The following is a 72,089-nucleotide window of genomic DNA, read 5'->3' on the forward strand; positions in this document are numbered from 1 at the left end:
TAGTAACATAACCAGAGATAACTGTCTTTTCATATTTGATTAGCATTTGGATAATACCCCAAATCCAATCAAAGTGACCTGACCATAATTTCAAGGAAATAGTTCTACACATATTTCTAGTATTAAGAAACCTCATCAACTATAATGTGTTCTTTTGGAAGACATAATTAGTGGTGGTAGGAAATACATGATATCCATAAAAATGGCAAGTTGAAAAGAAAGCAATGTCCACGCATCTGAACAATGCAAGTGAACCAATTATCCTTTGGTTCAGTTGGAAATGCTTGTCCTAATAGGTCATATGTATCAAGGAAAAGTCCCATTTCTGGCAATAATTCCACATTCCCTGTGCCACCTTCTTGAGTATGGTTTCCTCACAAAGCTGACCTGTAGCTGGCTTCACTGGTAGCCAGTGTAGTCTTGTAAGACCTATGATGGTTCTTGGAATCATTTTAGTTTAACTTCCCAATTTAGGAATGCTCTTTGCTTTGTTAAAGCTTTGTGGAACCGATTAGGTCAAAAGAGCTCTATCACGAATGGGATTGAGGGCTTCTGATTAAGAGGCCTATCAGAGCTTGTTCAGGCCTTTTGCCACAAGGATGCAACAAGAATGCATCATCTTGAAACTAGCCAAGTCTGCTAGTGCCTTGATTTTAGACTTTACAACCTCTAGTCCATGAGGAATAAATTGCTCATTAATTACAGTGTGAACTATTTTGTTATAGCTACCTGAATCGATTAAGACATTTCCTAACTTCTGATAATGTCCTGCTCTAGAATCACCATCTGTGATCCTTTAAAGAAACTGACTGCAAGAGAAACCCTTCAGCTCCTGTTAAGGCTACTGAAACTCAGATCCACTTTGTGAGGTAAATATTTAATGGTCTTACATTTATTTTGTCTTAATTCGAAGTAGGGAAGAAAACAAATAAAAGTCTCATTTTATTTTATTTATCAATAGTAACCAAAAAAATCAGGAGTTACAAAAACAAGTTAAATGCAGTATGGAAGCATACTAAATACAGATAATATTTTTTCAAACACACAGGTCATAGAAACCTGTTCAAATTGTTTCCTGAAGTGTGACTATTTAAACCATAGATGTAAAGACATTCAGACTGGTTCAGATGCACTTATTAGCAGGTGGAGGAGCCCTGTTTTTCAAAAATAGTAATAGTATCCAGAAGGTTTCCATGGACCCTGGATCTGAACAGACACTGTATGTTTATAAAACCATACACATAGAGAAAGCCTAGGAAGTTCACGGTCTATGTCCTATATGATTTTCAAAAGCTAAAGGAACTGAACCTGATTTAATCGTGCTTGTTTGCTCCATGCAAAGCTCTATGCAAAACTCCCTAAACTAGGCTATTTAGCAGCTTTCCATGAATGGCCCTCATATCACTTGATCCTATGGTGCAGGCAGCAGCTGCCCTATTTACACAGAAGCAGCAGACTCAAGAGGAATGTGGCTCTGCTCTTGGGAATTCAGTGTTGCAGGGTGGGACAGAGTCTTGGATGGTAATTGCTGTTCTAAATGTGACCAGTGAAAAGACATTGTAGCTTCTTGCTTTCAACAAACTGGTACTCTTGCCCTCTCCCATGGTGTCCAAGAGCTGGCAAAACTTCCTTTGATTAAGGCATGCTGCTGTGGGTTCTCCAAGGCACTTGGACAGGGAGCTGCATTTCAGACTGCACACGGGTTCAAAGAGAGCTTCTTAAAAATAGGATGATACATAAAAGTTCAGAATTCTAACTAACCAAAGTGAAGTTTTCTCCATTCAGATGAGAACCAGGAAAACTAGAAGGAATTCCTTTTCTGGCACAAATTTCTGTTGTCTGTGCAGTACCATCTAAATACTTTCTCTTTGAAGATCTGTATCTTGATTTTTCCAAGTGAAATCAAGTTTTTGATCTTTGTTATGACAAATGTATCTGAAACATGGTAATGACTTTTAATGATCAGGAGCCAAAAGACACGAGTATAATTGCAAATAACTAACTTGTCCATGGCTCAGTTTACAGACTCAGTCTCCATTGTTTACTCCTCTTGAATCTGAAACTTTCTTTTGGCCTCAGTGCTAAAGAGAAAGGTCTTTCAGCCACCAACTAGTTGCACATGACATGTATGGTTGAAGACATGCATGGTTCCCTCACCCTCTCTTGGGCTGGCTTTCCCAGCAAGGCCTCCAATATCAGCACAAAAGCTCACTCAGACTGAGGTTAAACTTGGCTATCTTATTTTTCGGCTACATGACTTTTCTTATTATAATAAAGTTTCATTTATCCTAAGGAGAAGGACAAAATTCACAGGAACCTGTCATCCTGTGGAAAACTGCCAGAATCACAAAATTTATAATTTATCAAATCAAAAGTTTAATGCATTTCACTGCTTAAAATCACTCTGCCAACGTTACTGGCAGATCAATGAGCAGATTGCTAGGCTGCGACATGCTAAGCCTCCATCCTTTGGAACAGTGATTTAACTGACCATCTCAGAGTAAATGAGCACAACTTAACTTCTCAGCTCTTGAAGGAAGTCTTACAAGAAATGCTTCCTCTTCCTCTGGCTTCTGTCCAAGTCCTCGCTCCCCCCTTGGCACACAGCTGCCCTGCTAGAAACCAAGGGGTCACTTTGGGTTGCATCTAGTCTAGCCTGTGGGAGGCTCAGGGGTGTCTGGATTATAGAGATCCCTGCATCAGGAAGAACTCCAAACTCTCCACCTCAGAAATGGTAGAACTACTGAAAAAATAATTATAAAAGCTTAATACCTAGTCAAGAAAATACAACATAAAACCACAACAGTATAATGATAATAATCGAAAAACAAAGTCAACTTACCAAAAAAGAAAAGAAGTGTTTTACAGAGAAGTAGCACCTTTGGTAACACATACTTTAAAAGTTTGGTTAGATCTCTATAGGGCTCAAAGTATCCAAGTATCTGCATCATTTGGGCACACCCTCTTGGAAACTCCATCCAAGTCTCAGGGATGGGGGTCACTAGCAGGATGGTTGTGTCTAGAGGAAGTGGCCAGGACCAAGAGGAGAAGCAAATGTTGGGCATCTGCCATGCTGACAGCAGTGACAACAAGGTCGGAAGCAGAATGTGGTCCGTGACCTCAGAGAGGCGTCATATCTGGGTCTGAGCCTTCCCTTCCCTTCTCCGGGGACTCCCTGCCCAGCCTTCTGGCATTGCATTCATGCCCTACAGCTGCTCACAGCTGCTGGGACTGCAGAGCGGCTTCGTCTCTGGGTCTGCCCTCTCCTAAACCGATGCAGCTTCCTTACTTGCCTCCAGCCCCAGAGCATCATTTACAGTTTTTCTCAAAGCTCTCCTAGAAATGAAGGCCATGGCCCATCCCCTCCTACCAGCTACCCCATTATTGCAAAACAAATAAACAAAGTGAAATCTGTTGCTATACAAGCAAATACTGGTGATTTGGTGATTGTGGCAGACACTTGGTATACTGGACTCCGCGCTGAGGGGAAGAGAAGGTGCTGCACTCCAGACACTCTTCCTGTGTGCCTCTTAGACTTCTTTGGCGCTCACCCTCTTGGTTTTTACAGCTGTGTCCTTTGAAATGCGAAAGAAAATAATCATCATGGAAATACTTAACAATACAGTGCACCGGCAGATGAATGTTGATGCTGAACATCAGTTGTTTACTTCTCCAGCTCCTCTGTGGATGGCTGAGCACCTTAAGGGCAAGGAGCACATCCTTTTCAGGACAGGATGCCACAGGGGCTGTTTACTACATTATGAAGCAATCTCATCGGAACTCCTATGAAACAAACTGATTAGTATGATTTCCACCTCAGGGATAAAGAAAGGATACAAACTGGAAATTATACAGGATGTTGTGACTCAAACAAGACCTAGAGAATTAAGACCACTGGGTTCCAGGCAGACTGCTTCAGTTTAAATTTGGAAGTGCTACTTTCTTAGTGACTTTGGGCAAGTTGTGAAACCTCCTGTGTCTCCACATCTTCTACTACAATCCGAGGGTAATAAGAGGTGAACTGTTACAGCAGAGCCTGAAACTGTCCTCCAAAAAGGATACAAAAAGGGCCAATAGGGATCGGGGATTTAGCTCAGTGGCATAAGCGCCTGCCTGGCAAGTGCAAGGTCATGAGTTTGATCCCTGGCACAAAAAAAAAAGGCCAACAAAAATGTCTAATACCATCCACATTAGGCAATATAAATCAAAGCCTCAAAAAGGTTCCACTTCACATCAACTGGAACAACTAGATACAGAAATAACGACAAATTTTGGCATGGATGTGAATTTAAACATGGAGTTACCATCTGGCTCATGAGTTCCATTTCTAAGAATACAGGCCCACACACAAACATGTATAGTAGTATTCAGTGCAGCATTATTTCTTGCAACCAAGAAACTGAAACAAACTGAACACTTATTGAATGATGAGTGAATACGTAAAGTGTGTTATATCCATGCCATGAAATACTACTGAGCCATAGAGAAATGAAATACCGATTCATGTTACAAGGATGAATCTTGAACACGTTATGCTCAGTGCAAAAAGTCAGACAGAAAAGGCCATACCTAGTATGATTTCATTTACACAAAATGTGTAGAATAGGCAAGTGCATAAATAGGGAAAATAGATTAGTGGTTGCCAGGGCAGAAGAAAGTGACTTCTAATGCCATTTTTCTGTGGAATGCTGAAAATGTTCTGGGATTAGTGGTAACAGCCAACACATTTTTGTTTTTGTTGTCGGAGATAGGGTCTTGCTATATGTAACCAGGGCCGGCCTTGAGCTGATGGTTATCCTCTTGCCTCTGTCTCCCAAGTGCAGAGATTACAGATGTGCACCACCATACCTGATTTATAACACTCTTACCATATACTAACTGGATGGAATTCATTAAAAGGGTGATTTTATAGTCTGTGAATTATACCTTAATTTAAAAAAAGGAAAAACACTGACAACAGGGGCTGGTACTCCAGCAGACATGACTGGTTCAGTTCAGTGAACACTGGCCTTCCTACTGCTATCCTAAGGGCTTTCACTGGCTTTGAGGACCCATCCTGTCCACACATGGTGATGGCCAGAAATGCTAGGGAATTAATGTCTCCTGGTAGCAATCCTCAGACAGTCACTAACGGAGGTTTTATAGTGATCCCCTAGCTCCCTCCCCCTTTGAGCTCTATAACTGTTTCCAGAACTCCCCACAGGATTATGCTGTGTGTGCCCATCCTGGTACCATGTCCAAACATGCTCTTTATTGCTTCCTTCCTGGACACATTTTCCTACTCCTCTCCTGCTGTTTCCTGGGATTGGCTCCCAAATAAACTGTCTCTACTTGAGTCTCTGCTTCCAAGTAAACTCCCCTAAGACAGATAAACCTACAAATGTGAACTACTGGCATTCACTGTTCACTGTTGCTCCACTATAATTTCTCCACCCTCAGGTAAAGGAATTCCTGCAAAGTTTTATTCCCCTTCTGTGTCATGGGGTTATGCTCATTGGACACTCAAGACTGATGAAATGGAGAAGACTAGAAGTTTCTGCTTAAACAAGTAAGATTTCTACGTGATCAGTAAGGACCAAATGCATTTAAAGAATGATCAACCAATACGGGCACTAATTAATAATAATTGCTATCTCATGAGCTTAGCAGCTCTTGTAATTATTAAATTCTCTAAAAACTTGTATCTCCGGGAGAAAGCTTTTGCTACCAGACCTGGTATACAAGTATGTAAAGTATGGTCTAAGATTGAGTTAATGCTACATGATAAGTCAGTGGCTGGACTAAGATCAAATATTGTCACAATACGTCAGTGTGTCTCTATTTTGATAAGGAACCTTTCCTCAAGGCGGGCTTCAATTTAATGACAGAAAGACTGAACACAACTCTCAGAATCTTCTTGGGCCTCTAGGAAGGTGAAGCTTTGTCAGTCACACATTATTTTCTAGCCTGATGCACATCTGTCTTTAATTCCTTATACGGTGGTTCAAGTCCACTCATTTCCCCTTCTCTTGAGTGCAGACTGTATACCTGGCCCTGTGCCACATACAAGGGCACAGTCACATGCAAATTATGCTCTCAGGAAGTACGTGATCTTTGAATTTGAGTACAGGTCACAACAGGAAACATTAATACTAATACTTCTCTGATCATGCTCAGTTGTAAACTTCCACTGGCTGAATCCTATTTATGTAGTCACTTACCCAGCTATAACCTACATCTGCTGGGAACTGTGGGGCTGGGCTACAGCTCCATAGGCGGTATCATTCAGGATCTACTGCATAGAACTAAGTATGTCTCTTTGGTCTCTGGAGCACTGGAAGCATCTGAGTGGTGTAAAGGCCTGGTGGCAGCAGCAATAGCTGAACCATCATGGTGGCTGTCACTCACCTGGTGCTTTTGAAGCTCTTGGACATATCGGGTCATTTCTTCCTCTGTTTGGGTCTGGGCCCCCTTCTGATTCTTTCCTGCAAGAAGAACCAAAGCTCAGAGTAGTGGTGGCTATGTTAAGTCAAGAGGGACCCAACTAGCTTGGCTGTATAGATCCTAAGTCATCTCCCATTTAACCTATGGGAGGAGAGGTACATCACCCACACCTACATGTCCCTGAATATAAAGGCATTAAGGGCCCTATGCAACTAACACCAAAGGGTAACAGACTGTGACCAAGCAGGCTACCCCAACTCTTCTCTGGTCTCTTATTCCTAAGGTCTCCTTCAACTGCTCAGCATGGCTCTATAGAAAAAGTCATGCAGAGAATTTGTGTCCTGACTCAGCCAATTTTTCTGGGGCAGTGAGTCTCCACCACTCCCATGACCTCAAAATATCCTAGAGAACATTTTAAAATGCAATTCCTGGTCAGGATGTAACTCAGGGGCAGAGGACTTGCATAGCATGTGCAAAGCCCTGGCTTTGATCCCTAGCACAGCAAACAAACAAACACAGTTACTTAATTTTCACCTTTGTGGAGTCTACTTTAGGAAATCCTGGACATCTGGTTTTTTTTTAAAGGATCTCTAGGTGACTCTGACGTGTAGCCAGGATTGATAACCATGACATCTAGCAATGTTTCCCACTAATACCACTAAAACTATACAGGTTCTCTAGCTCTTCTTTTTGCAGATTCTAATTCAGAAAGTTTGGGACGGTGCCCAGGAATCCGTGTGTTTTCAAACACAACATTTACCATAAGTAAAGACTAGACATCAGCATCGATCTGTCCCTCACAAGTTTCCCTTGGCCTATGCGCCATCTGGCTTTAGATCTCAGGTGTTTTCTTCCCTTTGGTGTTTGTGGTCTAAGCCTAGACTGCTTTCACATATGAGCCTCTACAACTTCCTCTAAATTCAAGGTCTACACACTAAGATGTGCTGAGGCCTCAGGGTACCATCTGTATTACTTGTTTTTTTTTTTCCTTTCAGTGTTGGATTAGAACCTAGGGCCTCAAGCATGCTAGGCAAGCATTTTGTCACTAAGCTACACCCCTGGGTCCTGGATTGTTGTATATATATATGTACAGAACTCTGAACTCCAGCCTTCTTGTGAATAAGGGAAGAAAGGAGAGAGGGAAGCAGACAGGGAAATCTAGAGCTCTGTGTCAATGGAAACAGGCAGTATCTACGCAGTGAAAATTTGGATTCTGTCTGATGCAACATTTGCAGATGGTCATGCTTAGGATTCTATGAATCTGCTATGCACCAACTACGGTGTCTTAGAAACAGAGTGCTACTTTTATGAAGCCAGATCAGGAGCAGTTGTGGATAGACACTGGAGGGAGCTTGAAAAAGATGAACATAAAGTGATTCCTGGTCAAGACAGGCTGAGCCACTGTCCCAAGATATTCTCTGGTGGCTTCAGTAGCTAGTGTATGTGTAGCCTCATCTAAGTCTCTACTAATCTTTGGCTTCTCTGTAGCTCAGGACTCAAAAGAGTACCAAGATACCGTTTAGCTTCTGTCCCATATCCCAAACTCTAATTCTGTTAAGTTAAAGACTGTTCACAGGCATTTATCCTTTTTTCTGCCAGGTAAGACAAGGTAGAGTCATTCTGTCTTCCAACCACCTGAGTCTTTCACACACAGTATTTTCTAAAGGTCATAATGACTAAGCCCAGTCTCCATCTGGCTTCAGATCTCACATACTTTTCTTCCCTTTGGAATTTTTGGTCCAAGCCTAGTCTGCTTTCAGGTATGAGCTTCCTCTTAAATCCATGGCTTACACATCAAGATGTGCTTATATTACCCCAGGGTAGCACCATCTGGGGTAATATAAATCACAGTTTGCTTTCCCTGTATCATCATTCCAGTCTGACAGCAACATTTATTCATGCTCCTGGCCTTAATCCTCTCCTGTTTGAAGCCACTGGAGTGATTTTCAAACTTGTACATCGGGAACAAGCACTTTGCCTGCCATGTGACCCTTGACACTCAAAGCCTAGGTCTGCCACTTGTTTCCTGGGCTCGTTGTGCCCCAGTACCACTATCCTCCCCATTGTCCCCAAGCTGACTTCTCATGCGGCTCTTGACCCCACTGCTCCTTCTGTCTGAGGTACAGCTCACCATCACAGGTCAGGGCTGTGCACACCCAGTTTCCACAGGCACAGACACAGCGGTTACAGTCCACCTCAGTCTCAGCTCCATCTGCGTACGTTTCATCCTCCAGAGCACATTCTGTGGGGCCAGAAAGAAGGGTAACAATTTGGCTGTTAGGCTGAAACAGTTTGTGCACCTTCTCTTTCCCCAGAGACACTGTGGCTAAGTAAATGCTCCCATCAAAATAAAGACTTAGACCTTAACTTCACCATGCCGCAGACGGACTGCATGCTTAGTCTATAATCACGGGAGCAGAATTGGCAGCCAGCCCTGTAGAGTTCTTCCAATCATCTCCATTTTGGCCCCCCAAATGCCTCTCTGCCCAACAACTCTGGATTTCTAGATTAAGCTTACTCTTCTCAGGAGGGTTGAAGGATGGATTGAGGCACTTGAGGAATTCTTGGAAGCTGAGTTTCCAATCAGCGTTTTCATCAGACAGTTCAATGAGAGCATCAACACACAGTCCCCTGAAATAAAACGGGGAGAGAGGGAATGTGTCAGCTAGACCTCAGCTTCTCTCTGGAGAAAGGAAGCATCAGTCTTAGATACAGCCAGGAACTCCTGGAGGCCACGAAAGTGACTATTCTCTGAAAACTTGTCCCTCGGCATTGATCTGTTACAACCATTATCCACCCCAACTCCCCTGAGCATCTGTAACCGTCAGTTTATTAAACTAGATGTCAGTATCACTTAAGCTGTTCAAATGTTCCCCTACAATGATGAAAGTTTTATGGACAGCTTTTACTGACAAATGCTTTCACCACCTGCACACCTTTCTCTAGTGAAGGCCTTTCCTACATGTAACTGTGCAATGAATCAGACCAGAAAAATCTTTTGAACAAAAGTCAGTTGCTTTTCCTATTTTTAATTCTATCTACACACTGGGTCCATACTAGAAGTTTCTTATGGGTTAATTTTTATTATCTACAATAATAGCAGAAAAGGGGAAGGATATGTATTTGTATCAATTAGAGATGTATACATGAGACCATACTGATTATCTTAAAATCAGAATTGAAGCTATTATTGAAGCTACTATTAGATAATGGGTCAATGTATTCCTTCAGAAAATTAACCGGTAAAATACACCCATATCACTCAGAAACCAGTTTTTTCTGATGTGACCTTGATCAGCAATTTTAAAATGACTTCTTCTTCCTTACATGTTTTGGCCAAAAGGGTAGTTACTTGATCATAATCAGTGTTGCTCAATATATTAGTCTATCATGCTCACAGCATAGAATAAGAGAGAATTTACATTTCCTCCTATTATTTCACAGCGGCCCTGGTGTCTGGGTAGCACTGAGAGGGCCTCAAATTCTCCCACGCATTCTTTCCCCACGGTCTACATCCTGAGCCTCCCTCCTCTCACCGTAGCAGCTTGTTGTTCTCCTGGTCTGCATAGGTGGTGATGTTGATGGCAGTTTCATTCTGCTCCACAAATTTCAGGAATTCACTGGAGTCCAGGCGCGAGTCACCATTATCAAAGTGCTAGGAAGGGGATTAAGAGAGCTTTCAAAACTGTGTTGTAAGATCTCCACCATCCTGGGACCTATTTCAGCCCTCCCTGGCCCGGTCTCAAAGAGCTGAGTAACCAAAGCTGTAGCTGCCCAGCATCTGAAGAAAGCACCAGTACCCTGAGACGAGTGAGTCACACAGTGCCTGGGGACTCAATCGAGTTCCTGCTGGTGAGGTGCAGTTGGATGGGTTCCAAATTGCCCCAGAGGCCAGGGTATCCAACAGCACTCTGTGGCCTATCCCTGACACTACCTTGCAGATATTCTCATCTATATTCAGGGGTTCAAACCAGCCCCCAGCCCTTGCCCGAACTGTCACTCACATGTAACATGAGTATAAATTCATAAGCCATGAACCAGAATCTCATGAAGCCCAGGATGTGTGCTTCTAACAAGGAGCAGCAATATAGGCGATCTCCAAGATTCCCTTGGGAGTTGCACAATTCTGTCTTGCTGTTTCATTAGTAGCTTCCTTGTACTTAACTCAGGGCTTAAGTTTCACACTGGTCTGGGGAACCTACCGCATGAGTGAGAACTCACAGGCACAAGCACCAAGTCAGTAAGCTGTGGGCAGGGCGGCTGCAAAGTCCCTGTCCCTCAGCTCTGTGCTGTGGTCCCCCTGTAGATGTGTGCACTGGTCCTCAGACATCCCCATGCAGGCTATCCTGATGGCTCACCCAACATCCCTTGGACATGAGGTAAGAGTGTGAGGAGCTCAGGCACTGTGCTCTCCACAGCAAGGTCCTAAACAGAGACCTCAGCCACCTGGTACCATTCCTGATGCTGAAGCTTTAGGTGCAGGAAGGAGGGGTGTCACTTTCAAGACTCTAGTCCAATGCCAAGTTGGACACTGTTGCTTTTCTAACTAGTTCCATTAATATCTTTCTCTGGCTCCCAAATTCTTTCCCTAGGCTGCCTGGGAAATGGTCAGCACCCCACTGCTACTTTTAAGGTGACTCTCCAGATGGTGCAAGGGATTTTGGGAGAAACATAGGCCCTGGGTTTCTAGGTAGGAGGGAAAATGTACCTGTAGACTCTTATCACTGTCATTTGCATGCAAAACTTTCCAGGCCACACACAGATATATATATAAAACAGCTACTAGACCCTTGGCTAGAACCTATTTATTATTCTTGTCCCAATTCCCAGACACAGTTTCACATACTCCTTATTCACTGTGCATTTGCCCTGAGGAAATTTCCCTAAGGGTTGCCTTGTGAGGTCTTGGTTAATTAAAGGAGAGTAAATAAGTCAGCTTGGCCAGCAGGCATTGTTAGGAGCAAAGGATTTTCTTGATTCCAAATGTTGCACGTCGAGGTCAACAAAAACAACCCTTAGAGAACCCCAACATCACCAGGGCCTCGTGACAGAGTGTAGGGAAGGGCTTAGTCCTGCCCTGGCTGCAGACCCACTGTGGAGGGCCCATGTGGGCACCTTGAGCTTAGCCATTGTAGCCAACAAGGTGGCTCTCAAAGGGAGTGCTTGTGTGCACACTTGTAACATCAGGGCCCAAATGATGGCTGTAAGATGAGGGGGCATCCTAGCCTGCTTGCAGTCTTCTCTTAGCAGGGTGAAGTTGGAGCTATTCAGGACAGAACTCCATGTGGAATCCACACAAGCCCAGAAGCCTGGTACTTCCCCCAGAAACAGCAGGAAATGCCTGCACAGTCTTGATCTTGGATGGTAATCCAACCTCATTCACTCAACCTGTTTCAACCAGCCAGTCACAAAGACAGCACTTCTGTACCCCTTTCTTCCCCAACTCTCTATCTGAGACAACGTTTTCCTTCTATGTAACTGCAGGGTTGTGGTGAGGCAGAATGGATGGTTGGTTGAGGCTGGATGGCTGAGGCTCACTGTTGTAAGTCTGGAAACTGTTTAGAGATGGGCTGAACCCCAGCACTCACACACAGTAGCTGGGACGACGCAGTAGGTGACACCAGTGTAAGGGGAATAAAAGGCTGGCTCCAGTGTCAGTCTGGTCTCCAGGAGTCTGCCACCTGGTGTGACATGAAAGGCTCTTCCAGGGCCTTTCCTCTTCTTTATTCTGTTATGCTTTACCTAAGAAATAGGGCCTAAATCACTGGCTGAGGTGAAAGGCAGATTTTGGCCATATCCACATTCTAATTAGATTTGCTTTTCCACTATTTTGGTGTAAGGAATGTCAACTTGGTTGGAGCACAAGTCACTAGGTAGTTAGTAGTTCATGAAGAGTCTCCTGGAGAGCTCAGCTCTCTCACTAAAGGACCTACTGGGTCCAGAGGAAGATATTAATGGAACTAGTTAGAAAAGGACCTACTGGGAGGTATCGAGGCGAGTGTGGCCCGGGTGCCTGGAAATCAAGCCGAAAACCAGGTGTCAAAGATGCCCAAGGCTGGGTGCCACCAAAGGACTGCTACAAATGGACACAAGGTCCCAAGTGGCCCCACAGCTCCAAGCTCTAATTACAGGGACAAGTCTCTGCTCATAACAGGCCCTGCAGTACCACACACTCGGTATTGGAAAACATGGCTTTAAATTAGTTTTTGTTCCTATCCAGCTCCTGCCCAGCGAAGTGCTATGTTTTTCTATAGAAGAGGAACTGCCCTCAGACAAGGGCTGCCCTGTGGGAGTGACTGAAACAGGACAGAGTGAGTAGACTTGTGCTCTCTCATTCAGTCAAATCTCAACAATGTGGAATCCAGAGATTTCAGCTCTGTCACAGTTTCTCTAAACTTTGTCTAAAAACATCAGCACAATAGAAATCTTCAGCAACCAAAATTCCTTTTATCTTGGGATAAAATACTGATTTGGATCAGTATTCCTCTGTGGGATCCACAAAACCAGTTAGAAGAATTCGTAGACCAAAAAGACTGGTATTGAGAACACACAATGGCCTTGGGGTTGCCAAGAAGTCCCTCAGGTGTCTGGGACAGCACGGCCTGGAAGGAGGCACGGGGAGCACAGCCTTGGGAGGAGCATCTGAGGCATGGGTCTAGAGCTGTGTCTGAAAATGATGGGGGACCTATGGAAATGTGGGTGTCTGAATGCATGTATGTAGCATGTGTCTCTGTGTGGCACTGTCCAACCTGTAGCATGTGACTGTTCATTTGTCAGCACTTCTGAGTGCTTATCTGAGTATTCCCATGAATGTGCATATGTTCTCGTCACCATCTAGAACAGTACGCCCTCAACTGATTCTTCTACAACTGTCAAACTTTCAGAAAGATCTTACATCATTTCCTCCTTTGCTTTCCTGTTTGAAAGCAGCAGCTCTCCTGGCTTCCACTGGAACTCTGTCTCCTCCACTAGATAGGAGGAGCCACAGCATGGTGGAGGCTCACAAAGAATCTCTGAGCCCTGAAAATGCCAGCCTGTGAGCTCTTGCTGATGACGAAGCTCTGCAGGCTGTGAATGATCAAGATGGTAACTTAGAAAAATGTCGAGGGAAAGAGGCTGAAGAGGTTTGGGACAAGGTGGGCTCAGAAGGGCCTTTGTAGCAGCAGTTCTGCTCTGTAAGGCAACACGTAAGGTAAGGGCCAGAGCATGGCCACATTTCTTCCTGACAGTCTCTCTAAGACATCTGTGGTTTAACTGTCCACTGGGAGCAGCATTTGTGGTTTGGATTCCAGAGCTGACTTCTGGCTTCCTACTGACCAAGTACATCACAAAGCAACTTTCACATCTGTGTGGAATGATCTACGATGAGAGGCCATGCAGGTACTCTAAGCAGGTAAACAATGCCTCATAGCCAGACAATGGGAGGAGGAAATTTTTCTTTCTCTGGGACTGAACAGTCTTAACCATGACGCCAATTACCTTAAAGTACTTGTCTAGGATTTCACTGTAGTTGCTGCCTTTAGAGAACCAGCCATCTGGAATGATCTCGGCTTCCAGCCACTGAATGATGCGACGCCGGAGCTCATCACGGTTGGCCTGATAGCAAACGACTGCAGGAAAAGGGAGGTGTGTCAGCTGGGTGTCAGTGACCCCAGTGTCATCTAGTACCCACTATCCATGAAGCTCAGTGTCCAGGCACTGCCTGAGTCATAAAATTTAGCCTTCATTGCACCCCGGGTAAGGGATGGTCACACCCAGAGTACAAAATTGGGAAGTGTCTAACCCTAGAGTCAAATTCATGTCTCTAAAACATTTATAAAAATTGAGAATGCTGAAACAGAGATTTTGTTGCTTAAGTCAGGATAACACAGAGCAGCAAAGTACAGCATATTTTCATTAACTTTAGGAAGCTGAGGGGGAAAAAAAATCAATCACCAACATGAGCCGAGACAGCACATGAATAAATGATAGCATTGTAATTCTTGAGATAACTGCATTTCTGATTTTTCTCCCTTTCACTGACTGGATCTATCAAAACTTTCTCCCATTTAAAATTTTATGTGACTTGTACCGTCCTCTATTATATGCAACAGAAGCAAGGATGAGATAAAGGGCCATGTCACGGCCCTGCTCTGGGCAGCTGTTGTAAGCCAAGTGGAAGCCACAGGTGGGACAGGCTTCAGGGGACGGCAGCTGGGAAGAGATCCTGGGGGATCCCTGCAGGGGGAGATCCTGGCAGACAACACACTTGTTGGAATGGGGGCAGCGCGCAGGGCTAGGAATGCACATGTGGGCATTGTTTTGCACTCTGCCCTTCCAGCTGTGTGAGGTGATGAAGCTCAGTCTCTCTCAGCCTGCATTTCTTCATCTGTGAGGTAATTACAGTGAGGTCCACCTCACCAGGAGGCTGCAGGGATGGGAGGAATCTGCAGCCCTGTGCCTACAAATTACGATTGGATTTTAATTTGTGCTATCAGAAAACCTTTAGAAGCCTTATTAGCACATCCAGCTGCCCCCTTTCAGAGGCCCCTTCCCTCGGCCTCCTGGTTCTGTTGGTCTGGTGAAGGGGGACTCTGGTTTCCTGTCCCTGATATGTAGCCACTGCTCAGCAGAAGTGGAGAACAACTAACAGTCTGCCTGTTTTAGTTGGAAGTGCCCCAAAAATGCAGTTTTGCAGTTTTCCTGAGCTGTGTCGAGGAGTGGTGGGTTCTGGGTCACACGTTCTGACACATGCAAAAGATCTTATAAGCTCAACAGAGATTTCCATTACAAAAAATTTCTTCCCCAAGACGCATGCACACAGCAGAAAGAGCCAGCACTTACCTGGACTGGCAGAAGGACTTACGGATTTCTTCTCTGCAAGACAGAAAAAGAAAATGTGTGCAAAGTTAAGAAACAGATAGCTGCATTAAAAAAAAAAAATAGCTGCATATTTCTAGGACAAAAACTGCCTCCCCAGCAAAGGAGTCTGTGTGTAGGTTTTCATCAGTGTGTCTTCCATGTTTTCTCTTTCCCTTCCTTCCACATTTTTATTACTTTTATTTAAAAAAATTTTTTTAAGAGCAGAATATATTTATTGAGAGAAAGAAAGCTTCTGTCTGAGGGACAGAAGGTGAACACAGGGGGTGCCAAAGACTCTGCCTTTTCTAGGGACTTTAGTAAAACCATGAGGTGAGACCAGTCCACGATGAGGAAAACCTGGAAACTTGCAAGGCAGACAAGCATGAGGCGGGACGAACTATGGTCAACCAGTAAGATTGACTGTTCAGGTAAAACTGACAAAATCAGGGACAAATAGGAAAGCGAGTCACGTAGTAAGCGGGTATTCTTACGGAGCAGTGACTCTTCTGATAGGTTTCTTTTCTTTATTTATTTTTTATACTAGGGATTGAACCTAGTACCTTTGCACTGAACTGTATCCCTAGGCCTTCTTGTCATTTTTATTTTGAAACAAGGTCTCTTAAGTTGCTACGTTGCCCAAGCTGGACTCAAACTTGCAGTTTTCCTGCCTCGGCTTACCAAATTGGGTGGAGAGCCCCTGAGACTCTGAGGTTTCTTATGGTGGAAAAGTTACATCTGTCTTTATGTGCTGTGCACTATCTCCCCAGTCCTGGAGTGCTGACAGCGTCCCTTACCTTTGCAGTGTCCGTCATAATCAACCTGAATTTTGGATCCAGTAAGGCAGGCATCTCGATGCAGCTCACAGTGGTTGAGGTAGGTCTTGCCGTTACTGCCACACACAGGCCTCTTGTGAGGTTTGCATTGCTGAAATAGACCCATGGGAGGATGTTTGTGTAGGCGTCGGTGTACACACACACACACACACACACACACACACACACATTCACACACTCACTCAACTCATATTCTAAATTCTTTTAGGGCCTCATTATACAGATTTATTGCTTTGTTTAGTATTTCAGAGCCATTTCATTTTCCTCCCAATTTCTCAACCATCGTTGCGAGGCTGGGTGGAGTAAAGAACTACAGAGAACAGTTACAGCCAGGAATATGGAATAAAGTTCATTTGGCAGCTAAGCTCGGCTTTGGCTGTCAAGATGGCCAAGATCATAGGCAAGTTCAGGGTTTTCTTTTTAGGTTTTTGTGGCTTTAAAAGGGGGAAGATATAGGGGGGAAGCAAATTTATCTCAGATCTAATAAAGGGACCAAAACAAAAAGAAGCAGATGAAAGAAAAACAAAAGGAAAAGAGAAGAGTATATGTGATAGTAAGGAACAAAATGCCGAATCTGCAAGGTAACCCTTCCCTCCAATTTTAGATTAAGACACTAAAGCCCAGAAAGGTAAACTTTCTTTATTCACTTAACCATTATCTACTGCGGAATTCCTACTATGTGTTACATGCTGAGCAAAATCAAACACGAGCTGTTTCTTCATGGTATTTCACAGGAATCCATTTCCTTAAAATCATACAACTGTACACGGCTGCACTGAGAACCCTGTGGCCAGGATGTTCCTAGTGCAGTCCTCCGGGACAAACAGAGCCCAGATAATATTAGGCGTTGTATTTCTGAGGTGGGAGACTTTCCTTTTGGGAGTAGTGTATCAGGGTTTTGAACTTGGGGGCTATGTTGAATGCATTTATGTAGAAAGACCTTTCAAGCACCATGTTGGTCTAGAATGATGTTTTTATATAAAATAGGGATCCTAATTATATATTGGGGCATATAAAATGGGGATTATGTTTATATTAGCATAGAGAGCAAGCTGTCAATAACAGTTTCCACAGACGAATGGGATTAGAAAGACACAAGGAAAGATTGCTAATTTTATGTCTGCATGAATGTCTATACTATACACAGGAATTTTTTTTTAATTTAAAAAAATCGCATATAGCTAAAGAAAAAGTATTCCTGCATCAAAAATCAGGAATTTGATTTTTAACCCCAGGGAAAAAAATTCTACATCTTTCACAGAGACAAAGAGCACTTTCATAACGATGATGAAATCACAAGTCATGTCCTTGGACTGGCTTTGGCCGCTGTCCACTGGTCCCTGACATCAGGACCTACCTCGATGCAAAGGCAGGTGGGCTCTCCTTTCTCTGTGACTGCACACTCCCGGCCAGCTCCGCAGAACACATTGGCACAAACCTTAGATTTGCTTCTTATTTCTTCCTGAAACACAAATCACGAAGGAAACCATGTTACTCAGGTGAGCCCATTATGGAATGAGCCAGTAGTGGTGACTGTTTGTAGTCTTAGACTTTGGTCTGGAATTGCAGCTCCTAGTGATGATGGACTTTGATTTGCCCAAAGTTGTCCCCATCTGCTGGCACCATACTCCCAGGCATTGCTCTTACCCAGAGGCACCTGCTCCCTAAGACTAATTTTCCAAAAGCAAGAGTTCCTTTCTTCCTCCCTTGTTAGTTTGAAGTTTAGTGAGCACATCTACTTTATGCCAACACTACAAACAGACTGGGTACACCAAGGACAGTCCTGGTTTGAAAGAAGTTTGAAGACCATCAGGAAGCAGACATTTAGAATAAGAATATACATGTATGTCACCAACACGAGCCCCAGGAAGCTGGAAGGAGAAGGTATAAATCAAATGATTCTTTCTGAAAATGTGATTCCTTCTGAAGCCTTACGTGATTCTGAAAGGTTGAGAACACCACGCCAATTAGAAATGGAAACACTGGAGAGAAATACAAACATTTCAAGGATCAAAACTTGACTGAGTGGTGTAAAATGTAGTATTATCAAAAATGGCAAAAGAAGGATGCTAAACCATGGAAACATGCATTTGCTGTCAGTTGGTATTCAACCCTTGTCTAGGTCTGCTCTGGTTTTAAAGTTGGAAGGGTCCAATTACCTCCAAAGAGAATAAACCACCTGAAGGTAGGAATACTTTTAAGCCACTTTCTGGTTCGGATTCCTGTTCAGTCATGGGCAGCAGAACTGACAAGGCAGGGAATGCTTAAAAACATGGGCAATATATGCACTAATGCGTTGGTGACAAGCTCCCTGCGCCCCTCCCATCATTGGAAGCAGAAAACCAACCCCATTTCATTTACCATTCAGCTCAGCAGTAACAGTGGTTAAATGAAGAGAATGCGATGTCTCTAGTCCCTCTCCCCAAGCAGCTAGGAAAGCAGAATCATCAAGAGCTTCCAGATCTACACCCACTGGGTTGGCAGTGGTTGTGAAAAATCAACAAAGATGGCAAGGGCCAGACTGGGGTCATGGGACTGACTGTGGCAAAAAAAAAAAAGTCTACGTTCCCGGCCATATTCACTATGTCCTGCAGAGAACTCACACTCAAGGGGTTGTAAGAGCAAAAATTCTTATAAGCCAGTAAATGCTTCATATCTCAGAACAGATCTTTAAAAGAAAAAAAAAGGAAAAAAAATACAGGCTTGAGAGCTGAAGACCAGTGCCCAAGACAGCTGGTTTGCTGCCACCTGGAGGCTACATGGCAAACTCCGAGTTATCTTTTTCTCCCATAACCCAGCTTGTGGGTCAAGCAGGGCTCTCATTGGTCTAGAAGTTATTTGCATGCTCTCATTTCATTGGTTCACATGCTGTTACAAAACCAATTCTTTTGTGCCAGTTGCTAAGGAGAATTCAATAAAGCTGGCAGGCAGGGAAGAAAAGAGGAAATAATTCCCAGAAGACTGGGGACTCTGGAGAGCTGTTGTTTCCTAAACAGGGAGTGCAGATAAAATCAGGCAAATTCTCCAGGCAGAGCCCACTTGTGGGAACTATTTAAAATAACTCCAGAAAGAAAGAGAAAAAGGCTACCATTAATCATTAAAAAAAAAAAAAAATCTCAGGGTAATCAGGTTCTCTTTCCTCTGTTAGACACTGTGGCTGTGTCACATGAGCTGCAGACACAAATGAATGCAAAATAATGCACTCAAGGACACACCACCAGCACCCAACTCGCCTAGCAGACACCCACAAACTTCCCCTAGCTGTGTGTCCCTAACTAGTCACTTTAATTCACTGAGACTCATATTTGTTAAAGAGGAGGAATTACCAACCTTGTCTTGTGAAGACAAAATTATATAATATACTTGGAAGTACCACAAACCACAAAGCCAGCTACTCATGATTAATGGAAACATTTTATAGTGCTGCCTGAAAAACTGCGGGTGGCAGTGACAGAGCCCCAGTTTCACTTAGGTTGTTTTTAGTGAGCATTAAAAATAAAAGCGTTTCCTTAATAACTGAATTCAACTCAAACGAGTGTTCAGAAATTGTTCCCCAAAATCCATTTGGAGAAATATACCTTTTACTTAAATGAGAACAAAATTTAATAGTACAATTAAAATTTATGAAGTGTTTCATATACCTAATTTCATTTTACTGTTCAGACAAATATGCATATTATCGTTTGCCCTGTTTTATGGAGAAGCAAATCAAGATCCCAAAGCTAAAAATGATAGGAACTCAGAGTCCAATCCAGATTTTCAGATTTCACTAAGCTCCCATTTATAAATACCTGGCATGCTGGTAAAGGATTTATTATATAATCTTGACAATAACTCCATAGATTAGACATCATTACCAACCACATTTCACAGACGAGGGAACTGAGTGTTAGTGGTTAAATAACCTAGAAAGAGACAAAACTAGAATTCTACTCAATAAAAAAAAGAGGATTATTTTTCTTATCCAGAGTAAGGCTAACGAAATAACAGTGGGGATGTGAATTGCAAATTAACAAGCAGCAGGAAAACTGCCTCGGAGATTTAGATTTGAATTACCCACTGTGTTCCTTACTTGCCATGGTCAAGGACAAGATTCTGTATTCTCTTTAAACCTCGGTTTCCTTAGGTACAGAGTGGGACGCTGACCCTCAGAGGGCTGCTGCCCTGATTTTAAACAAGGTATGCAGCGCAGTGCCCACCACACAACAGAATGTGGCCGTTACCACAGCGGACAATTTATTTCCGGTCTTTCCACTGAGATGCTGTCACTGCCCCCTCAGGCTGCTGTGTATACCCTAATTCTTCCCTCTCCTCCCTTAAATGGAAAAGAAATACTGAGAGCAACAGGATTGATGGAATAGAAAAAGCAAAGGGTCCAGGAGCCGCCATGGTCTGTGGCAGAGCACAGTGGATGGGGAGCCCTTAGCGAACCATTCCTCTTTGCAGGTGACACATCTGTCAATAGGTGGCAATCTCTCTCTGTCTCACACAGCCTGGAGCCGCAATGCAGACCTGCAGGCTCAGCTCCTGCAGCTCTGCTTTGCCCTGTCCTCTGGTAAAAGTTGGAGAAGCAGGAGGTGGGAGAACAGGGCAAACACCCTAGAGTGCAGGCACAGGGACCTGCTGTTTTGGGAAGGAATGTCCTCTTCTGCAGCCCTCAAAGTCCTCCCCACCTCTTCTCATTCACTGGTGTGATTTAACGCAGAGACTAAAAACACTGAAAGATCTTCTCCAGAAAGGTGGCATTTATGCCAGGGCAAACACTTCTCCAAGCCGCACCTTCTCTGAAAGCAACAATGTCAGATGCAGTCCCAAGACCCCTAGACAATTCCTTAGTGGCAGGTAGTCTTACTCATCTGCCTGACTGCTTTTAAGTGAGACAGAAGTGCACCTTGGGAAGAGGTGAATGTCATCTGACCTTGCTCAGGATGGTAAGGGGGTCAGGATGAGGAAGAGGAAGGATGAAGTGGGGCAGTGGGTGGTGACCAAGGTGGGCCTCAACAGCTGATCGCAGGGCCCCCACGCCTCTGGTAGGTGGCGAGACTTCAGCCAAGGAAGGAGCTGAAGGAGAGGGGACTGTGGTGGGGGCTGTCCCAGAGCACAGCCCAGCTGATTCTCTTCCTCGTTGTTTTCATGATGTGCATTGCAAATTGGGTCTGGGGACTTGGTGTAAGGGTTCATTTTCACACTGTGAATTCACCTTGCTTTGTCAAAGACTGACCAGGGACATTTCAAACTTTTACCAGAAAAAAATCTGCTCTGTGCCACCACATGGTAACAATGATACTTTATACCTATTCAGCAATTTTGATGAACATGAATTTATACTTTCATTTTTTGACTCTAAGCCTTTTACTATGGGGCAGGTAGGGGTTATCTCTAACGGCTTTCTGATTTAAGATTCTATGAGGAAAAGGAAGCAAGACTCACAGCTATACATGACTATTTCAAGATCTGATGGTCAAAGAGCTGGGTCTTCAGACTTTAATTTCAGCCTTTTCCTCTTAACTCTGCCTTTTTACAAATCAAGGCCAGGAAAGGTGTTGTCTGGAGTCCAAGATCTTACACAATGGAAATTATTTTTTGCAAGCAAGAGACCTTTTGCAAGCAAATGGAAAAGCAAGTTATTTGCAAAACCTCCAGTAGAAGTGATGGTGTGTCCGAATCTCTAGGCTGAAGAGCATTAAGCCTGAGCATAAAATACACTTTGACTGTCTTAAAAAAAATCTTCTGAAATAAAAGAATTTCTAGAAGAACAGAGTGCTTTGGCAGGGGAGGAAGCTTATAAGTGAAGCCATAAAACTGTCAGCTTAGCATAATATCATTTCACTAAGGTGAACTGGGACAGCTTTGTCCTCTCATTCTTTTCCTTCTTCCCAACGTTTTTTCCCCCTTGAAAAAACAGCCCTGCTTATGCCAAGGTAGAATTTTGGCACCACTTGCCTCTATTATGTGACAGAGCAGCTTTGTTGACGTGAAGAAAGGCTCTCCTTGCTTTGCCAGAATTAGTCATGGAAACTTCATGGGTGACAAGGGCCTTCAAATATATAGAGTGCCATGGGACTAGGGACAAAAGAATCCAGAGAACTGGTATATGTGTGGAGGGGGTCCCCAGGCTGGGATGCTCGCTCCTCCCAGGCACCATTCTGGAGAAGAATCCTGTAGCACAGCCCTAGAAAGCCAAGGAGAAAGAGCAGACCTGCTTCAGGCCCTTGAAGTCTAGCTGAAGCACTACGTGACCCTGTTCAATCTCTGATTATTTGCTTTGAAAAAGAACATGGTATTGCTCAGGAAGGATGCAATGTCCTTCCCTTGTATGTGCCTACAACCAACCCCTCATCTGGATGTTAGTGTACCAATGCCTGACCCAGGTTTTGTGAGGCTTGAAGCTTCATCACCTTAAGGACCCTCTGTGAGAAAAAGAAAACACATCTATGAATGCAGAAGCAGACACAGGGCCCTGAAATTGGCCTTGTAAGTAAAGGGACTAAAACTGATGATTAATTAGCTTGATGGAAAACCAAACCTCCATTTACCCTATTATTTTCTTCACACACAAGGTATTTCCAATTACGGGGTTTGAGGTCTTCAATCTGTTTAGTCAGAGCCCTAGTTAAAACTTTCTGCATCCATACCTTATCAAATGGACTGCCCCAGAAATTTCCCTTTAGCTTCCCTCAGACTGAGAAAATGCCTAATAAACTATTTTATATTAAATGTCACTAGGGCATACAAAGTTTCACTTATGTCCAAGTGAGAAATTTCGAGAAATCTATAGTAATGTTAACTATACTATTTAATTTGGTAAGAGAATTGTGAACTATACTGCTGTGGATACTTTTAGTTTGCTGAAAGGATAGATCTTAAGTTCCAACTCACACAATGATAATTATGCAGGGGTAAAGAATGTTAGATTATAGTCCTGATTTCACCATGTGCACAAATCAAAACCTCAAACTATACAACTGGAATATATAAAAATTCATGTGTCACTGATATTTCAGTAAGGCTGTTTAAAAATAAAGAAAAATGACTTTTAAATGTCATTTGGGGTCCATTCAGTTCAGTGTGTGTCTGGTGACAGAGGCACGCAGGATGTTCCTGGGAAGACAGGATAGGTCCTATGGCATCCAAATAAGGGGGCATCACTCCAAGAGAATTAGCTTTCAGGGGAAAAAAAGAGTCTAGTATGTACCTATTAATTAAGAATTATTTAATTCTCCTCTGTACTAACTCCTTGTTCAGCTCTATCATAGCCTATAATATGTTCCTGGCATTTTCTACTCAGTATGAGAAAGTACACTGTGCCCTAGAAATGACTGTGTTCAAATTTCAAATGGGACAATGTTGCTTAACTAACCTTGTATTATTATTTTACAGATCTTGTCACATTCTTTACGTGATTGCATTTTCCGTCTGAAGAATCCAAGTTAGCCCTGTCTCTCACAGCTGCTCCCGGCTACTCTGGCCCTGGGAGGCTCTGCCAGGCCATTTGTTGCAGTCTTCCTCGGGGCCCAGACACAGCTACAGAAGCCGGGGGCTCTGCTACTATGGAACATCAAGTCACAGCTGAGGCCGGCCAGAGCTAAAGCAGGTAATCTTCAGTGTGCACTTACAGAGTCAGAAACACCGCAGGGCCTTTCATAGGGGACTGGAAACAATTTCGGAAAGATCTGTGAAGCCAGATGGTTGGCTCCTGTTTGCCTCAGGAGCCTGCAGCTTGCACAGCCGGACTGGGACTAACCCATGTGGATGGGACTCCAGCCTTGAAGAAGGTGTTTGTGTCTCGTGCCTCAGGTCCTCATCCACGATGAGAGATCTGAGTCTCTACAGCACAGGGACTCCTCGGGCTCCCCAATGAAGCAAGCTGCATCTGCCCTGTGACTCCCAGGAGTTCCCTAAATCCTGTCAGTTTTCCCTAAATTGTGATTTTGTAAGGCCTCTATAATTTCACAATTTTGTTCTTCAGAGACTGGGCTGAAATCTTTTAATATGGAACACACGTTTACCCTGAATTATCCTGTAGGGTCTCATTTTCTGCTCCTTAATCATCAGTCTAAGGCCCAGGAAGGGTATACAGACAGTTCTCCAGTCCTTATTAGTGCGGCCAATGCAAATCATTAAAACCCACCAAGTCGCACATTTGATGAATGCTTCTACCAACAAACAAGAGGAAAGGCAGACAGACATAGGGTTAGTGCCGCGGCACAACCCAAAATGAGCGGAGGTTTGGCTTCTTTCTTCCAGGTGGCCTAACCCCACTGGGTGATGAAACAGGCACACAGGCCACGGTGGCCCTGAAGTCACCTGGCCAAATCAGGAAAAATGGAACCTGGACAAGCCAAGGATGGGAGGGTCTGGATGAAAACCCTGGAGGAGCTTCTGAACCCCGAGCAGGAGTGCTTTAAAGAGACAGAGGTACAGAGTAGGAAATTAGGGAGGAAAATTGGGAGCGCAAGGAAAACAGCCAAGAACTCATAGAAGGCAATAGTGGCGTGGATACAGAACAGAAAAATCCAGGAGACATTTCTCAAGAATAGCAAGGTCTGGCAACACACTCAACCGACGGAGAGGAAGGGGAAAATGTGGGGACCTGCCAAGATCTGTGGAGGACCTAGAGGGCTGGAGGACGCTCTGTGAGAGAAGGAGCCTTGGGAAGAGGCCAAATGAGGGTGAGGCAAGCTGTCTTGAGTCAGTATGGATGCAATTCCAAGGGGACGCTAACACATCCCACTGAGAGCTGAAAGATGCACATCTGGATGTCATTTGTGTAGGAGAGATGGGGCAGAGCAGCAACCAGTGAGCTCAGAGGAAAGGGTGGGACAGAAGGCTGTGGGCGGCTGGGGAGAGGGAGGAAAAGGGGAAGCAGCAGCATACGGAGAGACCAGAACAGGCTGCCCAGCCTGTACAGGGGTCTTTGTACAAATCCGAAAAGGGACTTGCTCGTTCGAGCAAATGCACCATGGGGCCAGGGCAAGGAGCCTGGCAAGCGGAGCACAGGTTGGATTTCAGACCTCGCACAACTGTCTGGGGGTTCTGAAGGAACGGTAGTGACGAAAGTAGAGGAGGAGCATTCAGAAAACTGGGAGGAAGACCAGTTAGTCTGGAGTGCTCTCCAGGGGCTGCCCAGTAGATGATGATGAACGCCACTGTGTGAGTTCCCGCCGGCATTGCACTGCCTTCACTGGCAGAATTAAAATTCTTATATGCAACTCATTCCCTCCTGGATCACGGCAGAGGAAGCTAATAACGCAGTGATGGAACCCTCCACGAGTGCCCTGATTTCACTCTTGGTGAACTGGCTGGAAGCTTCAGCTCCCCTTAGAGTGCTACTAATGAAGTTCTCATTCTAGTTTGCCTTGTGTGAAAGGGAGGTGGGGTGGGGTGGGGAAAGGAAATTCACAGGAGATTCACAAGTCTTCATTCCTGCCAAGAACCTGTCACTGAAGTATGTCTGAGACTGCCAGGACTCACATTTACTCAGCATTCATGCTCTAATTATTTCCACATGTAGTTCAAGGAAAATGGTTGATCAAAAGTCTCAAAAAAAAAAAAATCCCATGTACTTAAATCTCAGTACCCTTAACTCACAGAGAGAAGGCTCTGGGGCAGCTGTGCAAGAGTTCCCAGACAGCCAGTGTGAGAAGCATCCCCTACGGTGCCCGCCACACGGGGACCAGCATCCTTCGATGCTGCCATCACTCAATCCCAAGGAAGCTGACACTCTGCCTCCACACATTTCTCCTCCCAGAACTAACTAGGATTCATTCTTTGCAATTCACAATGGAATTTATCACCTTGATTTGATTAAGGCAAACAGAAATCAATATAGCACACAGGCATTTAGTTCTCTGTTCCATTGACTTTGTCCAAATTACTGAGTTCAGGCAGCCTCTAGGTGGTTTCTGACACCACATACCCTCTAGGGAAGGAATCTACTATGGCTGGGAACTTGAGTAGTCCTCCCACTACACCTGCAGCCCTTCTCCATAACTGCCATTTGCACATGGCTCCCTCTATTCTGAAAGCAAAGCCACTCTTCTCCAAGGTAGCTCATGTGACCTGGCATGTGACCTTGCCCCACTCTGTCACCTATCAGCATCTATTTGGGCACATTTAACAAGTTTTTAGCACATGGCGCAGGGTCTTTTTCCACTCTCCTGGGTGACTTCATTGTTTACATGGCCTCAAGATCCCTGGCCTCATCTTTAGGAACTCTTCACTTCTCAAGGTCTCTGGCTATAGAGTGCTAAGGGATAGGATGTTTCTGTGAGCAGAGCAGTCAGTTAGTCATGGCAGATTTAAGTCACAAGCAGACTAAAATAAAGGAGTAGGGGGCTCCTGAGGTTCCACATTTTGAAATGAGAACTCATTACCCTTTGAAAATGTCAGCACTACCAGGTATTGTTAGATGCTTCTTTAACCTTCAAATGGGCAGAGAATGTCCCACAGGACCAGTTTAAAAAGTAATGTCACCATCTGGGAAGTCTGATTTATTGTCTCACTGGCTCAAAACTTTCTTGTCCTTTAAGATTTGGCTCAGGTTATACCACTCCATCCCCAGTGACCTTTTCTTTATGATTGGTATGAAATCCTTCTTCCTTGACCTTTGATTCCTCTGTGTATGAACTCATTTTGACCATTTTTGGAAGTTATTTAACTGATTATCATATTTCATCTTTCCAGCTAATCTATAAGCTCCTATAGGACAAAGATTAGTTTTTAGACTCCTTCTGCAGGTCCCTCAGACTGGAAAAGGAAGCTTGCTATTCCCTCTTTCATTCCTAAAATGTTCTGGGGGCTCCCTTCTGGCTCATCCACTGAGCTGACCTTGCAAGTGGCCTAGAATACACTGGCAAGTGAGAGGTGAGGTGAGAGCAAGGCCTTAGCTATGCCCAAATGGACTGTTTCCTCTGGGACTGGGCACATTAAAACTGAAACCATTGGGGCTGGGGATTTAGCTCAGCGGCATAAGCACCTGCCTTGCAGGCAGGCAGTCGTGAGTTTGATCCCTGGTACCGATAAAAAGTTAAAAAAAAAAACGAAACCATTTGACAGGATGACAAAGGGTAGGGTGACACCAGGAAGATCACATAGCAGCATGAGTCTACACTTTAAAATGGGGACAGAGTCCTGGTAATCTTCCAGGACAGTGTGTCCGCACAGCAGCTGTTAAGTTTCTACAATCCTGGCAATTAGTCTCCCACACAAAGATGCAGAAGGGGTTAAAACCCAGGAAGAAACTCCAGGCTAAATGAAGTCTCCATATGCATGGCTCAGTAGGGTTCTAGGAGAAGCAGACAGATGTAATTAGAAGTTCTCAGACACTGTGTTGCTATGGCAACATCTGGCCAGGAGAGAGGTGGGGTGGGGGACAAAGTCCTAGGAATAGTCTTTCAAGGAAATGCCAATGGCAGGTGGTGTTCCTCATTCTCAGGCTTCACGGTAGCCTCCTCCAGCTTCTCCATTCCCAGGCCCTCCAGGATGATCCCTACCTGGTTCCTCTTCACTCCTCATTCTCACCACCCAGATCCACAGGTGGAGCAATTCCAGAGGCAAACTGACAGCAGCCAAACGAAGGAATTTAGAATTCTTGCAGGAAAATTTGGGTAGATGAGCTCACTCTCTGGGCAGGAGGTGAGCTGAGTATCTGTACCATGAGGGAGCCCAGCTCCTCTGTGACGATGAGTGCCACACAATTAGGAGGGTATGGAAATGTGGCCTTCAGCCATGCTGGGCCATTTGAAAGTAAAAGGGAGCCAAGCTGGCCCTGGTAGATGCATATCTTCAACCTCAGCACTCTGAGAGACTGAGGCCAGCCTGGGCAACTTAGTAAGACCTGTCTTAAAATAAAAAAGGGTAGTGGATGTATCTTATTGTAAAGGCCCAGGATTCAATCCCCAATATTAAAAAAAAAAGAAAGAAAGAAAGAAAGAAAGAAAGAAAAAGCCAGCTACAGATTTTGAATTTCACTGGGACATTATGCTTAGATACCCCTAAAACCCAAATCCTAATTCCTAGAAGTGGTAAGAAACTCAAAGAAAATACTCAGACTAAACACTATGTCTGATAGCCTTAATCTCCCTTGATTCAGCAGCCACATGGGGACTCTAAGAGGTTCTGCTCCTGAGAAGTTGGGAAACTTGAGGAGATAGAACCAATGTTGCTCCTAAATCTTCATCAATACCTCAGCTTTCAACTACTGTGAAAAGAAAACCACTCCCTTCACATGTTGTCACCAAAGGGAGGGAATTCCCAATGAATTGTTTACACTGATAAAGTCATCAGTGAAGAGAGATCATTTCTACAGCCAGACCTAGTAAATCTGCCTGGATACAGGGTAGTTTCCAGGAGTGCATTCTTGTGCATTCCTTAAAAGGAGAACCAAAAACAGTGGCTCGGGAATCCTGTGGTCAGGAAATATAGAGAAAGGTCAGATTCTTCTAGGGGAACCGTAGAAATAACTGTACTTTAGGAATAATAGAGCCAGCCTGGATATTACAAGTTCGGCCACGAGCTCAGTTACAAAATTGTAGGATGTTTAAAAGGGTAAGGCCCACCCAGCGTGCATCCTCTTAGTACTTTCCAGAGACTGTGGGAATGCTAGCTGTTTCTGAAAGTTACCTGACAACTACAGTGGGCAGTAGCCTTCTCCTCCACTCTGGTTTAAGGTTGGAAGCCACTGGACCAACATACTTTACACACCCGCCCCTGTATCAGAGGGACCCTGGAAAGTGGGGTGCAAGTCTCTGCTCAGTTTGAAATATTCCAATTGCTGAGACAGTCCTAGAAGTTCTGGCACCTTCCAGAAATTCCCTAAGATTTTAACAGTCCAGTTTAGACAAAAATGCCCATCTTTCTGGAACTAAGAACTACGTAAAATCCATTCTTTTCAGGGAAAAGTAACACTCCAAACACAAATTCATCTGCGTTTTCTTACCACTGCAGAAGTGGAAGCTGATGAAACCCATTGCTGAGTGACTAAGGTCTAGTCTCTAACAATTTATAGAGTTTAGGGGTGGAGACGGTGATACAAGTACATGGGATCAGGTCACAGACTAGCACAATCTAACAGAGATAACTCAAGGAAATATGTAGCTAAACACAACGTATGGCTAAGTGATCACCATCACAAGGGCAGCCCTATGTAACACAAATGGAAGGCCAGTCTCACGGGTAGGTTAAAATTTTCTAGTTAGTCACATTTTAAAAAGTCAAAAGAAACAGGTGATACCAATTTCAATAATTTATTTTAAGGCAATATGTCACCAATATTATCATTTTGACATGAAATCAGTGTTACACTTTTTTTTCATACTAGGCTTTGGACTCTGGTCCGTATTTTACACATGTGGAACACTTGACTAGTCACATCTCAAGTGCTCAACAGCTACTGTGGCCAGCAGCTGTCTATTTTAGTGAATCTCCGGTTCTGGCTTTCTTAAACCTGAGGGGGAAAGTTTGGTATAAAGAGTGACACTTCCTGTAACCTGAAATGTTTCAAACTGTTGTATGATAACTAAAGTCAGTGGATAACACCGGAACTCAGGAGCTGGGCAGTGTGCTGGGCTGGACAGGGAGCAGGACACTGAAGTAATAAACACCCAGTGCACTGACAATGGGCAGGTGTCCTGGGCACAGAAGCCTAATGCTGACTCCACTCAATGCTCATGGACAAATCACTTCATCCTCTGGTCAGTGTAAGAAAAACAAAAATGCTTGCCATTTCCTGTCTTCATGACATTTTGTGGTTTAGCTCAGGAATAAAGGATAAAAGGTTAATTAAACTGTGCCTATTTTGAACCTTCTTTTTACTACAAATTTTTTTTGGCACAAACATTCATGGACAAATTTGGTAATGAGTTGGATATATCACCTCAAAACTTTTAAAATATTTTTCTAAGTCCAACTGCTTCATTCTCCTGATGCCAGATTCCAATATATACTCTCTGTCTCTCTCTTTCTCTCTCTTTCTCTCTCTCTCTCCCGCCCTCCCTCCCTCCTTATTTACATCCCTTCTTCTCCTTCCCTTTCCCCCTTTCTCTATGATTTGCGATTAAAGGCAATGAAAACATGCACATTACATTCTTCTGAGACATTCCTGCCTTGTATTCTTTCCTTGGAGCATCTGGGAAGTCACAGCTTGGGGGGAAGAAGCTGTAAAACCTACTCAGGCTGGCCAGTGAAGCCTTAGCTGTCAGCAGTTCCACCAATGAGCAACTGCTAGGTGCTCTGTTCCACTGCACTAAACCCCCTCTTTTTTCAGGGAGTAAAATTCCCTGACACCCTCATGCTGCACCAATAATGCACAAAGACCTCATTTTCTGTTCCAAAAGGTAACAAAGCAGTTCTGCACAAAGGCCTACTAATTAAGTTGCTATGGCTGAATTAACATTTGTGATAAAAATACTACCAAGTATTATATAATGGGTTAGTTCTTAAAACTCCACTATTTTCCCTTTGTAACTGCAGAAATGCCACATACTTGATTGCTTTTTGTTACTGTGCTACTTTTCTCATGGCCGAGACAAAATATTTGACACCCAAAGTTAAAGGGGAAGGTTTGTTTAGCTTACAGTTTGTAGGGGTTTCAGTTTATAACTGGCTGGCTCCAAGGAAGGGTGGCTACACTTCATGAGCGGGCAGAAAACAGCAAAAGCAACCAGGGCCTTAACAGCATCTTTCTGCCTCTTTTGTACTGTATTTATGCTACCAGTACCAAGCCAATCAGTGGACTGATTTTGTAATCATACACACTTAATCCCAGCGTGTATGAACACACTGACCGCATGAAGCTTTGGGGAGACCTCAAGATAACAAGATCCCCCAATTCCACTGAAAAGTGGAGCAACATGCTATGGTGAGTTCATGAAGTTGGTCTACAGGTCAAGTACGAGAAAGTACAGAGAGCTGGCAAGTAGTAGGGTGGTCCGCTCCCTGGGACTCCACCCGGTGCTGATCACTGTGCTATGCATTGGCCCTTCCCTGGAGTCCATTATTTCTCATTTGTGATACGAATGTGCAAATTCAGCAACATTGAATGCTTTTTTCCATTTAGTTTTACTTATGCTGGGGACATTACAGTTGTCATTCAAATGACAGGGGAGGGCAAGAGCATCAAAAATCCCCAAAAGTAAAGGTTTCAGCAAATGGCAAGGTTAGAAAACAAAATGACTAGTGGCTTTGGGCAAAAACTCACCAACAGAATTTAATGCTTTATTTTATATTCCTTGGGACATTAACTTCCTCTTGGAATGGTGCCCAGGTACATCAAAATTGCTGACCATGGATGGAAAGAATTAAAATATTCACTATTGAGCCAGCCCCTTTTTAAATTTCAACTTCATCTGGACTTGAGAGAATTAGAATCCAGAAGTCTGATTAAGCAAGTTCAAGATTTCTACCACACCCGAAGTTCATATTCCCACACACACAATATGCTCGCAGATTCTGGCACAGAGACGATGATGATGATGATGATGATGATGATACAAGGATTACTGGCCTCAGTGATCAATCCAATCAATGGATTAAGTCATCAAATATTTATTAAGCACCACTATGTACTAAGCATAATTGCACGTGCTAGAGACCTACTGGCAAATGAGGTACACAAGAGCTCTATTCCTGAAGGAGTACATATCCTAGAAGCAGTGACTAACCAAAGAAAAATAATAATTCATTTCAAACTGTGATGCATAAGTTTGGAGGAAAACAGGATATGAATGGCAGCAATCTGAAAGAGAGGGTATCCTTAAACTAAGTGGTCAGGAACCGCTTTCCAGCAGAATCTGAAGCGTGAGAGCGATCACACAAAGAGAAAGAAATGCAAAGATTCTGACAGAGGGTAGAATTTGTTGTATTCTGGGAGCCAAAAAAGGGGGGAGATTTGCCCAGGGTGGCTGTGGCACAGGATGCAACAGGAGGAGTGAGGTGAGCTGGGAGAAGCAGACAGGGTAGAGTCCGCAGGGCCACTGCACAGCTTTATACAGGAAGTGATACGCCCAGATAGAGAGGGAAGGGTGCTATTACAATAGAGCGGGCACAACAGGATGATAGTGACTTGGACTATGGCGGTGGCAATAGAGAAAACGATCAGTCCAAGGAGAGGTATTATACTCGAACAGTACAATCCACAGGACTTGCTGAGGGGCTGAGATATGGGTAGGGAAAGCAAAACATCAAAGAGAAAATTCCTGGGTACTTTTGCTTGATATGAAGAAAAGCCGGAGGTAGGTATGGACACAGATCTGCTGATGACCCAACCTTGTGTCCCTCTAAGAAGGATCTTCCCTTAGACCGGCTCTGGACTCCAGATGAGTTCCACGCATGAAATGGCATTCATTTAGGAAGTGAGCTCAGCAAGGTCACCAAGGCCTGCAGTCAGATATAAACAGACTCCGCTCATGGAATCTTAGGACTGGACCGTGGAATGCTGGCCTTGAAATGTTTATGGTATTTTTTTGAAATAATGTTTGTAGTAAATGACCGGAAAACATTGCTTATTATACATTCCTCCTAAAGAATCATAAATAATGCACATGAATATGGCAAGTTCTGCAGCCAAAGAACCATTTAACTCAACACATGCACTAGCATCACTCAATTTGCAACACAAGCCTAGGCTCTTTTATGTCTCTTCTTGTGGTTCTGTCCCTAGAGTTCAAGCAGTAAGAATGCCAGCTACCATTATTTAAGATAAAGATCAGAAAGCTATTACTTTACCACCTCATCTTCATTTGTTTAACTCACTACAATTAAAATTGCGAATTTCCTACCTGCACACTCCTCCATCCTCCTGCACCAGTCTGACTCATCATTATTTTCCTGCTCCCTCTTTGTTCCATTCTTCTCTAGGATAAAAACTATTTGTGGACAGTTCATGCTTTGACCTCCCTCAGCCTTAGAAACTCCTAACTTCTATCTGAAGTTAGGAGAGCACAATTTTCTGAATGTAGCTAGTGTAACATCTGAGCCCATCTAGACTGATATCTAGAGCCTGTTATAACACGCATCGATCTGTGAGGGACACACAAACACAACACACACAGAGGGAGAGAGAAAGTGCAAGAGCTACAGTGTGCTCACTAGCATAGGCAGAGAGATTTTTCCTGACACAACAAACCACTAGGCAACAGGAGATCTTTACATTCCAGGCCAGTGTAATGAGTAATCATTATCACTAATTATCAATGCCATTTAACTGGGCAAAATGATAGCACCACCTAGAAAATAACCCAATCAACCCACTGAAACACAGCCAGTGGAAAGGAAACAAGCTTCTCTGTCTAATCCACACTGCAATTCAAAGGGGTAATTTAGGCAAGAAATGAATGTCTTCTGTCCCGTCAAATATGTAAGGAGAATTCTGAGGGAAAATACAATTTTTGAACTGCCAAATGAGCAACAAGATGTGGTTAAGAATGAACAAGCACTAGCTGATTATATAGGATTTCATATCACCACTATGGTATTGTATTTCTAATTTCTTGTAATATTATAATGCAAATATTGTAATCCCCTTTTTTGTCTTTTTCATGGCTCAGAATTTTGTTTGTAATCCGATTGAAATGTTAGTGAAATCTTGGTGAATTAATTTTAATCTACCACCTCCAGCCCCACCCATGGCAAGAATAATAACACTAACAAAGTCAAATTTACAGGCAGTCAAAGGGTCCGGAGTCAGGTTCAGGGGAGGATACATGAACAAAGGCTCTGATCCAAGGCCTCCCCCAGAATTTACTTTCTCATGAAGAAGGGAGTGGCTCAAGGACAACTGCTGGTGAGATTGGCAGGAATTACATGAGCAGTGTGAGCTGAACTGGCCAGGGAGAGAGCAGGCCCCTCTACAATATGCAGGGAGAAGGGTTTGCAGAAAGACCAGTCTGCATAACTTGATTGAGGTAGCAAGCAACAGCCTCCTAAATCATTTAAATAAATGATTTAAATAAATGATTTAGGAGGCTGTTGCTTCAAATTTCAATATGTAAATTTTGTGCCCTAGAAAGTCATAGCCTCTTATCTTGTGGCTCGAATCCAGTTGACACTTTTGGAGCTACATGGCTCAACCGTTTTTAGGGAATACCGTGCAAGGAAACAGGAAACTGTCAGCTGGCTTCAAGGATTACATATCAGTACCACAGCTAGCCTTATTTACATTTCTTAGAGCCAATTAAAAGGAAAAGGAAATAGCATAGCCTGTTCTGTACATATCAGGACATGGAGACGTGGTTTGGTTTAGCTAATGCTGAAGTAATTGTTTTGCATACAAGAAGAGTCACACAGGTCACCTCCTACACCATAGGTTCTTTATTTTTATTTCAAAAGAATAAAAAAAAGTCTAACCTAGGCCATGGAATAAATAATAGCCATCAAAATAACAACAAATCCTCAAGCTTTATAGTATCTTATCGTCTAGATTAAATTATACATGTCCTTTAATAGAAAATAAACATGAAAGCTATTCTGATTGTATTTCTATAAGAAAGCTGCTACCTTTGTAACTGCTCTAAACAACCTGACATTCAAGAAGCTTAGGGAATTTTCTTAAGTAAGTGTGCAGAGAATACTGAATTCATTATACCCAACCTTTAGCATAGCAAAACCCGTGTGCATGGACTCCATTCAAAATGCTCCCCAGTTCCACTCTCCTTCTGGTCCCATCCTCTAAGAAAGGAAATTGAGAAACCCAAACTCAGCTCACACCTGAAGTCATGTTTTCTTAAGCGAGGGTTTTCTTTGATCATTCTCCAGCCCTTGGTGCTGTGTAGAAAAGTATTCTGTATAACATGATGGAATTCTGATAAATGACTAAAATAAAAGCTTTACTCTTAAAATACCTAAACCAGGAAATCTGCTTCTCTGCATACGGCTGCCAGCAAAGCCAAGGTCACTCTAGATAAGAAAGGAAAGAAAATAAACCGGATGTGATTGATGGTGCATGCCTGGAATCCTAGCACTCTGGGATGCTGAGGCAGGAGGATCCCTGGGTTCAAGTTCAGTCTGGACAATTTAGTTGCTCAGTGAAGCTGCCTGAAAGATGCTTGGGACTCTATGGAGAAGCCAGCGATGCAGACTTCATCCTGCCTCAGATGACTATAGTATCACAATTAGCATTCAGTGAAGACACAAGCTAGAAGTGCCCCAGCAGCGGCACCAACATTGTGAGTGTTTGTATATGGATAGTACGCATACATCTGCCTTCACCCCAAAGTAGCTTTTGCTCAGCCATTCATGGGTCACCAAGAAGTCTGGGTCCTCTATAAAAAGACCCCAGCCTTAGGGAACACAGGTGTGGCTGAATCTGTGCTCAGCATGGGCATCCGTGTCTCTGCTTCACTAGCATTAGCTGCTGACATGTAAGGTTCACATGTAAGGTTCACATCAAGGTTTAAATGAGCCAAGTACCCATAAGAGTCATCAGAATTCCTCTGGATCATCTTTGAGTTCCTCAGAAATTTTCATTTTCTCTGTTGTTAATGGAAGCCACAAACAGGTCTTTGTTCATAGTTGAAAATATACTCGATAAGGCCAATCTTTACAGAAGTAATTGACAGGTGGGCCATGGGATCTGAGAGGGGAGAAAAATCTAGGTAGAGAATGAATGAATGATGCTACATATTTTAAGTTCTCCTGCAGTCCAAGCTTCACAATCATAAAAACGAGCACTGATCTATGTGTTTGGGCTTAGAAAAAAATAAGGACATTGTAAAATTCTGGAAAAAATTGAAACAAAATAGACAAATCAAGAAAAATTTAATAATATCTTTGTTTCCCCTAATTAGTTTCTGTAGGAATTTGTTTCTGAGGGTCAGCTCACTGTCGGGAATATAGGTAGATGGCTATGCTTTCCAAGTACTGAGATTTAAGCCAATATGTATATGTGTGTGTACGTGTGCACCTGGTTATGTGTATTATGCATGTAAAACACACATGTGCATGCACACATACATACACGCAGTCTCCCTCACAGTCAATTTGAATTTATTGCTAATCTGTGCCAGACTCATTATTAGGAAAAAACATAGGTCTCTCCCTCAGGACCAAAAGTCTGCACAATTTAGCAAAGGGGGTATATCTAGTGGGGTTCAGGAACAGGAGTACAGTCAAGGTACCAAACATTTTGGCAGGACTAAATGTCTTTGATGGCCTCTGCTTTCCTACAGGGTTCACCTAATGAGTCACCTGACTTAACCACTGAGCTGAAGCCCAAGACCAGCCTCGGACAGTAATAAGGGTCATGGGCTGGGAGTGTAGCTCAGTGGTAGAACACTTGCCTCGCATCTGTTAAGCTCTGAATTTGAACTCCAGCAATACAAAACTAAAAAAAGGTGAATTTTAGATGGTGACACAAGTCTATAATTCTATACTCTGGGAAGGTGAGGCAACAGTATCACGTATTTGAGCCCAGACTGTACAACATAGCAACCCAGGAAAACCCTGCTTCAAAAAAAAAAAAAAAGAAATTTAAAAGGCTAGAGATGTAGTTCAGTGCAAAAGCACCAGGTTCAATCCCTGGTACCACACACACATACACACAGGCTCATAGCAGACTTAGAGATCAGATCTGGGGACCAAGTCAGGAATTTCATCAACACCTGATCAGGAGCCAGGCAACAAAATCAGAGTCCAATACCACATTTTCACTAAAAGCCACATTGAAAGTCATTTGCAATACTGCACCATTTTAAAAAGAAAATGTGAACATTTCCAAAGTCAGAAGGAAATTTTGTTTTGTTTTGTTTTTCACTAGGTTGGATTGCACAAGTTAGATAAGAGGTTGTCTTTTTCTTTTTCTTTTTTTTTTTTTTAAATTTTTTTAAGACAGGTGTGGTGACGTATGCCTGTAATCCCAACAGTTGAGAGGGTGAGGCAGGAGGATTACCATGAGCTGGAAGACAGCCTGGACTACATATTGAGACCCCATCCCAAAAAGTAAACAAAATAAAAAGATTCCTCTCTTGATATCAAGAGTATCTAGTATCCTTCATTTCTTACCCAGTGTTGTTACACAGCTGGCTTTTAAAGTGATGTTTCGCTATCAAGTAAACAGCATTTAGGATTCCAGGGCGTGGGAATCACGCAAGTACTGCACGCTACACTCTACACATGCGGAAGAAGTAAAGGCTCAAAGGACATTCTACGGACACTCATTCTGTTTGCTGGTTCCTGGGCCAGCTCTTTCCAACTGTTCCTCCTCACACAAGAAATTAAGACAAAAACCTAATCAAATATCCTAATCCCATTAAGCAGGCTATTTTGAAAATGCAATCTGGAATACCTGCCTTTTACATGGGCAGTATTTAGCACAGCAACTTAAGAGTTTATCCACTCACCTATTAGGAAGGAAGGGTCAGGCGACTTGCCTGAGTCCACACAGCATGAGGCTCAGGCCTGGCTGCCTCTGCCTGCCCTGAGCTATTTGCCCCAGCCTTTCTGTGAGGCTTGTTTGAAGCCAGAGACCATCAGGGATGTGAAACCTGAGCCTCAGCTTTGGCCAGCACTGCTGCTATTTCTCACCTCTGAGCTTCTCGTACTCATAAATCCACTCACCTGCTTTCTGCGAGGTTTCTATGCTGGTCCCCTGAGATCCTTTAAGACTGACAAAGAAAACTGAGGAAATAAACCAGGAGAGGCCACCGAAGTCAGAGCCACAGAGCAAAGTCAGAGCTGCAGAGCTGTGCGGAGCACGCGGGAAAGGCTTGCTGCCAAGCAGACACTGTCTAGACATCCACCGGCCTCTCTCCGCTGAAGGTGGGCGAGCAGGGAGGAGGGAGCCAGGCTGGAAAGCCTGCCCGTTCTCTGTTCAGCAAATGCAAACACATGACACAACTGCTGACAGGGTCCAGGTTGGGGTTCGCCCCGTCTAGGACATTTCTTCCCAGGGGCTGGAATTCGGCTGTGGGCTGAGGGAGGTTCTGTGAAGGCAGCAACCAGAGGGGAGCTGGAAAGGCTTTTCTCCAATCCCCGGAAATCAGTCCCCAAACTAGAAAGAGCTGGGCGGCAGCCAAAAGTAGCACATGGTAGAGGAAAAAAGAACAGATTTTTGAATTTTCCAATTTTATCGTTTTAGTTCATCCATGAGGAGGACCCACAAAAAACCTGATGCTTTCGATGGAGGCACCAAGCCTCTGAATGAAATCAGTTTACAAAGTGCACCGATGTAGAAATGTCCAATAAGCATTTCATGGAGAGCTTTGCAGGTCAGTTAGAAAAGAAAAGGCCTCCTTCCTCTGGGGGCAGAAAAGTTCTATGCCAGCGCACAAGGCTTGATGGGCACAGTATGGGATGGAGTCAGTCCCACTTGCTCCCTCGGCTGGGCTGTAAATACCTGTACACCTATATCCACTATGTCAAAGTATTAAAGCCATCTTGCAACTTGGCTTTATTTACTGTGGAATAGTTGTGAACACACTGATAATAATAAAAAAAAAAAAAAAAGATGGCCTTAAAACATCTACTGAGTGACTGATTGTTAACTGCAAATGCTCAAAGTAACAACCACATTGTAGTATGCACCAGAGAAGCAGCTGGAACCATGTTCAAATGGAAACCATGACCAATCCATGTGGCCAGAAACAGGGGACAGGAGCATCCATCCAGGCACCATGGCCATTTTGACGACAGATGCAGCCAGATCTGATCATGCAGGCCTGTAATCCCAGCTACCTGGGAGTAGAGGCAGGAGGATCACAAATTCAAGCCAGTCTGGGCAACTTCACCAGACTCTGTCTCAAAAAATAAAAAGGATATGACTCAGTGGTTCAATCCCCATTGGCCCTGAGTTCAATCCCCAGTGCTGAAAATAAAATAAAACAACAAACCTGATGCAACAAGAAAGGAGGGAAAAGAGACTTCAAAAGAATGAAGAAGGCGTGTTATGTACATAGACCAATTCCCCATGACGAATGTGATCACATGCACTGCAAACATGGATGACTAAACCTAAAAATATTTTAAAATATTAAATGAATCATTTGTATAGTGCCACATCACAAACAAAAATGTCCTTGGTTTGTTTTCAAAGTCATTTCAGAAAGAGCAGTGGGGCTTGATCACTTGGGATTTTTAGTTCTGGGGTTTGCATCCTGGGCTTGCTACCTAGCAGGTGGCCAATTTTGGGCAACTGAATTCTCTGAGTCAGTGTTTTTTCACACATAAAATATGGACAAAAATGACTACTTATCAGATTGTAGAAATTATACAAAACAAGGGTTTTTCTCTTTCTACCTGCTGCCTGGAGAAGTACTGGTCATTCTTCAGAGTTCATTTTGAGGGTCGCTTCTGACCTCAGGCCACGCTGGCCCCAGTGCTGGGGCAGGGTCTCAGCCCTGCCCTGACTCTGTCTCTCTGTTTGCCTCCTCCACCAGACTTAAACTCCTCAGGGACAAAGTCTGGGCTTCATTCACCAGCACTAGCTCAGGTGCTGACACTGGACAGATCTGGGAACACCTCCACTCTGCTCTTCTTACCCGAGCTTGAGGAAATGTATTTTGTCCCGGATGAGAGATGCAAATGAGCATAGCGAGACTTTGTGCAGCTGGATCTCTACATAAATGTGAACAGGACAGTGCGTGGGTGTTCTGGCAGCAACTAATGAACCCCGACACTTCGGGATGACCTTTCTGTAATGACACCGGAAGGGAGACAGGAGAAAAAGCCAGACAAAAGGAAGAGGTAAAAGATGAAGGGTACAGAGCGACATCAGGGTCCTCAAGCACTCAAGGTTTGTGTGGCCTTAGCTCCCAGCAGGACAGACCCCAGTCTGCTCCACAAATATTTCCTGCCATGTCTTTCAGAGTACATAGAAACTGGGCACAGCAGGGGCACACACCTGTGATCTCAGCACTCGAATACTGAAGATGGAGGATCACCAAATTCAAATTCAACTTGAGCAACTTAGTGAGACTCTGTCTCAAAATACAAAAAGGGACAGGGGCTGAGGATGTAGCTCGGTGCAAAAGGCTCCACGTTGAATCCCCAGTATCTCAAGAAAAGGAAAGAAAAATTTAAAAAGAAAGAAAAACGAGAGCAGAGAAGAGAAGAAATAAAGGAGTAATCGGTAGTTACATGTGTAATCCCAGCACTCTGGGAGGCTGAGGCCAGAGTATTGCAAATTGGAACCCAGCTTGGGCAATTTAGCAGCTTAGTGAGACTTTCTCTCAAGACCAAATAGAAAAAAACACTGGGGATACACAGCTCAGTGTGAAAGCCCAGGGTTCAATTCCCAGTACCTCAAAAGAAAAAAAGGAGTAGTTGGTATCTGTTTCTGAAATAATGAAAGCAAAGGGCTGTACTGTTTTACATGATCACATTTTCCAAAACTAAAACTTACACCTCATGGCCTGGTGGCATCATAATACTGGGACTCCATCAGGAACACAGGAAAACGACCATCAAATACATTTGGTAGCCACTTCCACGTGTAAGGAGAAACCAGGAGAAAAATTCAATGTAGCAAAATTTCAGAGGAGTGATATTACCTTTCTCACCGCCCTCTTTTCAGTTTCTGTCCTTTGTGTCCTGTCTTTAGGGACAAGCTTAGTGAGGTCCCACTGCCTATGCACAGGAGATGCTTCATGAGCACATAATTCTTCCTCTGGAGCAACAGTAAGGTTTGTGCCTTTGCAGAAGAAATCCCACACAGAAGTACAAGGGTGAGACTGGCTCAGTAGAAGCCAGAGTTCTGATAGAAATTCGGAGCTTCAAAGTGTGCCCTGAAATAAATATCTTCATGTACATGTTTATAGACAGGGTCTTACTATGCAGTTCAGGCTAGCCTTGAGCTCACTTTGTAGCCCAGGCTGGTCTTGAACTTGGAACAATCCTGCCTCAGCCTCCCAAGTGCTAGGATTACAGGTGTGTGCCACCACACCCGATTTCCATTTCCTTTTTAACAAAGAAAATAATACTTATACCTCTGGAGAGAGTCAAAGAAGTAGAATTCTCCTTGCTGTTAGCACTCTTGTGTATGTGTACTTACACGCATGCAGACAGACAGGAAGACAGACAGACATCAGCTTCAATGCCTGAGTGCTGAGTGTTATGTTATATTCCTCTCAGTGATAAACAGGTAAAAGGTGAACACCCTGAGCCAGTGCATAGCCGTACAGTCCTAGGCAATGAGTGGACACACTCGAGGAAACAGAGAATTCTCTTATTATCATTAGTAGAGAGTCAACCCCTTCCCTGGAAATACCCATTCTTTGTCAGTACCCTGTGGGAAGACGTACACTGCTATTAGGTACTTCACCTCTGGCAGCCCTCTGATTTTGGCCTGCCTGTGTACTGCAAGTAGAGGACAATTTCTGCTACCTAGCTGAAGAGTTAGCATCATCACCATTGTACAGACAGGAAAGTGAGGTCAGGCAGATAAGCTACTTCCACAAAGTCTCTCTGCTGGACAAGGCTGGAATTCAAAGGCTGGCCCACTATTCTGAAGTCCTCATGTGAAGCTTCAAGTCAAAGGCATTAGGCAACTTTAAAAAAGCAGGATGTGATTTGGAAAGAACATAACAAGCCTTCTAATCAAAACTAATTTCCTTACAGTATTGCTCTTAACAATAAGGAAAGGCTGGGGTTGGGCTGGACCTCAGTGGTAGAGTAGCTGCCCAATACCGCAAGACAAAAAACAAGACACAGGGCTAGGGGTTTAGCTCAGCGGCAGGGTGGTGAATTCGATCTTTGGCACCAAAAACAAAACAAAACATGACACTATCTTTGGAGCCATGCAGATATGAGAACAAAAGGGGAAGGCTCATTAATAGGAAAATCAGAAGGAAGAGAAAGACACCAGACTCCAGCAAGACATAGGATTTCATCCAAAGTTCCATATAAAAAGCTGCCACGTAGTGACCAGGCAGACAGGTTGAAAGTGCCCAACTCCCCTCTGCCCAAGTGGAACCTCTGAAGTTCTGAGCATGCCAGGGCTGCCCAACCTCACTGTATCTCAGGATCTTCTGAACCAGGGACAAGAGGCCAGGAAGGGGTGGGATCTGGCTCCCTCGTGGCCAGATCCATCTGAGCCTGTTCTGGTGGTGACAGCTCTTTCAGAAGAGGGCCATGTAAGATACACACTGCCTTTCAGTCTCACATTATTCCAACAGCTGGATATTTATGTCAAGAGTTTCTAGCACAAAGCCTGACACTTGTGTCGGAAGTAAAAGCAGATAAAGAGTTGCTGGGCGTGGTGGCACATGTCTATAATCCCAGAATTTGAGAAGCCGATGCAGGAGGATCATTGCAAAGTCAAGACCAGCCTGGGTTACAAAGTGAGGTCCAGGCCAGCACCAACTGCATAGGGAGACACTGTCTCCAAAACATTAAAAAAAAAAAGCAGATAGAGATACTTTTCTCTACATCAATTCAGACGAATATTCTATAACATACAATATCCCAACACAGACACATCTGGGTCTGCAACATGCCACAGCTTTTGCCATATGTCACACGACTTATTTGAAAACAGCTTGGTTGATCACAAATCGTGTTTGGATTATTCAGGAGACATATTAGAAGTCATAAATTCAGACCTAATCCTGGGAATAGTTTAATGGTGATGACTTCCAAATGAGTACATAAAAAGTCTGTGAAATTACACAGAAACCCTTCAACCATAGCAGAAAATGCAAATTTATAGAATACATTTTGTACTCTTAACTACCCACAGAGCATTCTATTAGCGAGTTATTATCAGCCTCGTCTAATGCAGAAGCTGCTGTCTGTGACAGCAGCCGTGTGTAGTCTTAGTGAGAGCAACCACTCCATCAGAACAGCCAAGAAAATCTTCATTATCATACTTCCATTGAGGCCCAGCATCAGATTTTAAGGTGTTCAGCTTCATTTAAGAAACCCAAAATGGGCCAGAAACCGGTAAGTGCTGTTTTCCTGACAGTGTCATTCATTTGACAGATCTCCAGTCTATTACTTATCACTGTGTCTTCTTTGTACTTTCACACGGTCCTAAACTCTGCCTTCTTATCCTAACTTTAGATAAACATGTGTTCATATTAGTCAAAATGGATTGATTTCTACCAGCAAGAATGGCACCTAGCTTTCATCTCACATACACTCTAATTGCTAATGGCTACCTACAACACTTTCAAGCAGGGTTTTCAAACCTTCTCCAGGTTCAGTAGGAAAGAACTTTGATTAGCAATGTCTGTCACAGAGGGAGAGGGTAAATGGCATCGGCATCAGATAAGCCATGCTTGCAAACCCTTCATCTCAGTGTTGGGAGGTACTTATTATATTTCCTGTGGAGTCTGGAGAGCTCATCACATACTTCTGTTGACTGCCTGACAGGGTTATTTCTCTGGGAACAGGACGAGCAGCTAACTATTGAGCCTCACTCCCCTCTGTCTGCTGAGGAAATTCCTGGGCACCCTACTTCTTGGACATCACAAAGATTCATGTCAGTCCTCCCTTTTTGCAGAGCAATTTACCCCCCCAACGCATGTTTTTTATATTTTCTGATAAAACATAAAAATTCAAAGATGCTCATTAAAAATCTATGATATATAAATAGAACAAACAATAAAAGTACCCTAATGTCATCACCCAAGATAATTTCCTATAAACACAAGGCTTAGCAGCACATATGGTTGTGTTGTGACTTAACCCTTCTTCCACTGGTTTTTAACTAATATTAAGTTTCTGAGAGTCATAAATACAATGATTTGCTTTTTACTCCTTAAATGTTGTAAGGACTAGGAAAAAATGTCCAATAGAATGATATGTCTTTCTTCGCTTCGTTTCTACATGGAGATTATAGTGAGCTCTGGAATATCCACCCCCTAGACAGTCAGGTAAGTTCCTCCACAGCTGGCCTGACGTTCACTAAAATGGATCCATGTCAATGAAAGCTGTATATTTAACTCTGTATGTAGTGTGTCCTTATACCTACCAAGAAAAACAATTTTCTACAGGTACAGTTAACTGTGGCTAAGTTAAAGTGCTCACAATAATATCTGAATTATAAGTTTCAAGCAAGATTAATGTACCTTTTCATTAATTCTTACAGGCTCATTATTGAGCAAATATGGATTTAAAACATCAAATGCTCTGAGGGACAGACATCTAGAGACTGGGCTAATTAACAGAAAATTAATAGTCTTTGGGTAAGGAATCATGAAATGTATATTGAATAATCCTATCAGTTTTCAGTGGAAGTCTTCCCACTGAGTTCACAGCCTCCTTTCTCACCAAATCCCTCTGTCTTCATTCTGTAGTAGGTACTTGGCTATATCCAGAGGAAAAAGTTCTTCAAACTATCCCTAATGACCTGTGCATTTGACTAGTGCAAAAGAAGTTTCAAAATCAAGGAAAGCTTTATATTTTATATTAATGTAACAACAACATTATCTATAAAGATATTTGTTCATTTTTTTTTTTTTGAGATATTTGTCTTGCTATGTAGTTCAGGCTGGCCTTAAACTCAGCAGGTAGCCCACACTGGCCTACAACTCATGGTGATCCTCCTGCCTCAGCCTTCTGAGCGATAGGAGGCAAGGCATGCACCCCCACACCCTGCTTAGCATGCATAATATACACCACGGCTGCAGCCACTTAAAAGTACGTGGCTATTACAACTGTAAGCAAACAGCTGGAAGACGGCATTTATTACACTGCATGGTGATGTGTACAGGGTACATTCAACCTGCAGCAGAGAATGCTACCTGGTGGACAAAATAAAGGTAAGTCCTGTGCTGTTAATGGCTCACTTCTGGAGAAAGCACCTGTGCCAAAGCCATTGGGATCAGGATTTGGTGCCTCGTAGAAATGTATGCATTTGGATATTTATCATCTTGCTTGCAAAATGAACCATCTTAGTTTTATGTTTTTCACCTCCATGGTTGTGGTATTTATGTTGAGATGGAGTCTCACTATGTTACCAAGGCTGGTCTTCTACATGTGCTCAAATGATCCTCAACCTCTCAAACAGCTGGAATGGCAGGTGTGTGTCACCATGCTCAGCCAAATGCATGTCTGCTGGAAGTGTTTTGTTGGATATCCAGCTATCTGAAGAGGTGGAGAGAAATGAAACTGGTGCTTTCAATGCTCACATGTGACCCCTTGTATTTACAGCTCATCCTTTATTTTTTGTTGGACAGAAAGATGTGCTGTTTTGCCTAAATGACTTTTTAATTTCTCTTTGGGACATTTCCTCTGGGGTCATTATGTCTAACCAGGCCCATGACCTTCATCTGCTCCCCGTAACAGCTCCTCCCCAGCTTGCTTCTGTGGGTCTGGGAACTGATCCTTGCTTTTTGTCGCATGATCTAGAGACTTTTACAGGAATTATAACAGCTAGAGCCTCCATTTGCCAAGTACTTATCGATCTGTCTTGGCTACACAACAGCAGCCTTCAGTTCCCAACAATGGTCTTTAGAACCACAGCAAGTAGTTTACTTCCCCAAAGATAAACAAGAGGTCATTTTAGTGGCTAATATACAAGTTGAAGCTCCAAGAAGAAGCAGTCAGCAGATTGCATTTCACTCTATGCCTACATGAGTCTACCATTAAAACAATTTTTAAGAATTCTGGGGCCAGGCATAGTAGTACATGTCTGTAATCCCAGCTACTAAAGAGGTTGAAGCAGATGGACTGCCACATTTGAGGACGGTCTGAGCTACATGGTGAGATCCTATCTTTAAAAACTTCCTTTGATAGGGGGCTTGCCCAACACACAAAGCCCAGTCGGTTGGGGAAAAGAACGCAGAAGTGCTCACAAGTCACCTGGTAAAACTCCTAGTGGTTAAATACATGCAGACAATACGGTATAAAGAGGCTGAGCAGTATGGCTTCTGATCATCTTCTAGAATGGCATGCCTAGGGTGAAGTGAAGTGTGTCTGTCTGTAGAACTCTAACTGCTTTCCTTGTTTTTCTTTTTGGTACTCACAGTTCATGGATCAAGTGTCAAACCCTTCCTGGAATGAGGGATCTGATTTGTAGATCTGTCTCTATAGTTGTGATTATTTCTGGTGCCTTACAACCACAGAAGCACTCAGACTCAAGATGGACACAAACTAACTGGGTTCTCCACACCACGCCGCCATCACCAATACTTCTCAAGGAGCCACAGTAATTTCCAGTACAAGGGGATGGGAGAGGGACACGCCTCTCCTGTGGAACTGTCAAATGAAGCCCTGCCTCTGCTGCTCCCCCTCCATGCTTAGCCCAATACAGATGCCAATTCGGTCACATGTGAAGCCATTGGTCTCACCAACACCCTCTTCCTGCAGCCTAAAGAGTGCAGGGTACCTGTGCAGGTGGGTGGGGCAGAATTCAGATGGGGGCCGGCCATAGGTAAAAATGGGAGAAATTTAAAAAAACCTCTAAAATGCCAAAGAAGAGACCATGTAAAACACTGAAAATACAAATCTAATATTTTCCTGAATGAGCCTGGTTAAGTCTATGAAATCTAATTGAATGGGATTTACACAGATCCGCATTAACAATGACAGGCACCGTTTGCCAAGCTTGTACACCTCTGATTCTGAATGTTTACTCCACATGCTTTGATCTTACAACATGATTTGTAAGTCAATCGCATTATTTTTAAAATGCTAAATCAAATCTGTGTTCATATTAATGCAAAAAGCACCACCAAATCTCACTTTATTTCCTAAATTTCATTTTTAAAAGTTCAACAGTATTTGCACAAGTTTAGCTGCTCTAATGTTTACAAAAATAGACTCATGCCAATAAAGCCTTATAAATATTGTGTTTGGTGAATATTCTTATATTTAACAAGAAAAATATTTCTACAGCAAACATCAGTAATTTGAAGTTTTAATGCTTCAAATAAATTCAAATCACAAATCTCCTATACAGATTACCTTTTCATTAATAACTGACAGTTTACTATTAACATACGGGTGAAAAACTTGCCAAACATGCCGCACATTAGTAGTTGGACTGATTAAATGATAATAATTCTTAATAGACTTGTGTCAACCTAGCTCATGCCTACCCTTCCCTCTTCACTGTGACCATGTCCTGGCTTCACAGCTTTTCTGCAACTCCCTTAGTTTTCACATCTCACAACTTCTTGTCTTTGCCTCTCCCTAAAAAATTTGCCTGGAATCTGAGAGCCCTGGATGGTCTCCTACCTCCAGCAGGAAATTGCTGCTGGAGAAACTTCCTTCCAGGCCTAAGCTTTCCCTGCAATGCAGGCAGGTGGGCGGGGAGGCCAGTGTGCAGTGTAGGCTTCCTAAAACAGAATCCAGACCTGGGGCCACACAGCCCTGTGGTGAGTGAAGCCACAAGATCCTCACACCTCCTGTTTGCTTCCCAGGTCACAGAGCCATTTCACACACTAGCAAACAATTCTTAAACCTGTTGTAAAACTAACCAGAGATTCGCCTCATCTATCACTGAACTGTGTGACTCTCAAGAGCCACAGCAGGGAATAGAGGAGTGTTTCTTAACTGGCTTGAAGTCACCAGTGAAGGGGAATACTTCCTCAAATCTAAACTCTGGAAATCAGAATGGATGTAAGGCGCCAGATCTTGAGTTCAAGATGGGCTCCAAAGGAAGGGGGAGCTGGGTTCAGATGTCTCTTCAGAACTACCCTGCTGAATGATCCTGGGGCAACATACCTGCTCTCCTTAAATCTGTTTCCTTCTCTGTAAAATGGGGATAATAAATCTACCTTATCGAGTTGGGGGAGATTTCAAAGTAAAGATGCAGGTAATACACAGTGAATGTCTGTTGTACAAAGCACTCAGTAAATGTTAATTCTTCACCTTTGGAAGTGGGCTGGGGGAATCTGGAGCCAAACTGCTGGGTTCAGAGCCTGTCCCCAGCTTCAAAAGCTGAGGACATGTGATAAGTGACATGAACTTCTCAGACTCAGTTTCTCTATCATGAACATGGAATTTGACTACCGTGCACAGTCAATATCTAACAAATATTAGCTATTTTTGTTTCATCAGGAGTAAACTAGTTTGTGTTTTTTAACCCACAGTGAAGGAATTAATTGAGTTCGGTACAATGTGCATTTTTTTCCAAATCATGAAAGCTTTGTATTCATTTAAGAACTCTGGGGCTGAGTCAAGTTGTGATGCTAAGGGTGGGCCCAGAAACTGTAATATGCAGAAAAAATTCAAAGAGGGGCGTGTGAACCACCCACCAGGGAGCTGTTTCTTTTGTAATGCGCATTCCATTTCTTCTCCCTCATGCTTCTTAATTCCTTCCACATTTCCTGCCGTAATTATCAAATGTTTAGTTTCTGACCTCACTTTTCTGGAGACGAGAGCCCAGGGAATTTAGAACTGTTTATTTTCTGTCCATAAACCTTTGAGTTAATGGAAGGGCTTGTGAGCGAAGGTTTTGTTGGTTTGTTTGTAGTGTCTCAGGAAGGTCACTGGAGTTGAAAAGAAAACATTACCCAAAAAAAAAAAAGGCGCTGAATGCTTTAACTGGAAACCGCGGAGCCCCCAGGACCAGAGCCAGGGATCTGACACTTGCGCAACTTGAGCTTAAGGGTGAATTTAGATTTTAAGAGACCGTTACACGGCCCAGATCACAACACAAAAATCCCAGAACATTTGCAAAGAAAAACACAAATTGCAGGAAATCGTCATTGCACTTTGTAAGAGAAAGAAAAGAAAATCTATTTGGCCCCCGAGAAGGATCTCCACCCCCACCCCTGGAGGAGGCAGACTCGGAAAAGTCCCTGCTCCTCGGTTTCCTCCAAGTGAAGGCAGCGCTCGGGCGCCTGCGGGGCGGCCCCCGGTCCCGGTCCCCAGCTCAGCGCCCTCCCCGCGCGGCCCGACCCGGCCCTCCGGTCCCCCCGGCCCCCCGACCCCCCGGCCCCCCGATCCCCGTCCCGCCGCGCGGCCCCGGCCCGGCGCACCCCGCTCACCCACCTCCGCGCGGACCCAGGCGGCCGCCAGCAGCGCCAGAGCGAGCCAGCGTCTCCACATCTGCGGAAGAGAAAAGAGCGACACTGCAGGCGCCGGCCGGAAACTTTGGGGCGCAAGCGGCCCCCCACCGCACCCGGCCGGCCGCAGGGCCCCGCGCCCCGCTCACCGTGTCCGGGGCTCCGAGGGCGCGGGCAGGCGGCGCGGCGGCAGTGCGCGCAGGGCGAGCTCCCGATGGCCAGCCCCGGGAAAGCCGAGCGCGGGGCCCGCCGCCCCGAGACCCCTCCTCCCGGCCCGCGCCCCGGCTCCTCCCCGGCTCCTCCCCTCTGCAGCAGCCGCCCGGCCTCCCTCCTCCACCCGCTCCGGTGCCCGGCGCGTGCCAGCGCCGAGCCCCCCTGCAGCCCTGGGGCCCCTGGAGACACGGGGGGCACGGAGGGGCACCCCAACAGGGACGCGGGAGGGACCCCGCCGCGGGGGGCGGTGGCCTGCGGGGCCCGGGTGCAGCCGGCGCGGCAGTGGCCAGGTGGGCGGTACCGCGGGGCCCGGCCGGGGCCGGGACGCGAACCAGGAGCCCCGCGAGCCGGGCAGGCAGAACTCCCCCACCCCGCTGCCATCGTGGAAGGGGCCCTGCAGCCCGGGGACGCCTGCTTCGGGTCCAGCTGTGGATCTCCTGTGCGGGTGCAGCTGCCCTGCTCTGCGGAGCCCATCCCGAGTGCAGCGTTGGCCCGCAGCTTTTTCTTGGTCTTCTCAGCCCAAGGAGTGGACGCCCCTCGGCCCCGTCCGGTGTCCCTGACTCTACCCTGGCTTCTCAGGTAGCCTCCACCACGGTACCTCCCACCTCTTCCAACTTCTTCCCCAAGGCTTTGGAAGGTGGGCTTGCTTTCTGACCCAGTTAATCCTTACAATGCTGCCTGTTTCCTGCCAGGACTCCCTTGGCGCTGGTGCTGAGCAGGAATTACCCTGGCAGACGTAATATGTCCAACACAGAGCTCCACTTCCCGCCAGGTCTAGGGCCCTCCCATCTACCTTCAGGGTTCGCTTTTCCCAGCTCCTGGTCACATGCATGCACCCTCCTCTCCAGTTCACCGGGGACCCTTTCCCTACCAGGCCGTCTTCTCTCATCCACAGATGCTGGGAACCACCTCTCGTTCCCGTCCAGCTGCCCTGCCTTTCTGTCTTCACTGCAACACAGTGCAGTGTTCTCCCACTGCCTGCTTTAAACACGAACTTCTCCACGTTCTTCAGCAGAAAATTTCAGGGCCTTTCTCCCACATGAGTCCAAACTTTCCTCTGTCCTCACCTCAACTACTTCTATACACTTCCTCTGTTCAGATCAGGTTGTCACCCCATTGTTCTCTTGACTGAACCTAATCATTCTTTCACCAGGGCTTGAGTGTCTACTGGTGAGATTCAAAGGGATTTCAGAACAATGCCGACCCCCTGCAAGTTCAGGATCCATTGAGGCAGCCAATGGAGTCTCCCTGATGGAAAGCAACATGTCACCTTTGTTCCTGGTGAAAGCTGGAATAATATAGCGTTAGAGCTGCAGGGACAATGGGCCCAGTCCAGAACTGAACATGGCTGCAGAGTCTCGGGCACAAGAGGAAAACCTGCTTGTACAAACCCTACCCTGTGGAAAGCATGCTTCCTGGGGTAGACCTGCTCCCTCACTTGGGGTATGGGCGACACAACCTAGTACTTTGACACTCACCAGTCACATACTCCGTCCCCGGCACTGTAAAACGTAAAGTTTTGATATCTGTTCTCTGGTAACTCACAGTAGTAATACCTCAGTTTGCAAATGCTTCTGTTTGCAAACAATTTGGTTCCCAAACAAAAGCACTGGGCAAAATTTTGCTTCTGTTCTTGAACTCCACATGGGGTGACAAACCCGACAGCGGTTACCTTTTCCCTCGCAAACACAAACGCAGCCATTTCCCCCCAAATCTTAAAACAGATCAAGTTCGTAAACCGAGGCACCGCTGTACCTCAAATCCCTTGCACAGCACTATCTCCGTTAAAGCTATTTGTCCTCCCTTCCTGTTTTTCTAGTGGACTTCTGTTCATTCTGTACTTTATAGAATTCAAATTTCATTACATATCTAGCACCTCTTCAGCCAACAATTTGGCATAGTAGGAAGAAGGTGAGGTTGGGGATCAAACCAACCTGGCTTTTAATCCTGTCACTGCCATTTACCAGCTGTGACCTTCATCAAATTACTTGAACTCTCGGAACAGAGTTCTGTGTCTTACAGATGGTAGTATTAATGCCATTTAGGAGGCTGTGAAATTTAGATACTTTACAAAAAGTTCCTGGCAGGTATAAATGATGGCCATCATTATTTCATTGATCTGTTTTGCATCAGATTTGCAGCTGGTACTCTTGAGAACCATCCAGCATGCCTTGTTTTGCTTAACAAACTAGAAGGTATTTTTTTTGTTGTTGTTGTTTCCCTTTACAAATGAGAAAACTGAAGCTTGGAAAAATTTATGTATTCTTCAAAGTTATACACTTGGTTACACAGCTGTACAACTTAACATTTTATTATGTTATACAATGTTTAACACACAGTTGTTCTTAACTCAGAGTATGATTAAATCCACAGTAAACAAAACAAAGTAGCAACAAAACAAACTGTGAGAGGGTTGGTTGACAGCTACATCAGGGAAGGATGTTTTGTTGCATGTGACAGAGCAACCAATTTAAATGACTGTACAATTAAATAAAATGTGTTGACCTGCACCACTGAGAAGCCAGGCATGGGACTGGATTTAGTATCTTCATCCAGGGTTTCATCAAGGATCAGTTTGTTGGGGCTGGGGATTTAGCTCAGGGGCATAAGCGCCTGCCTTGTAAGCAGGCAGTCATGAATTCGATCCCTGGTATGGATAAAAAGGAAAAAGACAAAAAAAAAAAAAAAAAAAAAAGAGTCAGTTTGTTGCCATTGTTTCCTTCTAGGGTCAGCAGTCTCATTGCATCTCTGGGTTCTGCAGGGCGGCTCCTCGGAGCTCCTATATCTGCTCTCACAGCAGTAAACTGACTGCAGGGCTGGTCTCTAGTCTCATTGAAAGAGGGACAGAGCTTCTACAATAGCCCTTAGGAGACAGCTAGATAACTAGATAGGTGATGCATTGATAGTCCCCACCCCCCCATTACTGGAGGTTGACCCCAAGACTGAGCTATATTCCTATTCTTTTTAAAGTATTTTTAAATTTTGAAACAGAACCACTCAGTTGCTAAATCGCTAAGTATGGCCTAGAACTCCCAACTCCCCTGCCTCCCAGTGTTGGGATTTCTAGGATATACCTTATTAAAGCCCAGAGTGAGTTTCTTCGTACTTCCAAATTGATCATAAGCCAGGGCTTAAACCAACAAGGACCCAGTCTGAGAACCATTCACGAGATTACCGGGCTGTGTCAGCGGGGAATGGAAGCTCAAGTGGCCGGACAATGCAGCAGTGAGTCTCTAGCTTACAGAGTGAAATCAGTGCTCTCCAGAAGCCAAGGGAAAAGAATATTAGGGCTGGGGATTTAGCTCAGTGGCATAAGTCCCTGCCTGGTAAGCACGAGGTTATGAGTTTGATCCCCAGTACTGCAAAAAAAAAGAATATTAGAATTTCTGTTTTTACTTATTTCCTCTCTGAAAATAGAAATTGGTTTTGCAGATACATACATTGATTCTGGTAACCATGTTGGATCCCGTGTCAGACAAGCAGGAGTTAAACTCCATTTGCTAAATACCATGAAGAGCCAGTGGGCGTTCTTCCACACCGAGGGACTGATAGCAGCTTGTTCCCTCTGACAGACGGTGATGGACTGCAGCCCGCCTGTCTTTGCCTGCTTTGGTAGCTTGTCCACGATATACTCTAGTTTCAACTGAGTAAAATTAAAAACATTTCCGCTCCCAAACCCATCCACTGAGGATGAAACTTTCCTATGAGTAAGAAAAAGCAGAGCTGACATATTCCCTATTTCTGAGAAGAACTTTCTGTCTGCTACTTTCATGAGGTAAAAAGAATTGCAATGAGACCGGATGAAAAATCAGTCAAAAATTTAAAAGTTGCAATAAAGCTGTTTAAAACGTGAATTCACACTCATCACTACTAGTGATAGTCTCAGCCATGTAATACTCAATTTAGTTCTTAAGAAAATTTGATTCAGTACTAAGTATTTAGAGACTTTTAGGTTTCTTGAAAAACATGCTTTTGGGGAAAATAATTGTGTTCTTGTTTTAATCAGGGATAATAAGGGGCTGGAGGTTTTAGCCAAGTGGTATAAGTGCCTGCTTGGCAAGCGCAAGATCATGAGTTTGATCCCCAGCACCAGAAACAAACAAACAAACAAAAAAAGACAAATGCAAAAAGAAATAACAGAAGTAGTAACGAAGAACAGTATGGTGACAGGCTAAGCTGGATTCTTTGGTCAGCACATATTTTTGGGTTTTGCATTCACAGATTAAACTAACCACAAATAGAAAATATTCAGAAAAATATTATTTTGTAAGGAATATATAAGGAATTTTTCCTTATCATTGCACCTTTAGTAATAGAGTCTATTTATACAGCATTTACATTGTATTGGGTATTATAAGTAATCCAAATATGATTTAAAGCATATAGAAATATAAACATAGGTCATGTGCAAATACTATACCATTTTATAAAGTACTTGAGCTTCCATGGATTTTGGTACCTTTTGGGAGTGTCTGAGAAATCCCTTGGAATTTAAAGAGATGATGGTACTTATAGCTGTATAATAGCAGAAAAAATATTAGTGCTGATTGTGCCATGTGGGAGATTTGCCAAACAGCAAATGAAAATACAGATATCTCAAGCTTTCCTTAGATTATTATACTGGCTAGACTCTGTTTTAATAATGAAGTACACAAAGAATTGTTTTTTTGTGAGTGTACTGAAGGAAGGCTAGATTAAGAGGAATTAATTTTTAATAGTATATTGCATCTTTAATGAAAACAGTATTTTCTGGAAGAGTGTGCAAGTGAGGCTCCAGGGGTGGCTGTTTTGAGTGGGGCGAGGAAAGAAGGGTTCCTAGCAAGGTTCCACAGCTAGGCACACACGTGAAACTTCGGTCACATCATTCATAGAGGAGCCAGGGTAGCAGAGATACTGGGCTGGAGCTGAACAGCATGTTTTGGAAAGTCACTGATATAATTATATTGATAAATTTTATAAATCAAAATATAGCCATGTATTTACAATGCTTAAGGATGACACGGGTAGTGCTCTGGAAATATTTTGAGGCTCACAGATGACCCTGAGTCAGAGGACCTAATTGTTACACTTGAAAATGGATGATTTTGGGGGCTACTGGGACTCAAACTCACAATCATGTATATGCTAACCAAGTATTATGTCACTGATCTGCATCCACAGTCCCTAAAAATATTAACCTTTTTGAGGGTGCCAGGAACTGAACTCAGGCCCTTGCACTTGCCAGGCATGCACTGTGCTGCTGAGCTAAATCCCTGTTCCTGAACCCTTTTTTGACATGATGACAGCTATTAGCAATTTATTGTCATTTCTTGTGACAGCAGGGAGAATGCTACCTATCAGACTAAGACAAATCCACATCTATCATTTCATAAAATGTGATGCTAATGAAGAGACAAAAAAGAAATGCTTTTTAAAATAAACATGCAATAGAGAAATACTTCAAAACTGGATATTGAAAGCATTTTTATCATTAGGTGGTTTTGTTATCCAAAATAATGCAAGTGTAGCACCCATGAAACTTTCATATAGGCACCCATTTAAAATTTTTCCAGCTAAGAGTCCTATATGATGATGCATATAAACATAGATACAGGCATGTTTATATGTTTCAGCTACAGGACTGAGGAAGGCAGATGGTAAGTTCAAGTCCAGCCCAAGCTACTTAGCAAGACCAGGAATAGCTCAGTGATATAACACCCCTACGTTCAATTATTATATCATACCAAAAAAGTTTCAATGGTTTATTTATTCATTTGTTTGAAACATAGAAGCACCAGAAATTTTAATTAAATTATAGACAGTTAAAAACTATTAGCCTAACATCAACAAAAACCTTTGTAAGATTGGTTTCCAGGACTGAAAAATGCATAGCAAGTGATGTTAGCTAACCACTGACTTACAGAAGGCAACCTTACTCCACGCACTTGGATGAAAGCACAGATATAAATGATCATGCAAAGCCAGCAGTAATCTTGTGTTATGCTGTTGGTGACATCATGAGAGAAAAGCCCGTCAAAGTGGCATCTTTGCTGGAAGAACACACATATCTACAGTGCTGTGATGGAGGCTTTTTTGTCACAAAACAGAAGTTCAGAAAAAGTAATTTCAATTACTGGTGTTGGGGCACTTTGCATGGAAGGACAAACCTGGTTTCATACAGTTCTTTGTTAAAGAAGCAAAACATTCAGTCATTCAGTTTCATTGTATTATATACCAAGAAGCTCTTTATACAAGGGAAAAGAGCAAGAAATTAGATGATGCGCTCAAAGATGTCACAAAAATGGTGAATTATATTATGGCTCATGCTACTTAATCTTTGACAATTTCAAGCACTTCTTGATGAGGCTCAGGCACAGCGTAATACTTCATTTATGTACAGTAATGTCCAGGGACTGAGGTGAGGATGAGTCCTGGAGAGACTTGTAGCCTGCTTCCATAAATTAGGCTGTTTGTAAATGAAAAAAGAAAGCATATTCACAGTTCATTCACTGATATGACCTGGCTTAACAACCTCACGGTTTTGTTAGATGTTATATTACACTTTAGCATACTGAGCAAAAGAGTAAAAGATGTAGAGAAAACAGCAGAAAGTGTTTTGTGATATCAAAACATTTGAGAGAAAATTGCAGGTTTTGAAAGAAACATTGAAATAGAATTGGAAATATTTTCCAAATCTAAAATTCATTTAGAAAATTCAGCATTTACAAACAATCCTATAAGCCATCAAGAAACCTACAAGGAATTTTCTAATTGTGGCAGCCACAGAGGAGAATTTCATGGTTCCATAAGGTGGAGACAACTCTGTGTTTTCTTACTTCCGCAGATAAAGCCAAATTTAAAGAACTTGATCTTTCTTGCTTACACTGGTTAGATTTTGGAAATCTGGACATGGAGCTATTAGAATTTCAAGAACGCTTTATCTGGAAAACTAAATTCTATGACCTGCGTGCAACACTTGAAAAGACAGAGAAGATATCCTGTGAAGGGCTGACAAAGGACTGCATGTTTGGTAGTTCTGAAAATGTAATCCTTAAAGTGTAGAATTTGCTGCCAAATAATTTTAAGTCAATGAAAGCACGTGGGATTGCTTTTCTCACTTTGTTTGGCTCATCTTAAACTTGTGAACAGATATTTTTAGCTTTGTATTATATCAAATATACAAAAGACAGACTAACAGATGATGTGACTGCTATACATGTTGCTCTCAAACTAACAGAGTATGAGAAAGGTTTGACAAATTATCAGCATGCATGCAACAGCAAAGATCACATTAATCGTGCAAAACCATGCCAAATGCAAGCTTTTACCTTTCATTAAAAAGCTGTTTACCTCATTGAAATCTGTATTATCTTTTAAGACAAAAAATGTTAGTGTGTGAGGTTTTTTTCCCTAACCTAAAATCTCAGCATTCAGATTTAATTACATTGCTGCCACTTTGTAAGAATTATAGCATACAAAGTTATACTCAAATAATTCAAGGAAAGAGGCACTGTGGTGACTACTATTATGTTAGATTATCTGGTGGTGAAACACAATGATGCTTAAATTGTTCAGTTCTGACCTGCGTTGTTCTGTTACAATGTCCTCTTTTATCTCAATCCCCCCCCCTTTTTTAAATTAATCTATTTTTTCTCATTTTTTTTCAATTAAGGGAAAACTAAATTAAAAAAATAGCGGGATATATTATAGTAACCTTTTTGTTTTCCTATTAACCTGATTTGAACCTCAGTATTGCTCTCCCCATCTTGTTCTGTCTGATTATACTATATTTTGTTTGATAGTATCAAGTTTGAAGGTATAGCCTACCACTTTAAAGGCAATAAGATATACTATGATGTCCGTTATGGTTTGACTATTATCTTTTTTTGAAGTCTCCAGTGTAGGTTTTACTGGTCTTGTTCTGTACTGTTTTGATCAATTCTACTATACCTGATGATATAGGCAACTGATTTTAAAAATAGCAAGAGGCACAATGGTAACCACTTTTGATCACCTGGTATTCTATTTTTGCATCATATACTATGCCCATCCTTCTGTTCTAACTGACTCTGTTTTGCTTAGTCACGTTTGGTTTTATTCTCTTCAAAAAAAAGTAATAAGAACTTCTTGATGAGTGGGAGTAATAAAACCCAAAAAGTGTAATTATTATTGTAAAAAAGAGAGGAAAGGAAGGTAGTCTAAGGGATATAACTGCATGTATGGTTGAGTGTGTAGGATGGAAAACCATATTACTGAGCTTTTGTTGGATCATTGAACGGAACTGTCTCCAATATCACTGTATGAATGTCCACTTTATATGCTTTAATTTTACAATTTGGACAACTGTTTCTAAGAAGACAATATGTAACCTATTAACTAATGATTTCTTACTGTATATTTTTTTGCTTGAACTTCTGTATTACTTGTACCCTTTTACTGCTTTGTTTTTTCTTTATGTCCTTTCTTTTTTCTCTTTAAATAAAAAAAGAGAAAGAAAAAAAAGAATTAGGTGGGTTTTGGATTGTGGTCTGAGCACTAGCTCCTTAGAATTTCTGCCATGGCTGCTGTAGAGGGCATGCTACCTTGCTACAGGTAGAGTCCTGTCTTCCACAATCCACCTGAACTGGAGAAAGAGATTCCTTCAGAAAAAGGAGACTGAGGAAACTATACCATTCAACATCCACCTGCAGGCAGTAGGCCAGATGCCTGGCTCTTTTGAGATACCAGGAAGACACAAGGATTGTGGGAAGAAACACAACAGAAACAGCACAGGACATTTGATAGTCCCTCCTCTAGACACAGGTCTAAGACTAAACAATTCCCTTTTTGAATTCTTATGAAGCCTGTAGAAGCTCCTTGTTTTATCAAAATGAGGGTTCTACCCTCTTACAAGTTTCTGTTAAGTAGGAAGATCTAGGCCAGATGAGGGAGGTTGGCCTCAGTAGCATCTCAAAGCATAGTTGGCAGCATCGAGTTAAGGGCAGAATTGGGCTCCTCAGGGCCCCCCGAGGGTTGGGATTCCCCGTGGCCAGAGACTTATATCTCATTCTCTGGGAGCTCTGTTTCCCTCTATTTCCCACATTTTAGTCTCCCTTCAACATCTTTTTTCTTCTCTACCTCTCCTGTCCTTAGGAGAAGAAGCAGGTGTGGGATCGTAGAGAGCATTTATTTCCTTTGAAAAGAAAATGCCATCCCCTTGTCTGATTTGGGTGGAACATTCTATTACCAGCATAATCACTGACATTTATCACAAAACCTCACTGACTGAGATTCCCCTGGGGTCTCATCTACTCCCCAGGAGTAAATCAGGCTCTTTTGAGCAATGACAGGGCTTCTTTCAGACCCTCAGGTGGTAATTTTAACTCACCACTGAAATGTAAAAATAGATGGGAGTAAATGCAGCAGCTGCTCAAAGGAACTGACCTGCACACAAAGGTCATGCAGTCAAAGAATTTGACTCATTAAGAATGTGTGAATGTGGCAGAAATCCTTATTTTTATTAACTTTTCAAGGTATATGGAAATGTTACTGCTAATAACTAAGTGCTGAACAACCACTTGGTGACCCTTTCAGATGGCAGCTTCCTCCAGCTGGGGCTGCCCCTCTGATGTCTCCTCTTTGCCCTCATTAAATTTTTAGTCACTTACTGCTACTTTCAAAGAAAGCTCACTCTTTCATGCTACTGACTGAAATAGCTGTAAAGAATGTACAGTAATAATGCACAGCTTTAATGAATCTATGGTGGAGATGAAGACTTAGTTTCTTATTTAATGTGAGGAAATATGCTACTCTACGGTGGCTGAACATGAATGTGATCTGTGCACAGGCTTCCGAGTCCTCTCACTGGGGTCACACAGGGTTCTTATAACACCTTCAGCAATGATTTGGGACAATTAGGAGGTGTTGTCTGCCTGGGACACTAGAGACACTTCTCAAGGTTTTTACTTGGAGTTATGTAGGAACTTTCTGTCTGCCATGTACCAGAATTACAGACTCCTTGAGGCAACTCAAGAGTGTGCATCAGCTATATGCTTTACACAAATGATTCTGAGCAACATGGGAAACTCCCAAGAAATCTAGTTTTCCTGATTCCAACCGTGGACCAATTTTGCAATCTGGTCTTTCCAAGTAAGCTGTCTCCCACCTGCTGTGTCAAATCTTTTCTACACACAGCAACAATGGAACTTGTTATTTCTTGCATTTTCACAGTTGGCCAGTGGTTTATAAAATATAAATTAGGAGATAGACTACAAAGACTGAACTATCTGCCATGCTCTTAGCTTTCTTTTGAGTGGTAGTTGTATACCAGGTGTTTATCTGCTTTCCTGGCCATAACTGACAGACAAAGGATTTATCTTCGTGTTAAAAACTGATAGGTACTAAATAAGGTTAACATGATAGAGAACAAGTTACAGAGTCTGACCAACACGGGAAATGCCATAGTGGGATGGTGATTAACTGGCCAGATCCCTGTTTCCAGAGGAATTAACATTTCACAGATAAGATGGAAGTGGGAGAATAGAGCTTAGATCAAATGAGAACAAGGGTAAGTTATTATTGTGCCAAGTTCCTGCGAATCACTGCACTCTTCAATATAGAAAGTCCAAGGTTAACCCAGAGTTGATGCCTCTGGTGCCCACTGTCATGTTTTCTTACAGTGAACACATTTCCTTGGCTAATATGGATGCATCTTTTCCAACTAGCTGGAAAAGGCCTACAAATCTACAGGCAAATATTCCCTTTACAAAGGGACTGGGCATCCTGGGCAAAGGGACTGGGCATCCTGGGCATCTAGAATGAGAAGAGTTGTGCTAGAGGGCATGGAAGGAAATTTGAGTATAACACTGTGAAATGGAAGTTCTAGAACATAGTTCACTCCATACAACACTAGAAAACAGAAATGTTAGAGTTGTCTGGCACAACAGAGAAGCAGAATATAAGAAAAAGTGAAAGTGGTCTTTTTGTTTAAAGGGCATGGAGAAGAGCTCAAAACCCCCAGATGTTTGGCTTTCTCTGAGTGGATAAGGGGCGTGTAGGGTGATTGAGTGACTTGTATTCAATCTAGAGCAGTGCAGAATATTAAAGAGAGGAGGCAAGTAGATAAGAAAAGAGTTTAAAAAGCGGGGAGGGCACGGAGGGAGTCACCATAAGGAAGGCTGTGGCTCTCCACAGACAAAGGGCATGTTCTGCCTGACACAGGCTCTGATGGGCGCAGGCCTCTGGTGGTTGGTGTGAACTGACTTATTTTGTGAGAGTGCAGGAGATTTGGTAAACCTTTACATCCCTGAGCTTTGGCAGACTTTTGGGAGGGAGAAGCCACAGGGGCTTCAGGGAAGAAGGAGGTGTCATTACCATGGCACAGCTTTGAGCCATTGCCATGATGATTGTGCTGTCTCTCAGACAGGGATCTAACACGGGGTATATGTGACCTTTGACCGGATGTGGTGCTTGGGGTGGGCATTTATGACATCTGAGGAGCTAATTGGAATTTTCTTCACGTGCGTGGGGAAAGGAAGGAGGAAGTTGTAATGGGGAAGACGGAGGAAGTGGCCGTCAGGGTAAGCATTCCCGATTTGGCCTTCCACCATGTTAGATCATTGCCATAATGGCCTGTAATTTATGCTAGGCAAAACTTTTTCAAGCAGTAGGCTTAAGTGAAACTTTTATCTGTGTGGTTGAATCATAAGGAGTGACACTGAAGACAATATTGAGACTGTTAGAATTTTCTGGCGCAACAGAGGAGTGAAAAGTAAAGGAAAGAAAAGAACAGGTTTACTGAGGACATGGAAAGGAGCACACAACCCTGGTGGCTGGGCCGCCTCCTTCAACTGGATACAGAGAGGCAGAGGGTTATGACCTCTGATCAGAAGGGGCACATGGGGCAGACATTGATAATGTGTGAGGAACTGAGTGGAATTTTCTGTGCTTGCAAACAGGAAACGGAGTTGCAGTTAGAGCTGAAGAAGAAGAAGAGGCAGAAAGTGGTCAGCATTCCCACTTGGGCCTCCACCTGACCACACCATAGCTGTACAGTAATGTGTACTAGGGCAAGAACCTTTTAGAGACTATTTCTGCACCCGTGAAATGGCTGTCAGGACAGAGGTATGTATAGTTCTGGCCTCCTTGTCTTATGTAATCCCAAGCAGGACAAACCCAGAATGGTTTGGAACAAGGGCTTCTTTTGAGAATGTTAGCCGGGACCGAGAGAATCCTCTGAGGATTTACTCCCTGGAAGCCCTAACAAGATTCTATTTCTGAATCCAGTTCTATAGCAAGAGTATTATGTGTTTATAGTGTGTTTATTGAGTCCATCTTTTCTTTTTTTTTTTTTTTTTATCTTTTTTCCTTTTTATCGGTACCAGGAATCGAACCCATGACTGCCTGCTTTCAAGGCAGGCGCTTATGCCACTGAGCTAAATCCCCAGTCCATCTTTTCAAGAGCCAACATGCTATGGCTCTGTACAACATGAGTAACTAGAAGTGTATTTTACGGACATTGTGTAGCCTGTGGTGTGGTGCAGCAGCCTCAGGACATGCAGTTGGTTGTGGGAACACACATCCGGCACCTGACTCGGCACCTACACAGACACTCACTGATGTGGTGCTGGCTGAAACAGGAATGTGGTTAAAAAGGAGGGTTTCATTCCAACACAATCAACTTGTTTAGGAAAGGATAACCTTCCTCTATCTGGCATGTGACCTTTTAGTTGAATTTAGAGCATTTGGAGGCTGTTGCAAGATAGTGCTAAATGGCCAAGAATATTTATTCTGTGATGAATGGTCCCTCGTGAGCTTCCTGCACTAAAACTGATAAGAGTTATTTGGGACTCTCTGGTTACAGTATTGGAGCCATTTCCATCTTTTGTTATTAAAGGTGGGCTCAAGTTTTAAGTGCCTATTATAAGGGCAAGGGAAACTTGAAACTTAAGGCAATGATTATGCTTTTGAATACAGGAGGTGGCTGAGATATCAGCTTCCGGATTACTAGAGGACTGTGACTTGCTACTCTTTCTCCTTAGTTTTTTCTATAAAAATATGAATAATGATAAGAATAACTAATAATATCACACAAGATTTTTGTGAGTTTGAAATTGGACAGTATACATAAAATACTTAGTATATGACCAGCACACAGTGAGTTCCCAATTACTATTAGCTATTTAGCTATCTTATTTAACTAATTACAGTACAGAATCTTCAACATAATTATTTTATTTCTGAACTTTCCAAGATCAGAATTCCATCACTGGAAATGGTCAACAGCAGAAATCTTTGTATTTCTCAGGAATAGATCTGAACCATTTGTAAAAGGTAGTAGACTTTTGGCATCTGTGGGTTTCAGTTTCGTAGTTTGAGCTACTCACGGACAGACTCAAGGATCTGTGATGGGGTACGTGTCATCTCAGTGTAAGAGGTGACTCAGAGAGCACGCAGAAAGTGGCTCGTACTCAGAGAGGTGACTTTAGAGCTGGAAAGTATTTCCTGTGCCTTCACAATGGATGATTAGACACTGCAGAGCTGGTGGACAGTCAATGTAGTGTTTGAGGCAACTCCAGATTCACTCCTGCATTGTTCTTGTTTTGGGGAATAGTGGAAGGAGAAATTGGGGATAATATCTCATAATATCAGCAACTTATTTTCAAGTGGTTCAAGATAAAGTATGCATGTCCATTATACAAAGAGGGAGAGGCAGCAGAGAGACAGCCAGAGACAGAGACAAAGACAAAGACGGAGACAGAGACATGCATTGCGAGGGGAGAGAGAACATAAATGTTACAGTGTGTTTAACAATTGATAAATTTAGCTGAAGTCATGTGGAAGTTGTGTTTGTACAGTTTTTAAATTTTTCTTTGGTTTAAAAATTTTAAAGTTGGAAAAAGTTTTTAATGGAAAATAAAGTACACTTAAAAAAATTCTCAAGTTGGAGGTTTGTTTCAGCATTTCTAGTTATTTCTCCTGGGCTTTGAGTTGAGAAACTATATTTTAATATTGGCGGGTGGGGAACAGGTTCACACCGGAAAGTTTGACAGACTTCAAGGACTTTAGAGAGAGACAGAGAAAGGACAGGTGCGGAGATCAGCAGAGGGACAGGAGCCTGAGTACACCGGGGAGGCAGGAACATGGGCTCAATTTTGAAATTTTTGGTTTCATCAGTCGGGGTCTTGTTGCATAGTCCAGGCTGGTGTCAAACTCTTTATCCTCCTGCTTCAATCTCCTGGTTGCTAGGATTACAGACATGCATCTTCATCCTCTATCTTTTACCTCTGAGTTCCATGAGCCATGTGCATATTCCTCCAGTATAACTTGATATTTTTTTCTTAAAATAACATGAATGGTGTTGATCCATAGGAGCCACTGAGCTCTGAGGAAGCCCCTGCCACATCCACGGTCACAGGTGCACTGAGGCATGCAAGAGAGCCTTCGACTCTGCCAGTGAAATGCTCAGCTAGAAAGTGTGCTCAGGGGGCTGGGGGTTTAGCTCAGCGGCACAGCGTCTGTCTGACAAGGGTGATATCTTGAGTTTGAGTCTCAGTACCAAAAAACAAAAACAAAAACAAAAGTGTTTATTCCCTTGTATATCTCAATTGAGTGTGTGTAACACAGAGCACAAGTGTTAAGTGATAGAGTCATGTCCAATTGTACACTATAGCTTTTGAGGAGGTGATCGTATGTGCAATGGGAATATATCCTTAGGTTACAAACTCAGTTAGGCCAGGAAAAATGCACCATTCTTTCCTTCCTTATTGGTGAACCTAAGTCTTCTCTGTGGCCCTGCTCCTCAGTGGTATCAGTCTTCAGTGGTTTCCAGCAGTGGGTATTGGGGTGGGCATCGGGGTGAGGGTTCCAGCTCCGGACCACCATCACTGAACATGCCTGGAATCTGCAGAGATGGTTTCCTCATCCACTGGTCCTCCTCATCCTCAAGGAAGCTTCTCCCAGACTGCCCATCTGGCACACAGGAACCTCTGAGGGAGCCCTTGTCCTCCATCCCCTAACTTCTCCGGTACCAGACCCTTCAGTCCTCCCCAAGAGTAGAGTCTTAACATTCCCTGAGCTCAGATGTCCCCAGGGATTCCAAGTGCTTCCATTCAGCCACCTCTCCGGGCTCAGCTTTGGGACAGGACCCAAAGACTTTTCTCAAGTGATCCATGTGATTCTCTCTTTTCTTACTCTCTCCTAGTGGCTTTGAGCAGGAGACAGGAGACCTTCTGGAGTGCATCTCATCTTCCTAGTTACTTTATTTCTTCATTTTTTAAAACAATTGCCTATTTTACAAATTATTGGGCTTTAAGTTATTTTCATATAACATAATTTGACTGTATCCTCTGTCTTCCCCATTGTTCTCCCATCTCCAATTCCATTCATTCTCCTGCAAGTGACACAATTTCATCATTCTCTGGCAAATAATACACTATTGTGTATATAACATTTTCTTTTTTTGTCTTTTGTCTTTTTATCGGTACCAGGGATCGAACTCAGGACTGCCTGCTTGCAAGACAGGAACTTATGCCGCTGAGCTAAACCCCAGCCCCATATAACACTTTATTCTTTCATCTATTGATGGGCACCTAGGCTGATATTGAATCTTAGCTATGGTGAATCATGCCACAGTAAATTGAAAGGGTTTTGGCCCAGGCAGGATACTGTGGCCGGTAAAGCCAGGAAGCTCCCATCTCCCCCACCCTTAGAAATCTACCTCTGGCGCCAAACTAAGACCAGTTGGCTACCTGTGCATCCCTAATGCCCCCCTTAGGTTCCACCCCAAGCCAAGGCTACTTATGTGCCTCACTCCACGTGTTCCACGGAGAGATTGCCGACAGGGTGGAGATGCCACGCCCCAGGGGGTTGGGGGTGTCTCTCCCCGCATTCCCAAAATAAAGGTTATTTATATTTTATACTTCTTATCTTCTCAGCCGCCACCGGTCCTCCTCCTCCTCTTCCCCCCACAGTTCTATCATAAACAAATATGCAAACATCTCTATAGTTTGCTATTTTAATTCCTTCAGGTGTATACCACAAAGACTGGTATAGCAGGATCATGTGGTAGTGGTATTTTTGGTTTTTTGAGGACCCTCTATACTGATTTCCATAGAGGCTGTACTAATTTACATTCTTACCAACAGTGTGGAAGGACTCCCCCTCGCCCCCCGCCATGCTCACCAGCATTTATTGGTTTTTTGTTTTTGTTGTTGTTTTTATTTTTGATGATAGCCATTCTAACTGGGCTGAAATGGAATCTCAATGTAGTTTTGGATTACATTTCTCTAATGAGTAAGATGTTGTTGAATATATTTTTCACATACTTATTGTCCACTTATACATTTTTAGGGGTGCAATACATGTTCTATTTATTTGCTTATTTATTGATTGGGCTATTTGATTTTTGGGTGTTAAGGTGTTTTAGTTGTTTATATAATCTAGATATTAATCTCTGTTCAAAGAATAACTGGCAAAGATTTTCAGTGACATTGTGGGCTATATATTCACTGTTCATTCTTTCCTTCGCTGCACAGAAGCATTTTAACTTGATATTGTCTCATTCATTGATTTCTGTTATTATTTCCTATGCTATTGGAGTCCTCTTTAGTATGCCTTTGCCTGTTCATATAGTTTCAAATGTTTCTGCTATGTTTTCTTTTGTTTCAAAGTTTTAGGTCTAGATCTTTCTTTCATTTTGAGTGATTTTTTGTATAGGGTGAGAGATAGGGATCTGGTTTCAAATTTCTGCAAGTCAATGTCCAGCACTATTTGTTAAAGAGGCTTTTTCTCACATACAAGGTTTTGTCTCCTCTGTCAAGAACATGATAAATAGTCTAGCATGGTGGTGCATGCCTGTAATCCCAGAACTCCTGTAATTCTAGCATCCGGGAGACGGAGATAGGAGAATCATTGTGAGTTTGAGGTAGCCTGGGCTATACAGTGAGTTCAAGGACAGCCTGAATGACACAGCAAGACTCTGCCTCAAGAAACAATTTCAACAGCAAAATTGAATCAAATAGCTGTACTTGTGTGAGTTTTTTCTTTTCTGTGCCTTCTATTCTATCCCACTGGTGTACATATCCATTTTTGTGCCATATCATGATATTTTTGTTACTATGGCTTTGAAGTATAATTTGAAACCAGTTATTGTGATGCCTCTAGTCTTGCTGTTTTTCCTTAAGACTGCTTTGGGTTATTCTGGGTCATTTGTGAGTTTTAGGATTCTTCTTGTTCTGTGGAGAGTGTCGCTGGAATTTTTATGGCAATTACATTGAATCTGTAGACTGATAATATGGCCATTTTAACAATATTGATTCTCCTGGTCCATGAGTATGAGAGATCTTTCCATCTTCTAGTGATTTTTTAAACTTCTTCAGTGTTCTGTAATTTTCATTATCTGGTAAAGATCTTTAACTTCCTTGGTTAGGTTGAGTCCTAGATTTTTTAAATGAAATACATGTTTTTATTTTTTTAAAATAAAATCATGACTGAAAATATTTTTCTGATTTCTTTCTCATCTAATTCATTACTGGTGTATAGAAAAGCTATTGATCTTTCAATGTTGGGTTTAAATCCTGGTACTTTACTAAATTTATTTATCAGCTCTAAAAGTATTTTGTTGGAAGCTTTAGAGTCTTCTAAGTATAGGTCCATTTTGTCAACAAATAAGAATAATTTTTCTTTTTCCTTTCCTATTTGTAACCCTTCGGTTTCTTTCTGTGATAGTTAAAATTTCAATCACTGTGTTGAACAAAGTGGGACTGGAATCCTCATCGCTTTCCTGATTTTAAAGAAAATGTTTTAGGTTTTTTCCCCTTTTGGTACAATGTTGAGTATATTTGCTTTTAAAGCTTAGTTTTAAAAAATTATTAGAATATTTGCACAGAAACAGCATTTTTTATTGTTTTTTTTAATTATAAAATAACTAGAACTAACAAAGAAAGACTTTCTATACTCTTTTTGGAGAAACATAGATTCAGAATCCAATACTATATAGTATGATATGATTTCACATTCTGAGTCTTACTGGGTATTAACTTCTGATATCTGAAAGCCAAGTCTGTGGATGTCTTGTAAAGAAATGATCTGAATTGTGTTTTCTCCAGATTTCTATGTTGAGGCCCTAATGTCCTGTAACTCAGAGTGTAAGTGTATTTGGAGATAAGCCTTAAAAGAGTGTGAACCTGTTAGATACCTTAATCCAATTCGACTTGTTCCCTACTTATAAGAGGAGATTTAGATAGATGGAGACTCCAAGAATGTGTGTCCCCAGAGAAAGATTATGTGAGAATGCAGCAGATGGCCTGACCAGCTGCGAGAAAGGGAGAGAACACAGAGAAACCAAATCTCTGACAGCTTTGTTTTGGACTTGCAACCTTCAGAACCATGAAAAAGTAACTTTCTGTTGCCTAAACCACAGAGTCTGGTGTTTTATTATGGCAACTCTAGCAAACACATGCAAAGGTAGTCTTGAAACCCATATGCTAAGAACCTTTTTTTAAAAATCTGCATTCTGTTGTAAAAACTCACCGAGGCTCTGTGGTTCAGTCACAGAGCATCCATCGTGTTTCCCACAGGCCCCAGGAAAGCCAGGAGTGAGGCAGTACTCACCTTGGACGTGCTGCTTCATGAACAGGAGAACATAAAGCTTTAGGTTCCAGTCCGGTACTACCTGTACAGAAGGTGGCTGCAGTTTGCAAATGCCTTGACTTCTCTGAGCCTTGGTTTGCCCACTTATGAAACACAAGCATACTGTACAATATAACTTGCATTCAGGTTACACGTGTAAGATACTTAGCCTGGCTTGGCACATAACAGGCAGGGAATAAATAGTTTTATTATTATTTCCGCTATACCATATCATAACTTTACACCATCAAGAAAAGGTTATGTAGCCAGCCCCTTCCTGTAAGTCAGCACCAGTCATGGGCCTCCAGGAGGAGAACGAGAAGCCAGCCCCTTCCTGTGAGCCAGCCAGCACACAGGCTGGAGGCAAGAAGAGCCAAGGTTCCCCTCTCCGCCATAAGCAACTGGTTGATTTGGAGAAACAGGCTAAGATGATAACTATTGAAGTAAAAACAAACAAACAAACAAAATCAACAAACAAAAAAACAACTTAATGCTTGTAATGTTTAGTGTTTGACTGACTTTGCAGGCGTAAAACCAGTAGTCATCTATTGAGAGGATGGCAACTGTGAGGAAACTCCTTCTGAAAGTGGCAGCCTGTTGTTCATGCCCTATTATCTTGTTTCAAAGTCCCATGTCATTTGCATTATCTTACTTTTTCTGGTTTTATTGTTTTGTTTTATTTGATTTTATTATATCTGATGGCATGGAAGCTATTTCAGTGATAACAAGATATATTTATGGTAGCCATTTTTGATTTCCTATTATCTTGTTTCGAAGCCCTGTATCACTTTTATTGTTTTGTTTTGTTTAGTTTTATTCTGTTCTGTTTTGTTTGATTCTATTATGTCTGGTCATGTGGGCAGCTATTTTGAAGACAACAAGGGGAATTTTGGTAGCCATTTTTTATTTCATATTCTCAGGTTTTGAAATCCTATGTCACTTTCACTGTTTTGTTTGGAATGGCTTTATTCTGTTTTATTTTAGTCAGTTCTGTTCTCCTTAAAATAAAAAAAATTAAAAAAGAAAAGGTTTAGTAGTTTCAAAGAATAAAGATGAAGGGAATGTGCTATTTTAAAAATAGTTTTAGCTTGGGGCTGGGGATTTAGCTCAGCAGCATAAGCACCTGCCTTGCAAGCAGGCAGTCATGAGTTCGATCCCCGGTACCAACAACAACAAAAATAAATAAATAAATAGTTTTAGCTTTATATGATGAGATTCCAATGTCTTCAGTGTTACAGGATAAGCATTAGGTGCTCAGAAGTATTCTTCAAAGATTATCAGTGATTGAGGTCACAGCATCAACATCTTGTGCCCTCTGGCCTGTCTTCAACTTCTGTTCTCTTAGTTTTCTACCTCAAGGGACCAAGTTCTCTCATCTATGCCCCTCACCATGACTTTTTTAAAAGACTGAATTTTATTCTTTCACTCAATTTCTAAAGTTCTTATAATGAACGTGAATTTTAAACAAAGAAAAAATCTTTCCTAGACCTACCAGGAGATCAAGATGCAAGCACACAGTGAATGTGCCTGGTCAATTGTGACCTTGTGGGAAGGTACTGAGTGACAGTGACAGTGACAACACAGAGCGTGGAGACCAAACAGTGAGGCAGGGAAGATATGTGAGAAGAGTGTGAAAGGATCCAGACTGGGGGGAGCCCTTTTTGGGCTGAAGAAGGAGGTGGGGTACTTAGCAGCTACAGAGGAAGTAGCTACCAGAGAGGGTGCGATTAAAATTCCAGACAAGAGAGCCAGGCCTGGAAAGAGGCTGGAGACACCGAGCGCCAGGCTGCACAGGAAGGGCTTGCCCTGGGACAGGAAGACTTAATGCTCTTCTTCGGGTTAGAAAGGAAGGAAGATATTCGGGACCATGCAGGTAAATTCAAAAGAAGAGGGGCAAGAAATTGGAGTTTTTGTCTGACTATTTTCTTAGGGGAAAATGATCTCAGCTGCTGAGGAGACGGATGGGCTGGAAACAGGGGGTTGAGAACTACAACGTAGTGAAAATTTAGAACATTTTAAAAGAGCACTAGTGAGGAGACATGTGACCAAGCTCTGCCAAATTGTATAACCACGGGCAGGTCTGAAGAAGGGATAGTATTTGCCAAACAGAGTCCTCTCCCAGGAACACCACCTAGGCCTTGTAAACAGGGAGACATCACCAAGCCACCTCCCCTCTCAACCAGCTGACTCCCTAGGACGCCCTGGGGGATGGGATGGGAGGGGTTGGAAGGCTGGCAAGACTCTCAGGACTGCTTTGCATTTGGTTCCTTTCAGTGTTGCTCAGCAAAGCTTCTAGCGATGACAAGTCTTTCTGGTTTCCATTTCCCACATTTCTGAGCCAATCTCATAGTGTCCCCTGAGAGGCAGGCCGCCGCTGGCTTGGGCCTCCCTCAACAGGGCCTCTCCTCAAGCTCCTCTCCTGATAGCCCTGGCCTCTCTCTTGGTTCCCTTAGCTCTGGGGAGCAGAGCTGCTTTCCCACATCATGTTACCACAGTCCTCCATTTCACTTGGATGTCCTCCAGTACCTGTCTAACCAGTTTCTTACATTCTTTCTGAAAATTAACTGGTGTGATTTTTTCTTTCTTCTCTGAATCTTTATGGCAGAATCATCTGTTATGTTTCCAGGCCAAAGGCTCCCATAACCATAACCAATGACCACAGACAGTGTGGTGTAAATGTTAGAAACGTATTATCTCCTAGCTTTGTAGCTCAAAAGTCTAAAGTAAAGTATCCACAAGGCTGGTCCTCCTGAGGGCCATAAGAAAAGTGGCTCTTCCAGGCCTCTGTCCTTGGCTTGTAGATGGTCATGCACTCTCTACCTCTCACTGAATTTCCTCATTTCCTAAGGACATTGGCCATATTGGATTAGCACTCATCGTAAAGATTTCACTTCAGTTAACTACTTCTGTCTCTACACAGGGTCACATCCTGAGGTATAGGGGCTTAGGACTTCACCATATAAATACTAGAGTGAGGGGAACACAATTCAACTCACAGCAGTCACCAGCAGTGCAACAAAGAGATATCAGAGAAGATTGTGTTTAAATTTTAGTCTGCTTGCTCCTCTCTCAAAGACTCAATTTTTAGCCTTTATAAAATGAACATATAGCTGGATGTGGTGGTACATGCCTATAATTACCAGCACATGGGGAGGTTGAGGCAAGAGGACAATTTTTGAGCCCAGTCTGAACAACATCCTACCTCCCAACGGGTTGAATATGAGTTCAATGAGAAGCCTCTGAGTTCAGTCCCTAGTATTGAAGAAAAAATAAGAAAACATAGTATGAAGTCCTATGTCAAAGGCTAAATAATATAATATACCATACAAAGATATCCAAATTCTCTATTTCTTTTTAAAAATATATCTAAGAATAGAATCAGGTGGGGTTTTTTTTTCTTGTTTTCTAGCTCATACTATTTTTCTCACTGTTTAGATGAAAATGGAATTTGTGTACTCAGAGCTCACTCTGAGACTTGACTAACAAGCGCAGTCCTGATGATCAAGGGAGATTTATATCGCCACTGCTGGATCTCCACACCCTCTCTGCAGCATGCGTGGTATCACTAGGCCTGCCTTTGCTCTGTAACTTATTTTTCTCGTCCTTTGGCATGATGGTTTGTGCCTCTGTTAGCCCCTTTCCCAAGTGAGTCTTGGCTAAGAGTCTCGCTGCTGACCGCCCTGCTGCCTGTCTGCATGGGGCTGGGGTGAGTGGGAGGAATGCTTTTCCACACACTGCTTTGTTTAGAAATCCTTGTTTCTGGAAGCTGACAAGCTGAGAGTTGCCTGGAATATAATGGTTTACCTATGAGCAGCGCTACTAAATATAGTCATACAGTATGCAGCATTTGGAAACAGAAGAGCATTATTGAAAGGAGGTTTTGAATCGTTTCCACCATGGAAGGGTACAGTGAATGGCTTTAGTAAAATCCGTGTTTTACATTTTGAAAAGAAAAAATAATTTTTTTAAGCAGGAAGGGAGCTTTTAGCAATATTGTTGCTCATACTTTCATATGAAGAGGAGTCACATGGAGATGTTGTTAAATGCAGATTCTAGTTGTGGATGTGTCTTAAGAGGAAATCTATATTTCTGGGAAGTCCACAGGGGATGCTGTTGTGTCTGCTCATCAATCACAGCTTGCATGGCAAAGCTTCAGCACTCACAGGGCAGATGTTCTCCATCCTGACAGCAGGACAGAATCATCTGGAGAGGGTTTAACAGATACTGATGTCTGATTGCCAGCACCCAAAGGTCCTGATTTAAGTGATCTTTGGTAAAACTCAGGCAATACTGTCTTTTTTAA

The 72,089-nt window shown here is 43.0% G+C and overlaps 1 protein-coding gene across 2 annotated transcripts; it reads right to left on the reverse strand.

The window, feature by feature from the left end:
• Positions 1-929: 929 nt before the first annotated feature.
• Positions 930-50,102, reverse strand: Fstl1 (follistatin like 1). Of its 2 annotated transcripts, none has more exons than XM_063225038.1 (11): positions 50,070-50,102; positions 48,972-49,028; positions 17,455-17,559; positions 16,059-16,188; positions 15,247-15,279; positions 13,903-14,033; positions 9,960-10,078; positions 8,942-9,054; positions 8,555-8,665; positions 6,388-6,464; positions 930-3,575 (listed from the first exon to the last, which is right to left on the reverse strand). In XM_063225038.1, exons 1-11 carry the CDS (start codon positions 50,085-50,087, stop codon positions 3,531-3,533), a joined length of 939 nt encoding a protein of 312 aa, XP_063081108.1. In that variant the 5' UTR covers positions 50,088-50,102; the 3' UTR covers positions 930-3,530. The 2 variants fall into 2 exon arrangements, with proteins under 2 accessions (XP_063081108.1, XP_063081107.1); XM_063225037.1 differs by lacking the exon at positions 50,070-50,102 and adding an exon at positions 49,869-50,040.
• Between the last annotated feature and the right edge of the window lie 21,987 nt (positions 50,103-72,089).

The sequence above is a fragment of the Cavia porcellus genome, unplaced genomic scaffold (genome assembly GCF_034190915.1).
Source record: "Cavia porcellus strain 051 isolate PalLab524CR breed Dunkin Hartley unplaced genomic scaffold, mCavPor4.1 scaffold_15, whole genome shotgun sequence".
Classification (NCBI taxonomy): Eukaryota; Metazoa; Chordata; class Mammalia; order Rodentia; family Caviidae; genus Cavia; species Cavia porcellus.

Excerpts from the sequence above, each read along its gene's own strand:
- Fstl1 (XM_063225037.1), bottom strand. The coding sequence starts at position 50,030 with ATGCATGTGACCAGGAGCTGGGAAAAGCGAACCCTGAAGGTAGATGGG. Across the intron at positions 17,560-48,971 it reads CCGCCTGGGTCCGCGCGGAG|GAAGAAATAAGAAGCAAATC; the intron begins GTGGGTGAGCGG and ends TTTGTGTTTCAG. Across the intron at positions 9,055-9,959 it reads GAGAACAACAAGCTGCTACG|GGGACTGTGTGTTGATGCTC; the intron begins GTGAGAGGAGGG and ends GTTTTATTTCAG.